General features: G+C 52.2%; 1 protein-coding gene across 2 annotated transcripts; it reads left to right on the top strand.

Annotated features, from left to right (window-relative positions):
• The first annotated feature begins 17,513 nt into the window (after positions 1–17,513).
• MLLT6 (MLLT6, PHD finger containing) lies at positions 17,514–62,295 on the top strand. 2 transcript variants are annotated; one of them, XM_059830332.1, is made up of 20 exons: positions 17,514–17,622; positions 21,075–21,154; positions 26,181–26,235; positions 27,819–27,928; positions 28,391–28,494; positions 29,206–29,299; positions 30,490–30,594; positions 39,783–39,881; positions 47,585–47,759; positions 48,549–49,139; positions 50,619–50,800; positions 51,522–51,639; positions 55,343–55,409; positions 55,836–55,978; positions 56,260–56,448; positions 56,649–56,737; positions 57,154–57,509; positions 57,650–57,758; positions 59,278–59,655; positions 60,490–62,295. In XM_059830332.1, the coding sequence occupies exons 1-20, from the start codon at positions 17,514–17,516 to the stop codon at positions 60,532–60,534; spliced, it is 3,198 nt and encodes a 1,065-aa protein (XP_059686315.1). In that variant the 3' UTR covers positions 60,535–62,295. The 2 variants fall into 2 exon arrangements, with proteins under 2 accessions (XP_059686315.1, XP_059686314.1); XM_059830331.1 differs by having other exon boundaries at positions 30,487–30,594.
• The last annotated feature ends 7,301 nt before the right edge of the window (positions 62,296–69,596 follow it).

The following is a 69,596-nucleotide window of genomic DNA, read 5'->3' as shown; positions in this document are numbered from 1 at the left end:
AAAACCCCGAACGGGTTTGGGTTGCGCCCTTTGGGAAGAAGGTGTCGGTGCTGGGGCTCCTCTGCGTGGGTTGTGCACGGCGCGGGCTGTGTCTCCCAAGCGGGGGGGGCTGGTTTCGCTCCGACAGCTCAAATCTCGCTTCTGGCTCTCTCTCCCAAATTCACCGTCCGTTGCAGAGAGCGGGTGGGGAGGGGGGGAGAGAGGGGCGAAAAAAGTAGGTGCTGGGGGAAAAAAGGGGAGATGGTGCGGGTGGGAGCCGGGGTGAGGGCAGGGAGTAACCACGGAGTCAGCCACGGAGCAGCCGGCACTGAGGGAGGATACGTCAGATTTACCACAAAAAAAGTGACTAGAAATGACTGTTGGCCCAACTGAATGATTGCATTTGCAAGGAATTGTTTTATTTACTTCCTTTTCTTACGAGAAACCCAGGAAAGGAGGTGGCCGAAATGATGCCGAGATCCCTCCATGCGGAGGGTCAGCACGGGACAGCCTGGCCGTGCCCCTGCACGCAGCGGATACCCCTGCGTAAATGCCCCCACGGCATTTCCCACCCAGAAACCTGCGTGGAGGGGCTGCAACTTCCCACCTTCCCGCTTCCGACTGGGGCAGGGTGGGCCTAGTGCTCCCACCGGGAGACTCGGGCCCTCGGCCGGGCTGGAAAAGCCCTTTGGCTCAGATACACGGGGTGTTTTCAAGGAAAATACTGAAATTCTGATTTTTTTTTTTTTTTATTTCAAACAGTTTGTAAAAGACCTGCAGGCAGCCCACCGCGGCGGGGGGAGCTGAAGCAGCCCAGCACCAGGCGCTGCTTAAAAACCCTTCATATTTTGATCAGAGGCAGTTACTCCTGACAGGCACTTAAGCTGTCCGGGATGAAAATAATTCTACAAATCACTTGGTGCACTGGCTTTTTAAACGTCTCTGGTACATTTTACAGGCTACAGGAGGGAGCTGGAGAAGCAGACCCAAACCCCACCGGCCCGGCCTGCAGGACAGATGGACGGACAGGCCAGGGCCAGCCCGGTGGAAAAAAAAATGCCTCCTTCACTTTGGGGTGCTGGGTGGCTTCGGAACTGCTCTCCCTGCCCCAGGACCCACCTTTCTGCTGCCAGCAGCCAGGGATTGCTAAAATGCTCTCAGATGCGCTCGGGGACAGAGATAGTCCCTCTCATTCCCATGGGACAGGCTTATTTTTCAGGATTTCCCTCCTGTTTTTCAGGATTTCCCTCTTGTTTCTCAGGATTTCCCTCCTATTTTACAGGATTTCCCTCCTTTTTTTCAGGATTTCCCTTTTATTTTTCAGGATTTCTCTCATTTTAAAATATTTATCTCTTATTTTCAAATATTTCTCTCATTTTTCATTATTTCCCTCTTCTTTTTCAGGATTTCCCTCTTATTCAGGATTTCTCTCTTATTTTTTGGGATTTCCCTTTATTTTTCAAGATTTGCCTCTTATTCTTCAGGATTTCCCTTTATTTCTCAGAATTTCCCTCTTAATTGTCAATATTTCTCTCTTAGTTTTCAGGATTTCCCTTTATTTTTCAAGATGTCTCTCTTATTTTTCAGGATCTCCCTCTATTTTTCAAGACGTCTCTCTTATTTTTCAAGATGTCTCTCTTATTTTTCAAGATTTCCCTCTTATTTTTCAAGATTTCCCTTTATTTTTCAATATTTCCCTCTTCTTTTTCAGGGTTTCCCTCTATTTTTCAGGATTTCTCTCTTATTTCTCAGGATTTCCCTCCTTGCTTCTCCAGGAGCAGTTTGTGAGCAACATTCAATGAAACCACCGAAAACCACCTCTCCATTCTCAATCCAAACTTCGAGCGCATTGCATCACTAATTAAGAATATTTTAATAAACCCTGCTATTCCTAAAGCAATATTTGAATTTATCTAGCTATTAATTTTCGTATTTCTAAGAGGCTTCTGGAAACCCGGAGGCCGAGGGGCCGAGCCGGGGCCTGCATGCCCACGCCGGGCCCGGGGGGTTGGCAGGGCCGATGTTAGTGGCTGTTTGGTTCTTTCGGGGTTTTTTTCTGTAGGTGCTACCCCGCTGCAAACAAAAGCAGTATTTAGGACGATTTATAAAGATGTGGATCCCCGCTCCCCGCTCTTTTGTTTCAAAATACAAAGACAGAAAAGTGGGGTTAGTTTGAGACCAGGCTCGGCTTGCGGGGTGCGGGCTGGGGCCATCCCTGCTGCTCCCGCTGCTCTTCCCTCTTCCGCCCCGTAAAACAACACGGGATTTGGGGGGGGGGGGAACCACCACCAAAAATAAATGGAAAATGCACCATCTGATGAAAACTGCAGGGTTTCAAGCGCGGGCGAGGCCTAGGAAGAGCAAGGGATTGCATCAGGCCAAATGGTGCGGCTCGGCCCGCGTTTCAGAGGAGCCCAGCCTTGCTTGGGGCAAAAGCGGGAGGTTTGAGGGCAGGCCGGGGCGGCCCCGGTCCCGGTCCCGGGGAGCAGAGCCCCAGCGACGGGGCACCGAGGCCTCATTTTCTAATCAGCTGTGCTGCCTTTGCTGCGGGGCTCCTTCGCCTGGTTTTACTGGGGCGGGAGGAGCGTCCCGGGTCGGGGGACTAAAAAGGTGCCCATCCTTCCACTGAGTGCAAACGTCATCCCCGGGTCCTCGGTCACACTTTCTGCTTTATTTCTATCTTTCCTAATAAACAGCCTTTCACCATCCTCTAACAAAGAAACCACATTTTCTAGAGAGCAGCTGAAGGAAATTATACAGTAATAAACACTGCCGATTGGGGGGGGGAAGAATGTTTGTTTGTTTTCCTAAGCAAATACAGCTAAAGACTTCCAAGAGGGTTTCTCCTCCTGGAGAAATCCTTGCCAAGAGCCTTGGAGGAGGGTCCTGGGGAAAGCAGCCACTTCGAGGGACACAACGGGAGGCTGGAAGGGGAGAACCTCCTTTTTCCTGATGCCTTCAACGACCCTGGTTTTTCCCCCATTATTTAAAAGATTGGTTTTGTGGCGCTTGAGAGAAGCGTACGTCTTTAAAACAAAACCCCCAAACCCAACAGACTTCTAAGAAAGAGGAAAAACGAGTTTGTAGATGGAAGATTTCATGCCTCGATCTTAACGCAGGCAGAGAATTTGCATTATTCTTCTGTCGCCTTTTGATGTTTCCCATATTATATTGTGATTTGGTTGTTTTCCCTCTTCTTGCTTAATCCAGGCTCTGACTCCTCTTATATGGGAACAACCACTAATAAAAAAAATTGCAGGTTAATAAATCATAAGCCCAGAACATCTTCTCTTTAACAAATTTCATCTGAACAAATCTTAATTTGTGGGTTGTTTTTTTTCCCCCTTTAAATCTAGCCCAGCTAAACCAGGGAAAGTCGCTCATTACGTCTCAGCCATTGATTTACTACTAACGCAGGATTTTGTTCCCTAGTTCAGTTTAGAATTAAAAGAATGCTGGAAAATATTTTCGTTGCTAAGATAAGCTTAAACCGAAACTCTTCCTTGCTGTTCAATAAGTGCTGGTATCGGTAGAAATTAAAGGCAGTGCAAGAGAGCCACAATCCTGCAGTCTTTTTCTGAGACAGAGAATGGTCTGGGATATTGCCTTTTCCCTCAAAGAGCATTTTATATTCTTTGGGAAACATTTATCAATTCTTATTTAAATTGCACTCATACCTACAACACTTATTCCTTAACTTTTAAGTGTTATATCTAAAGCAATTATGATTTAAAATTCCTCCGCGACAGACAAATACCCTCGGAGCATTTTCAAACTGTGTCAAGTTTCGTGTTGCCAAACTTTAAAAGGAAAAAAACTTTTTTTTTTTTTTTACCTTTTACAAAGTATTTCTCCTGCCTGTTATTGATTGACAAGTTTATTATTATTATGAATGGATTCTCCCATTTCCCAGTCCTCTTCAAGGCCTGATGTGGATTGAGAGCCTGACCAGTTGCTTATTGACCCATGATGGCTATACAATGACCCTGCTGCCCCCAGCCTGACCCGGGGACCCCCGAGGGACCCAGCCCAACAGAACAGGGCTCAGATATGCAAAGTGGGAGCTGGATGGGGTTTGGGGAGGGGGAGATTGCAAAGTGGGAGAGGGTTGCGTTGCCAAAAACGTGGTTATTGTAAATTAAAAAGAAAAAAAAAAAGACAGGCAAAGGGGCTGGTTAAGGGGACATGTGCGAAAGGGTGCCAGCTCCCTCCTGGCCGGGGATGGCTGGAAGCCTTGGAGCCCTTTTCATGCCAAAACACGCCGAACTGGGGACAAGAAAAGGAGGAAGGCCGGCCCCCGCGCTGCTGAGCTCCCCGGCGGCCGGGGTGACAGCCAGTAAGTATTGCTCGATTTCGAAAAGTGACCAAATTTGCTCGAGTTTGAAACGGCAGCCTCCTTCGGGGAGGAACACAGAGAAAGCCGGGGGGAAGGCCCACTCGCGCCCCAGCTCCTTGCCCGGCCCTCCCTCTGAGCATCCCTGCGCCGGCGTCCACATGCTGCTGAAGCGGGAGGCCGTACCCCTGTTCTGTGCTCGGGGAGCGAGAGGAAGCAAGGCCTTTAGAGATGTAATCAGCGGGGACGAATGAAATAAAAAAGGTTAGAGGGGATATCAGCATTAACGTTCACCCTTTGCCTTTCGCCCGCTCAGGGAGGAAATGGAGGGCAGAGCCACCTCCTCCATCCCCGAAACGCAGCTCCTCTCCTCATTGCTGCCCAGGGCTCGTGGGCCAGCTAATAATTATTTGTGAGAGGCGAGAGGTGGTATGCAGCCCAGAGAGCGTATGTTTTGTGAAACAGCATTTCGCTCCGTTCCAGAGAGTAAGGAGATCCGCTCTCCACCCTCACTCCCTCATTTAATGGAGATACAGTTGTTTAAATAATTTCCCTCTTCCCAAAACAAATGCAGGAGAATGAGAGCTCATTTTTTATCCTAATGGATGGATCGCCAAAGACAAGCCTTTGAAGAAAACGGCTGTCAACAGTGGGAGATACCCGGAGCATCTGGGTTAGATAGGTAGAAAGCAAAGAGCAACCTGCATTCTTTGCGAGGCTGGATGCTCTCAGATTATCAACCACGGCGATTGCTTTTGATTTCACCATAAAAAAACAACAGCAGCAGCAGCGGCAAGTTGTTCTGACACTCTCAGAACATCTGGATTGTAAAGTTTGCTGGTTTCTGGCAACAGCAAGGATAATAATAAAGTCTCTCGCCGTGCGGGCAGATCCCCAGGGTTTCACCGGGGTTTGGGCTCGGCCTGGCCGAGGTGTTTGTTCTGCGGCACAGCAGAAAATGTCCATTTGTGTGCACCCCCCTGGGGGTGGGCGCAGGGGGTGGCACCCTGGAGCTCTGTGGGCCCAGCAAGGAAAAGCTCTCACCACGCCACTTCCGATCGTGGGGCCCACGCACCTAAAGGCGAGAAATAGCGGATCGGGGGGGGGTATCCTCTGTGCGGATGGGTTTAAATATCCCGAATCCTGAGTTACGGCTTGGGTTGTGGGAGAGATTTGTGCAAAACCTGGGATACAGGAGTAGAGTCACATCAAACGCTCCCAGGGCACAAGAAGCCCTGGAGCCAAGTGACTGCGTGTCCTTGCACGTCCTGGTGCGTGGCACGAACAGGTTGGTGCAGAGACAGACACATGGACACACGGACACACGGACACACGGACAGAGGTGAAGGGTCTCGCTGCCCAGCACGACCCGCACAGGAGCTGCTCTACCTGCTATTCAGCTGAGTTAAACCCTGGAATTTGTGATAAAAAAAGGTTATCGAAGGGTTGAGAATTGTTCTCGAGTACTTTCCGCCATGTGTAGGGGAGAAGGTTGCATCTGTTTGTCTTTATTTGATTTTATTATTATTATTTTTTAACACCGTGGTGTCTCCCAGCTGCCAAATGGTTCTCAGCTTCGGGGATGCTGAGACCTAAAGGGAGAGGAAGGCACCGAGCTGGAAAACAACAAAACAGAAAATATATGTGTTTCACTCCAAAATGGACCTTTCAGCCTCAGCTCCACTTTCTAGGAATCGCCTGGCAGAAATGTCCCGCTCCCGGGAGAGGGAGGGGAGAGCCTGTGGCTGTGTCCCCCCCCCGGCAGCCCCTGCAGCCGCCTTTGCCTCGGGGGCGGCGGGGGGGTCTCTCGTCCCCAAATAGAGGCGAGACAAAGAGGTGCCTTTGGGGAGCGGCTTCGGGGACGCTCGCAAGTTATCATCTAACAATGGAGGTCCCCGAGGGAGCGGACACCGGCGCGGGGGGGACACGGGCACCGGGAGCCGGGGACAGGCGGTGAGCGGCGATCGCTCCCGAGCTGCGCGGGATGAGCGGGGCAGCGGCCGGGTCGGGGGGTACCGCGGCGGGGGCCGAGAGCGGGAGGCGGGGGGGAGCAAGGAGGGGGGGCTGCCCGGCTTCAGCCCGGGGGTGCTGCTGTAGCCGGGGCGCCCCGGGATCCGGCTCCCCCGCGGCTATTCCGCCTCCTTCCACTGAATTTTCCCTTTGGTGCTTGTCAGAGGGACCCGTAAAAACATGCCCCCCCCCGGCCCGGTTGCTCTGAGCACCCTGGCAGGAGGGTGCCGGCCGCGGGGCTCTGGGTGCCGCAGCCCCCTCCTGCCCTCCCCGCTGCCGGGGAAAGCAGTGACAGCCGAGGTCCCCTTCCCCAGGCTCCCCTTCCCCTTCATCCCAGCGCCCCTCTGCCGCCCTCCGCTGCCATCTCCCCCCCCGGGGCAGCCCCTTCCCCAGCCCCTTCCCACGCCCGCACCCCTCGCACCGGCTCCCGAGCTTCAGCCTCGCCGGCAACTGTCCCCTTTGCCCCCGGCCATGCACTTAAAACAAAAGAAAGAAATCAGAGAATTTATTTCAAAAAACAAACCGGCGGCACCGCAACCTCCCACCCCAAAGCAAACGCGGCCCCGCCGGTTTGTTTCCACGCCGCTGCCGGGCCCCGGGAGCCGCGCTCCCCCGGGGAACGCGGCCGTGCCCGCACCGGAGCGCGGGCACCCCCTTGCACCCCCCTTTCCCGGGGGATCTGGGCTGGAAGGACCGGGAGCCCCGGGAGCCTCAGCCCCAAGCCTCTTCGTGAGGAAGAGCGAGGACCCAGCGCGGTTTTGCTCTGCTAAAGCCGGACACTCCCGGGGGAAGCTGCGCTCAGCTTCGGCTGCCGGGATGGAGAGAGACCGGGCTGGGGGGGCCGGGTGGGACAGCCGGGGGACCCGAGCGGAGGGTGGGTGGGTGGGCTGGCGGGGGAAATAGTCGGGGAATAGTTCAGTCTCTTGCAGTCATTTCTGGAAGGTTTCACACCCCCGGAAAAGCCGACACTTCCCCTACAGCGGAGCCCAGCCGTGAGCCCCCCCTCGCCTTCCCCGCTCAGAGCCTGCCCGGGGGTAGTCCCGGTCCCTGCCCGGCCCCGGGCTCACCCCCCCCGGGCAGCCGGGGTGGGGGGGGCTCGGTCCGGCGGGGAAAGGCGAGATGCTGGCGCCGCCCGGAGGTCTCCCACCGCCAGCCTGGCCGCAGGGCACGCGTTTGGGGGAAAAAAGGGCGTTTTTAGGCTTCGCCCAGCAGAGGTCCCCGGCTGCCTTCCCACGAGCAGCCGGCGGCTCCCCGGGCCCCGCCCGGCCCGGCCCCGCTGCCTGCACCCGCCCGGCAACGCCGTGATCCCCCCCGACCCCCGGGGCATCAGCTCAGCTCCCCCGGCCCTGAGCATCCCGTCCCAGCGGCCTCAGGCCCTTGGGACCCCGTGGGGCTGGTACGGGACCCCGTGGGGCGGGTACGGGACCCCGTGGGGCTGGTACGGGACTCCGTGGGGCTGGTACGGGATCCCGTGGGGCGGGTACGGGACCCCGTGGGGAGGGTACGGGACCCCGTGGGGCGGGTACGGGACTCCGTGGGGCTGGTACGGGACCCCGTGGGGCTGGTACTGGATCCCCTGGGGCTGGTACGGTAATCCCGTGGGGCGGGTATAGACATCCCCCCGCCCCCCCGGGGGGGGTTCTTCTCCTCCACGGGCTTCAGCGGCAAAGCTGCCGGTTTGGCCGGCAGAAGCAGAAACTCCTCGCCCGGGAGGGAGCAGCCCCGGGGGGAAATCCCCCCTCCCGGCACGCTCCGTGCAGAGATGTGCCCCCACCCTCTGCCTGCCAGGGCCCACGGCGGGCAGCCTGCCCTACACCGCTGCTTGCCAGGCGGTCTGACCGGAGCGGGCGGCGAAATTCAGGGCAGGGACCTGGGAATACACCCGCTGGCTCGGGTAGATGCAGTTAAATCCATGCAGGGGAAAATGCGCCCACCCCGATATAACAATTCCCCCCCTGGAAAGGGGCCTGTAGGGAAAAGCACCACCAGAACCTGCTGTGTCAGAGCTGGCACTTAGAAAATCGCGTTAGCCCAACTCTTTCTGCCTCCCCAAGTGACACCACTCTCTAAAGCCAGTCTCATTTTCAATTTCAGGTCTTCTCACTATTTTTGTAATCCCACTGTCAAGGAGCCAAAACAGAGCGAAAGAAAGAAAGAGAACGGAGCGGGTTTCTCTATATTAGGAAGTTACTCTAAATACGCTGCTGTGTTTGTGCAAACCTCTCTTGTGGATGCACTACTACTTCATACTGCTCTTATGACAGATTATTTTAATTTAGCAATTAACCAGATTGAATTAAATTAATGTACATCTTAATTAAAACTGGATTTAGTGCACCTGAACAGGTTTTGCACCTGTGAAATTCCTCAGCACTGGCCCGGCAGCACACCACCGTCCGTCTTCAGGCTTGCTCCAAAGCCCCCTGCGGCGGCCTTGCCCTCAGAGAGCTTCACGCGCCCATTTTTGACAGTTTTAGATATTATTCCTGTTCCTGGGTCTCTCAAGTTAGGGCGAAAATATTTGAGCATCAAGATAGATAGATATGAATCATGACTAAACTGATTTATTCCAGCTATTACTCGTGGATTAGGGTGAACCCACCAGGCTAATTTTGATCCCTTAGCTCTCTCCGGGAAGCGGCACGCAGAGGCGGTGCTGCTGACTTCACACGCTATTTTGGGGGTAAGCCTCAAGGATGTCAGAAATCGGCCACCTTTTATTTTCCAAGGGACACGCTGTGACTCGGCAGTGACTAACAGGTTACAGCCTCAACATTTCTGATGAGGGTGTGCAAGAAGATCTAACCCGTTCTGGAAGATGAAAAGGACGCTCCTAACAGCGAGGCAGATTGGCAGAGTCCATGATAAATCACCGAAATTACCAGCGAAGGAAACAGTTGCTTCCTCTGACAAGTAATTAGGACATTTATAGTAAACAGGCGTCTCAGAACGGCCCATGCAAATCTCCCAAGAGCCCTGACAGAGGCCTAAAGGTTTGATGATGTTTTCTTTTCCGTCCTCGCAGCTCTTACTAAGAACCAGAGCGACTCACTGGTCGATAAATGTGTGAAGTGCAGCTGGCAGCTGCCCCAGCCCCAGGCGCCTGCAGCCACCCTGTCCCACAGCCAGAACCCACTGTCCCCAGCCCCACGGTCCTGCAGCCACCCTGTCCCACAGCCAGAACCCACTGTCCCCAGCCCCATGGTCCTGCAGCCACCCTGTCCCACAGCCAGAACCCACTGTCCCCAGCCCCACTGTCCCCAGGGGGCTGTCGGGGGAGGCTCAAAGGGTGTTGTAGCTTTTGGAGTTTTGAGAATGGGGAGGTGATGGGTAGATGTGGGTGGAGGGAAGGAGGGAGGGATGGAGGGATGCAGGGAGGGAGTGATGCAGGGATGGAGGGATACAGGGATGGATAAAGGGATGCAGTGAGGGATGGAGGGATGGAGGAAGGGATGCAAGGATGGAGGGATGGAGGAAGGGATGGAGGGATGCATGGTGGGATGGAGGAAGGGATGCAGGGATGGAGGGATGCAAGGATGCATGGTGGGATGGAGGGAGGGATGCAGGGATGGTGGGAATGAGGGAAGGATGCAGGGATGGAGGGATACAGGGATGGATGGAGGGACGGGTGGAGGGAGGGATGCAGCGAGGGAGGGATGCAGGGAGGGATGGAGGGACGGACGTGCTCCAGGGAGGTGCCTCGCCTCTGCCGTCTGCAGGGTGGGCGAGGGGGGCACGGGGCCGCCCGGTCCCGGTCCCGGTCCCGGCCCCGGGCTGCTCTCGCCCCCGCCCCGCGGCCCCCGCTTCCTGCGCGGCCCCCGGGAGCGCGGAGCCGCCCCCGCAGCCTGCGCGCCCGCGGCCCCGGCGCTGCGCGGGGCAGGATGTCGTTGCCTGAACCTCAGCGCTGCAGCTCGCAACCAAAAAAGCCGCCGATCGTTTCCTGTCAATATTCACGGGCTTTCTCAGCCCCGGCGGGTCCCCGCCCCGCAGCCCCGGGCATGGGCCGGGCTGGCTCCCGCAGCCGGCCACCGGCCACCGGGCACCGGGCACCGGGCACCGGCCACCGGCCACCGGGCACCGGCCACCGGGCAGCTCCGCCGCCAAGCCCCGGCACCCGCACCGGGGCTCCCGGCAGCCCCCGCCGGGCTTGCAGCACCCAGCACACCCCCCGGGCTGTCGGAAAAGGTATTTTTTGCAGAACTCTTAGGGAGGGGGGGATTTGGGTGAGAGCTGCCACCCCTCCCCGGCCCTGGGTGCTCTCCGGCGAGAGGCGAGCGGCAGCAGCGGAGCTTGTGCAGCTCCGTGCGCGACTTTTTCTGCAGAGCTCTGTAATGGATTCTTTTGCATACTGGAAATCAGCTTGAGAAGTCATTATATATGTACATATAAAAGTATATATAGGTAATTTGGGAGGAAGGGAGGAGAAAGCCTGACCCGCTGCAGGTTTAGCGCCCTGGACCACTGTCAGCTTGGCAGCGGGGCGGTGAGGGATGGTGGCCTTTACCCTCCAGCTGCCCACCGCTCGCTGTGCCGCGGGGCCTGCCTGGCTCGGGATACTTTCAGCCCTGGGAAGAAAGTTTTGGCCTGGAACAACGACTTGGTTTCGTGCAGTCGCGGCAGAGCTGTTACCTTCAGGTTTTACCTCAGGTTTCCTGTCTTAAAGGCAATTTCCGATAGCGTAGCCAAGAACTGAATGTGCAATTGCAAGCTAAGCTGATGCAACGCTCTCAACCAATACAAAGATGTCAAAACAGAGCGTTTAATTAAACTGGTTTGTAAACCAATTAAATGAGAGCAACCGGTGGGTATAAGCAAAGCTTCAGTTACTGCCAAGCATTTTTTTAAAGGCGCTAAAAAGGCAGGAATGTGAGGAAAAAGTCCCAGGGCATGAAGGGAAACAGGTGCCTAACTCCCATTAAAAAAAATCTGTTTGTCATTATTAATCCCCCCTTTCACGTCAGGGCCCAGGCTGAAGGCTCAGGGCCCGAGTCTATGAGGTACCTCACACTCTGCCATGCCAAAGCACCCTGGGAGGGTTTCAATGCTCTCAAAAGCCTCGGTCCTGCTCCGCGCGCATCAGCGGAGGTTTGGGCGCACCAAGAGATGGGAGCAGCTCCAAAGCTTGTTTGGGTTTTAAAGCCAGGGCATCTGTTTAGGTTCCTAGGAACGAGCTTGAAAGCATAAGTACAGGCTCCTTAAAAATAGTCTTGGTTTCTGGACACAGACCACATCACTTATTTCTCCGGTAATTGTTGTGTGCTTTCACTGCCTAATGTAAATAATAATATGACACTAATAAGTCCTTGGTTCTGCCTCCGCATAGGGAATTAGCCTAATTGGTCTCTTGAAGTTCCTCCCAAAGCAATGTTTATGTGGTTTTAGGACTATCCCATTACGTTTGTTAAACTGGACTTGGTTTAGAGATGTTCCTCAACTACATGGTCTGTAGCACATTCTCTCTTTTGCAGGAAGAAGCGAATAAACAGCTAAACCACTTTCAATACGTGACCCCAGGAATCCCCGTCACCCCGGTGGGAGAGGACAGCAAGGTAAGTGGGCTGGAAAGCAGTCATAGATACGGGTATGTCACGAAAGCGTGGGAGTCTCAGCTTTTAGGGCGAAAAGAGGCAGAGCGATTCTAATAATCCCTTCAAAATATTTCCACTCATACAAGAGCAAGTTAGTACCAAAAGCAAATTTCTCATCTTCCTCTACAAGGACTGACTGCACTAATCAATTTTGCTGTTTTGAATGCATCGAAACCATGAAGACAAATATGATCTGCTGTCTCATTTGGTTTAAGCTGCTAGAGGAAGAAAAAAAGACAAGCATAGAAGATATTTCAATCGCTACTTTTTTCCTTTATAAGTCATTAATGGCACTATTTCCTTTCAAAGTTGGTAATGACATCATTGTTTCCTTTCAAAGTCCTGAATGACATTGTTTCATGAATAATAACTTGCACTTATATAGCGCTTTTTCAAACAAACATCCCAAAAGTGCTCTGCAGTAGGGAACTGGTCAGACAAAGAGGGAAAATGAGGCACAAAGGGAGGAAGTGACTTGTCCAAGGCCAGAAAGTTACTGACGAGGCAAAGCTGGGAGTGCGTGTGTTTGGCTCTTGGCTTTCTTTACTCTCTGAATCTTTCTGTGGGTGTTCATACCTTAGAAATGCCGAATTTAGCCCATAATGGAGCAAGCGCAAAGTAACCCATCCAAGAAACTACAAGCGCCGATTCAACAATCCGTTCCGAAAGCTGATCGTTTCTTTCTCTCTCCCACATATCTTCACAGAACAGAGCTGTTTCCTAATAAAAGACACCTCGATGAAAGGCTTTTTGTGAGGGTGTGAGCAGGATGGAAAAGAGACGCAAAGCGTGGGGGTTTTTTGGTAGGTGTGGTTAATGAAGAGCAGGGGCAAAGGTCTTGCTGTCTCTCCCTTGAGAACGACGCTCCTGTTTAAACAGTGACTTTGCCTGTGCAGGTCGCAGTCCAGACTCCCGGCTTTCAGCCCTGCAGGGTATGAGAAGCCTTTACAGACCTCGGTGGGATTTCTCCATGTCCGATGATGGGAAAAGAGCATTCAGAGGCTCTATATACTGTAGGAAAATGAGCACCACAGTGCCGACCGTTTGCAATTGAGACTTCCCCATGCGCAGTGTAGAGAAACATCAAGATACTGACCCCTTGTCCCTCCCGGCCTGTGAGTGTGGACCTTTTGTGCCTAGATAATAAAATCAATTTTTGGTGGAGAGAAAGGGGAAAAGTTTATATCCTTTATAAACCCACCGCAAAGGTAGCAAAACTCCAGAAGTAGCCGGTAGCAGCATTATATGTGGGAGAGGCAAAAAATAAATTTGGGTGAAGTTTTGTGTATACCACTGAATCACATTTGACGACTTGTCACGATCATTACCATCACTTTTGTTCCTATTACAATTACTCTTAGTTATGATGGTGGAACATGCAGAGACCCTGAGTACCATCAAGACCCCACTGATCCTGGAATAGTGCAGAGGGTGTGATAAGATGGCATTCCCTTCCTGAAGGTCTAATAAACCAAACAGAGAAGAAGGGAAAAGCAAAATAATTTACCTGAAGTCTTGCAACAGGTCGGTAGCAGAGCTGGAGCCCATCTTTCCAGATTTGCAGAAGAATTCTCTGCCATAGATTATTTACCTCTTCAAGGAGGGACACTTGTTGGCCTTGAAATTTGACAACTAGCATACTCTTTCCCAATGTTTTGAGACACTATGGTATCCAAAACAAAGGATACAGAGAAAACCTCACAAGCAAAGCTTTAAAGAAGGCCGAACTAAGTTATTTTGTTTAAATAATGTGTATAAATAATGTATGTAGTCCTCTTGCTGTGCTAGTAAGCGTTTACAGAGAGATGAAGGAGCTCAACGTATATGCATCGGTGAGAAGGATGAAAAGTTTGGTTTAAAATGAGAAAACAACTTTCTAAAAGAGATATGGTTCAAAGAGTTCTCCGACTATGTCACGTTCTCCCCGGTGGCTGCTGCTAACAGAGGGTAAGGCTTCGCTGCTGCTATCTGCGGAACTGATCCCGCAGTTCCAACCGAGAGATTTATACTTTAAAGTAGCGGTTCCTGCTAGTGACTCGAAGGAATTTGGCTGCCTAGCGAGGATTACTGCTCTTATCTGCACAATTCCCTCTTCCTCCGACCTGCCCAAGAAGAGTAAGATAAAATCTGATTGAGCAGGTTCGTTAAACGGGGGCACAGATTTGCCTGTCCACAAATCGGCAAGTTTTAGCCCTCCTTGGACCCAGATAAATTATAGTCCTTACTCATGATAATCTCAAGTGACAGTTTCCTCATAAATGGAGGAAGGAAGAGTCTTCATTCCCAGGAGAAGCTGTTGGAAAAGGCTGGGACACGGCGCAGAGCGGCAATCTATCACTGCAAGCCATTAAGTATGTACATCCCAGTGTTTCCTTGCATCGACCCTTTGTGTAAGCTAGGCTGTAAGCCCTTCTCTGATACAGATCAGTCTTTAAATTTCCCAAGAGCACATGGAGTTATCATAAGGAAGATAAATTTTCTTGCTTTTTTTTTGTTCTTTTCTTTAACATAGGATGTATGTATTTTATAGACAAAATAGCTGAAGTATGAATAATCTGGAAAACGCAATGATACAGCCTTACACCCTAGTAAAAGTATTTTATTTATTGTCTCTCAAGAATGTCCATGTCAGGCACTTAGATGATAACTAAGTTTACGTTACTTTTAAATACTAATCAAGTAAATGCAAAGGATCACCCTGAAAATGAAAGATCATCTGTAGCGAAGACTCTGCAGACAGAGATAAGGCTAACAGCTCTGCTCATGATGCACGGGCCTGCGGAGATGCCGGTTCCCTTATCCACAATGTTCTGGATATAGTAGTAAGCGACTAAGTTTAGTAACAACTTGTGTAACTTAGGTCTGCAGTTATGACTGAGATATACCAGGACAGTGGTTCCCATGAGTCAGTACATATCCCTTTAATTTTGCCTGCTTCCTACATACAGCCACGTTTTAAAACCACTGACTGATAAAATAACAAATGCCCAATATAAATTAAATATCTCCGTGTCTCAGTTTTCACAGTTGTAACTTTCCCCTAAATTTTTCTCAAGAAACCGGCATGCCCTTTCCTCTCTGGCCTGCCTTTCCTCACCGCAGGGATTAGTTATGTAAATTGGAGCTTAATCCCCTAAAGGCAAATTTGCAGTTCAAGTCCAAGTGTCTGCTAGCATGGCCAACTGGAACCAAGACCCTCAGGGGATGGCGGATGTTTAGCTTTTTGTCCTGTAGTCTAAGGCAATCTTAAACCGCAAGGATCTCCTTCAGGTCACAAAGGCAAGCAGCCAGATTTTCCCCCTTCTCTTTTAAACAAGTTCATAACACAATAGATAAAAGAAAAAAAAAAAAAAAAAAAGAGGGGGAGAGGAGGGGAAACCCTCCCAGAAAAGTGAGCTAAGGCTGAGTGAATTTCCAGCAATGCGGTGAACGTATTGTCTGCCCCTGCGACTCTCAAAGGAATGTAATAAAAGGAAGACAGCAGCGCAGCAGGCAGCTTCTCGGGGAGCCGTCTGCCTTCCAGCCCCTTGCCGTAACGCTTGAACAGGTGCCATATAAAGGATGCTAAACTGGTGATTATTGGGGCTGTTGGAATGGGCTTCCTCTCCGCTCTCCGACGAGGAGATTTTTTTTAAAGAAACTATGTGACGGGATATGCCGACCTTTCAAAGACTACCTGTCGCAAGGGAAACACTTTGAGCAAGAAGAGGGTCGCCCGTCGAAGAGACATTGACGCTGTTTCTGGTCTTATTTAAGCTGCCGGAAATCAGGACGAGTTCCCGTGGAGTCACCGCAGCGATGCACTCGCAGGCCGGAGAGCAGACCTGCTGCGGTTGTGTTCCGGGGAGGGCATCTTGCTGCAGAAACTCTGACGGCTTTGAAGACTGACTTTCGAGTAAAGATACGACCTCCTGGCTGCTCACATACATGCCGGCATCTGAAAACAATTTTAAGTGCCTACTCCTGGAAGCAGAGAGAACAGCTTTTGATCTTTTTTTTTCTCGAGGTTTCCTTCACTCCCACGACCATCTCTCTTTGGCGCTCACAACCCCCAAAGAATAGAGAAAAAAGCCTTTGGGTGGCCCAATGGTTCCACGAACCCCATACATTTCCTAAGCAAGATATAATACTCTCTCCTTTTGATCTTATTTACAACACTTCTTTTTTAAAACATGAAGGATTTACAGGAACAGGAGTGAAAAGTAGTAATGCAAATCAGGCACCTTTATATGCACCTTTTTACTGAAGTCGCTGTATCCCGTTCCTCCATCAGCCCCACAAAAAGCCCTACTATAACAGTAGAGCAGCTTAAGAGGACATCTTTTTCTTTATCAATGCAGGCAAAAAATGGTTCACTGTTCCGTTTTCTACGGTTTCTTTGCCCAGTCTGGCATCAGGCGCTTCCTTTTTTTTGCACAAGGACAGCGCGGTGGCTGGGGAGGGACCCACACGAGAGACTGTGAGGCCTCTGCTCCCTCGGAGCTGCTCCGTGTCCTCAGGCAGATGATTTCAGGTGGCGCTGGAGCCGTAGGAACGCGTTGCGGGAATTCCTTGGGCTCCTCCTAGGCCTCTTTCCTCAGACTGCATTATTTTTGTGCTCTCTGCTTGGGTTTTCCTCATCTCCCCTTGTGTTCTGGATGGTGTGTCCAAGGCAAGGGCTCTTTCTCACGATGTACCAGGGGTCTCGTGATACCGTGTGGACTTAGGGGACCCGCAGGTGCAGTCCCGCTCAGCGTTACACGCTCTGCGTTAGGATTCCTTCTTTTGACTGGTTTCCAGCTGATTTCTGGCTCTTGCCCCGCTGAGCATGAACCTCCAAGGGGGCATTTTTCTCCTTCCCTGCAAAGACCACAAAACAGGTGCCAAGGGGTTAAACCCCGCTCCAGAAGGAGCCTCCGAGAGCAGGACGGGCGGTGGCGCTCGCGGAGCCCCGCTCTGGCGGAGAGGAATTGCGGAGATAATCGGATTTGCGGAGCGGTCCCGGCTCATCACTCCGGAGCGATCCATGTTGCCCGGCTCGGGCACGCATCCAGCGGTTTGCACACACGGGTGCACACTCGGATTCCTGCTCGGTTTGCTCGGGAGAAGGGGCGGGGGGGGGGGGGGGCAGCGAACAAGAACATAAAGAAAGAAGCGACATAAAGCGGCCGGAGGGGGGTTAAAAAAAAAGAATGAATCGCAGACGCACAGAGGCAGGCAGAGAAATGCACCCGACCCAGCCAGGCTGCAATCCCTGAACCGCAAATTTTACAGGCGCGGGCGGGCGGCGCAGCCATGATTGTATAGGCGGGGGGGCGGTGTGCGTGTGAGTGTGTGTCCGTGCGTGTGCATGGGCGCGGGGCGAGCGTGCGGGGCGCGGGCGGGCGCGGGGCGGGGGCGCGCCGCCCCCGGGTCCCCCCCCGAGCACCGCCCGGCTCCGCGCCGCCGCGCCGCCGCCACGGGGGGTCGGGCACCCCGCGCCCCTGGCGGGGCGGCCGTGTGAGAGGCAGGCTGCGAGCGGGGAGGGGGGAGCGCGGCGGCGGAGGAGGAGGGAGGGAGGGAGGAGGGAGGGAGGAGTGTGTGCGTAGAGGGAGGCGGGGGGGGAAGGAAACCCTCATGGAAGTATGAAGGAGATGGTGGGAGGCTGCTGTGTCTGTTCTGATGAGCGGGGCTGGGCGGAGAACCCGCTGGTCTACTGCGACGGGCACGGCTGCAATGTGGCGGTGCACCAAGGTAAGCCACCGGCCCGGCCCCGCCGCCGGCACCGGGGCAGCGCGGGGCCGCGGCGCCGCCGCCTCCCCCGCCGGGCGCCCCGGGGAGGCCGGGGGGGTGCGGGGGCGGCGGGGGGGAGCTTTGTTTTATCCCTATTGTTCAAAATAACGGTGTCGCCGCCGGCCTGGCTCGGCGGAGGAGCCGCGGCGGGGGGAGCGCGGTGTGCCGGGGGCGAGGTGGGGAGCGGAGTTGGCCGTCAGCTGCGCCCGGGGGGGGGGCACGCACCTCCCGGGGCTCGGGGGGTGCTCGTTACCGGGAGCCGGCCGCCTCCTTCCGCGGGGGGGTGGCCCGGGGCGGCGGAGCCGGGTCCTCCCCCCCGGTGCCCCGGGGAGGGCGGGCTGCCGAGCCCCGCGCCGGGAGGAGGGCAGCGCCGGGCTGGAAGAGCCGCAGCCGCCCCCGGGGGCCGGGTGCCTTCGCCTCGGCCCGCTGCCGCACATGGCCCCGGGTAACCCCCCCGGGGCGGCCGCGGGGCCCGGAGCTGCCTCCCCAAGGGCAGGGAGGGAGGCAGCCCTTCTCCTCCCCGAGATCCGGGCTATTTGCATTTTAAATGACTTGGAGCACGCCCCTAACACACGGTATGGGACTGGAAAGTTTGTCCTCAGGTCTCCCAACAACAACAACAAAAAAAAACCCCAAAAAACCGTATTTGCTTTCGTTCAAATCCAGCAGAAAGGCAGGGTGATTATCCCGGTTGGTTTGTTTTGAATAACACGAAGGTTTCTGGTCTCATCTGGCATGTCTGTTTTTCCATCTATTATTATCCTATCCATTTACCAGCACATCTCCAGCCTCTTCCTGTGCAAGCTCTCCCTCGGTGTCTTGATGCACGCTCCTGTCTCCAGCTGCGAACGCGTCCCGCTCTGCCTCTGCCCGCCTGTCAGGCGCGGGGCTCTGGGTCTGTAGGTCGGGCTTTCCGTTGCTTTTCGTACGTTTGGTGCATCCCTGCTCACAGCTTTAGGAAGAAGTCGCTTACAACCAGGTGACTGAAGGGGAGTTAAAATGGGGAAGCGAAGCTCGCAGGGGATTTCTCTTCATTCGGAGGCGATGCTTGGGTGTCTCCTGTCATCAGGGTGCCTCTGAGTGACCCAGCAGGACGAGGGTCCCTCTGGAAGGACACTCCTTTCTGTGGTAATTTTGCTGGTCTAAGTCTTCCATTCTTCCCATTACTTATCAAACCACGTGCTGGAGAACAGGTTTCTTCATGGCTTTCTTTTTTGGAGGGAGACAAAGGGCATCAGCATCCTTACGCCCCCTCCCAAAATTAATACAAACACTTCTGTTTGCTGGCAAGAACAGTTTAAAATGTGCAATGCTTTTATTCTTTTAGGATGCCTGTTTCTAGGCCCGCAGAGGTACAGAGACGATGTGTTTGCTGTTTGCCGCGGCGGCGGGGAAGCGGGCGCGTAGCGTTGTCATGGTAGAGTTGGAAGATGGTAGGAAAGTCTCAGAGAGGGCACCGCTTGTGTGTTTGGAAAACACAACTGTCTGTCTAGGTCTTGTAAGAACCCTTCAGGATATAATAATTCATAAGGAGTGTAGCAGTGTGTAGTGGATGTTCTTCAACCCTCTTTTTAAAGCCTGCTCCTAGACCTAGCAGTAGTGTGGTGTTTTGGTAGGCTTTTATTTCTTAAATAGAAACAAAGCACTGTAGAGGATCGTCTGGGTCATCTAGTCTCATTCCGTGCAGTCACACACTGGGTTTGGTATCTCTTTGTACTGCTTGAATATCCGCAAAACCAAAGTTACCTTTTGAAATGATTGTACAGTTAAATAAAGACCCCTGTAATTTTTTTAAGCTTATGTTATAGCTACACATTAGGACCGATTCTTAAAAATGTCGGTACCATTTTTGTGACGGTGGTTAGAAATCTTACCTTTCCAGTAAAAAACTCAAAATGTTACAAAAACATCTGACTGGAAACGAAGACTCTAATAAGATCGTTAAGAACATTTACAAATCGCATTTTCAACGCTGCCTTACTTATGTTCTGCATTCTTCCTTGTTTTCTTCCTTTTTGAAGCAGCGGGCACAGAAGCTCGCACTGGCTCCAGCTGAGTGCTTGCTTTTGGCCCTAAGCCCACTGCTAAAGATGGACCCAAGGCAGGCTCCTCTGTCACTGCTTTCATGTAGTCTCTATTTTCTTATGCGTATGCCTTGGCTCATCTTGCAGTCAGCTCTTTCGGTTTAACTCTACAATTGCATCCGTTTTCCTGGCTGCTGTGGAATAACAGACATTAGAGAGATGGAGAGAACCTATTGCGGGTCCTGTCTGGTCCATCCCCCAGGGAACATCACAGGATTGCTTCCAGCAGGATATTTTCAGATGCTTTGTCCAACCTAGTTTCAAATGTCTCAAGTGACTGGGATTTCATTCCAACCGCCAGCTCGCATTTGAAGGTGGAATAAGGAAGATATAATTTGTTCTTTCCTAGGAGACTCCTGTACCCTCGTCTGAGATGCATAGCCTTACTTCTTACCACTATCTTTACCAGCCTCTGTTGCTCTAAACCCACCCGCATGGTGGCTGAGAGCCCTTTCAGGGTCAGAAATGCTTCCTTTGGGACTCAGAAAGACCATCCTCAGACAGTTAGAGGGAGAAGATCGCCAAAGAAGGTGAACAGTCTTCAAGCAACGTAGCCCCATCAGAGAAGGAGCTTACTTTAAAGAAGTGGGAGCTGCAGCTTGCAGAGGGAGATGCTGAGAGCATCCGTAGTAATGTACAAAGTAAAAGGGATGCGTGGTGTAGCTGGATAAAACCGGCGGTTTTGTTGGGTTGTAGATGGAGACTTGTATTAACGCAGAACCTGCTCCTGGGAGTAGTCCTACAAAGCCTGAACTCAGTGATGTTGGAAGCACGCTGCAGAAGGCTGCCACTGGATGCGACTTACAGACTTGAGGGTGTGCAAGACAAACGGGAGTTTTGCTTGGTGTCTGTCTGAATTCTCACAAAGAGGATTTCCTTCATGATGCTGAGATTTTATCTTAGTCCTAATTATGGTTAAGGTGCTTCGTAGCCATCCATTTCATAATTCTATATTTAGGTCACTAGTGACACTTGAAAAGTTAAGGGGTAAGAAATTGCTCCATTTGTGTTCGCTAGACCGGAATTGGACACAGTTTATGAACCACTCGATTCCCACTTAGGCCAGATTTTCATAGGAATTTTTCATACTAGGCATAAGCTTACTTGAAAACTTGAATAAATGTGTAGCAGTGGAACTCTTGCAAAAGGCCGTCTGCTGTTGCTGGATATGGAAGCTAGAAAGGGGAATAAAATGCTGCATGGGTGTAATTTTTGGTTTTGTCACCCATCTCTGACTGACAACAGCTCTGACAAACTTTTATATACACCTGAGAAATTAAACAGTCAATTTAAAGATGCTCTAATGAACTCTCTTTGCTTTTCTTCCAGCTTGCTATGGAATTGTCCAGGTTCCTACCGGCCCCTGGTTCTGTCGGAAATGTGAATCTCAAGAGCGAGCCGCCAGGGTGGTGAGTACGAGCACCCTTGTACTTACACTCGAGAGGTTCGGTCGATGCCCTTCGTGTCTCTGCTGGAAGCAGCGTGGTCCCCTGGCAAAAGTGATAGAGCCTGGCATTTCAGCACTACTGTGACTGTAATCCCAGCTCTGCCTGTAACCTGCTATTTCTTGTTTATGCAACAGGAATAATTGTATCAAACAATTTTATACAACGCTATTAGCCATTTTGATGCTAAGATGAGAGGCGCTTTTAAGCGAGTTATCAATGACAACATTTTTTAGTCTAAAGACCTCAATCTTCAAAACAAAAATGGCATTCTTCTAAAAGGTGGTTTCCCTGCTGTTTTTTCTGTTCGCCTCCTCAGGAGGTTTTGGAGTGGAGGGAAGTTGGCATCACCCGAGATGCTGCTATACTGTCAGAGTTACCATACTGACTGACAGGATGGATTGGCATTCATCTCTCGCAGCAACAGCCTCCTGCATAAAGTCTTCTGAGTTTGTAGAACAGCAGAGAAAATGACAGGAAGCTGGAGCAGGGTTTGGTTTCTGTCTAAGTAGCAATTCAGCAGTATAGAACACTTTACAAATGTTCTTAATTAATTCTGGCATTTCCCGGTGAGGCAGGAAAGTGGAAACAATCAGGCCAGGACTACTTCTTAGGTCCGTCTATGTGGCAAAGTTATTTGTGCAGTAAACTAGGCTGTGAGTTTATAGCACACCAGCTCCTCTGCAGTAACTTCCCATGTGAGCCCTTATCAGATGCAGCTACACCAACCAAGTGCTGAGGCGCCGGGGTGGAGATCTTTAACATGTTAGTTATGCCGTGGATGCTGCTTTTGCCATACAGTAAATCCAAGATAGCTTCCCCGCTTTGCTCTCTTAAAGACGGATTTAAATTAAACTTTGGCTTTCCTCAAATGCGACAGGCCTCGGTCGGCACAAACAACGTTTATTAACGCCCGCGCTGCCTTCCGAACTGGTTTAGCTAAATCTTTTCTAAAGTAGGCACCTAGCGAAGCTGATGTAGGTGACCTCTGAATCTGCGGATCTGTGCAGGCCTGAGCAAATAGCGTGCTCCATCTCAGCTGGGCTCTCTGCTTGCTGCAGTACAAAAGTTTAATCTGTTTCACAGATGGGCGAAGAACTTGGCAAAGATGAGTGAATGGGGGAATTAGGTATCTGTACCATGCTTTCTACATTGCATTAACTCATTCCTCATTGGAAGTGGGAGTGTAAACAAGACCAGACTTTCAGACCTGAGCTCTTTTCCCATTGTAAGATGCTGCTTTTATGTGCACTGCAGTAAAGAAGATCAAATGTGTCTTTGAGTGGTTTTACATCCTGCAGATAGTTTCATAGCAAAGAAAGGAATTTGGATTTCATGGGCCTCCTTCCCCCTGCTCTCCCAACCATGCAGGCAGGGAGAAGCTCTTCAGCGTTAGCTACAATTCAATGCAAGCTGTAGTAATACATGTACACACAAGTCCTCCTCACCTGTGCTCATTGCAAGGACTGTAACTTTTCATTTGCCACATTATATGCTTCAAACTGCCTCCAAGGTATCAAGAAAACAATACCCCTGCAGGTGGCTCCTTATTTAACTCGCCCTCGGTGAAATCTGTTAGACAATGCGTGGTGGGCTTCAGTCATGCCATTCAGTCCTGTGGCATTCAGCCCTGCTACTATAATAACTGAACAGCGATAATCTTCCTTCCTAAGCAGAGCTGGGGACTATTTCCTATCTAAATCCCTCACCTTTTCAGTTAAACACCAGCAGTCATAGCAACAGACACGCAGATGGGTAAATACTTAAAAAGAATCTAGTTCTTTGATGTAGGGAACAGCATGATCAGAGTAAGGGAAATGAGTCAGGTCTTACGAGATCTGTGCATGGCTCTGGTAATAAAACACTTTGAATTTGGGCTCTGTGGTCCAGCGAGGCTGGAGAGTGTGGCTCTTCCACTGCACCTCTCTGGGCCTGGCTTTCTCCAGCTGCAAAAGGGGCATTATCAGCCTGCAGACACTGCCTTGAGGATCTTGAAGGAGAGATGCTGCTATTTGAGCGCTAAATACACTGGCAACAGCAGCAGGGTGAACTGATGCTTGTATTTCTTTCATAATGACTGTGTGGCAAACTCCTTTGAAAAACAACAATGTTTTTCTTCCCACATCTGCCTTCAAAGAAGAATCTTAAAGCAGTTTACAAGCTTTGTCCATAACAAATACAGTTATTGGCTAAACATTGATACTTTTGCTTTGAACATGAGATACAGAGGCATGGAGAATATTGCACTCCTCAGTGAGTTTTTTAAAACACAGGTCTCCTGATTTCTGTATCTCTCCTTCGGAGAGAGGGACTCCATCCCCTCTTCAGCTTTGGAAAGAGAGCTCAGGAGCCCGGACTTCAGGCGGCAGGTATAGTCGCTTGGCAGTAGATGCCGGAGTTAGAAGCCCCGAGGGGTCAGGAGCTCTAACCTTACCCATCACAACCTGGTTTAAACCAACCGAGCTCTGCTCTTTTCCCAGAGTTGAAATAAAAACCCCGGAGACTGCCTTGGCCTGTGCAGGTTGAATAACTGGAAGAGGTACCGCTAATCCCTGCTCACACCCCCTCCTCGGATGCTCAGGTCCCTAAAGGATGCTGTGGATGCTATTGTGCTTACAGTAAGCAACTGAAAGCCCATCCACTTTGTAATCAAATTGTCGAGGAAGCCCGGTGAGCTGCAATGGCCAGAGGGCACTCATGTGAGGGATCATGTGAAGGCTTTAGCTGTCATTTAGAGGCAGGGCTATTAAAAGTCTTGTGTGGGGCCGATGGAGCTGTTAACCCCTCTTGTTACAATCAGAGCTTTGCTAATCGCATGGTGGGAGAGCCGCTTTGATCTGAGGGGTGGAGGGGAGAGCAGAGGAGCCTTTTCAAGTGCAAATTTCTTATTACAGTGTCTCAGTTAACCCAGTTCTTTTTCTGTCTTGGCTCTGCCAGGCTTTCCATAGTAACTGTGAGAGCAGCTCTCCAGCCCTCGGGCAGCCCGGACCTAACCAGGAGCACTGAGAAACCCCTCCCGTGGTCATCCATCCGTATTTCAAACTCAGTTGCAGGGAAAGCAAGACGGGCTGCCGACGACGGCACTGGTCTTTGTCCCCTCCTCTCTTATTTATACGTTATCGCAGGCATTTCGTGCTTGCCAAAGGTGCCTGTTTGACTCCGGCACGCCTGAGTCCCACGAAAGCGTTGGAGGATCGGGCTGAGCCTCCCCGCCGCCCAGAGCATTGCAATCCTAGTTATTGTGCCTGTCTGTCCAGGAGGTAAAACTTAAGCAGAGGAAATCTGGAGCTTGCTTGAGAAAAGCCACCTTTGTGGAAGGTCCTTGGGGACTACTCGGTGGCAGAGGCTTTTGCTCGTGGCCAGTTATTGCTCAATACGTTGGTGTTTTTCGGGGTGTGGAGCACCTGCCCCGTTACGCTCCCCAGAGCCGAGCGATCGCAGCGAAGCGCAGGCAGGCGAGAGCACCGGGTCCGGCACACTCATAGCGGCACAGCCCGCCGTCTCGCTTTGACACCAGGCACCTCATTTCAGAACTTTCTGATGAAGCACATTTTTTTCACAGAAAAACAGGGTGTTTTGTTTTGTTTTGTTTTTTTAACAAATCAGACGTTTCCGCTAGGGAAGGAAAAGAGTTGCACCTTGCAGGTTCTCGGGCCTTTTTTTAAGTCGAACAAAACAAAAAGCACATAGAAATTTTCCCTGAGTGATGGCATGAGAAGACAACGACTGTTTTCGGGCGGCTCAGCCTGGGAGGAGCCCTCAGGCCTGGGAGCGTGTTCCCCCACATGTGGCAACGTGCCCCGAAACTGCCCCAGCTCCCGCCAACGCTTCAGAAGGGCGTTGTGGCCGGGGAAGAGCCCTCATGTGGCGATCGGCCGATGTGGAGGCCGATGACGGCTGGGCAGGGCCGAAATTAGTGAGGGAGGAAACATGAGTGCAGGGCCTCGCTGTCCGCTGTGAGGCAAGGAATGACGCCGAGGGCCGTGGCGCTGGGTTTCCCCAGCTCCTGCCATCCTGCCTGGCCAGAGCCTCCCCGTCCCCTTGCCTCTCCCTCGGCGGGTGTGCGTGGCGGGGGGGTGAGGCCCGTTCCCGCCCTGGCCATGAGGGAGACCCTTCAGGAGGTTTGGGGCTGCCAGTGGCCATGGAGGCCCCCCCTGCCCTTGGGGCCTGGTGAGGGGGCTCATCTCCAACCGCCCCGTGGCTGCTGGCTCCCGGGGGAGGAGGCGGCATGTCTCCCCCTCACGGTTTTCCCCAAAGGCAGCCATTAGTGACTGGGCATGGAAAGGGGCGCAGAGTCGCTCCCGTCCCTCACAGCCCATCATGGCGCCGGGCCTGCAGCCTCTGGCCCAGTGTGATGGTGCTGAGGGAGCGTCCTCCACCCTCCCGGGTGGCAGGGACTCTCCAGCGCTGACGCTCCCCTCACGCCCTCTCCATCACACCTCAGCCACCCCCAAGGCTGGGTTTGGGGGAAGCAGGGTGCCCACCCGCCGGTCCCAGCCATTGGGGCTGGGCTCGCCATGGCCCCCCACGCCCCACCAGCAAAAATGTCATGACAGCCTCACCCGCCTCTCATGAGACTGGAAAAAATATCACAAGAGAAAGAGAGAAGGAAGGAAGGAAAGACACAAAGATAGATAATGGCTTCTTTTTATTTGCCTTCTGCTCTCTGAGTCATGGTTTTCAGTTTTACTCCCCAACCACAAAGACTAAAACTTTTTTTTTTTAAAAACCCCGTGAAAGTCAAGGTTCGCTTGTAGCCCCATGGTTCTTGGGTTGAGGCTTTAAATACGTCCCCGTCACACTCACACAGGACGATATCGAGCTGTGTCAGAGTATCTTTTTGCACCCAAACCGCTCTCAGCCCTTCTTCCACTTCCTCTCTTTGAAAGCAGCCCCATCTTTCATAACCATGTTGTAAATGAATCATCTCTTTTCTGGCCCTGCGCCCCTGGGAGTTAGATTAAACTTGTTGTTTCTGCTTAATTTCAAGAGATGTGAACTGTGTCCCCACAAAGATGGAGCCCTGAAACGGACCGACAACGGAGGTGAGTACCTCTGCGCAGAGGCGGGTATGTCGTGCAGAGCCTCCGGGGACTCGGCAGCTGTCCCGGGCACAAAATAATTCGTTTCTGAGCCTATGTCATCAGAAAGGGAAAGCTGGAGGTTCCAGAGGAGTGAAAACACTCTGCCTTTTTCTTACAAAACTTCACTTTCTGAAGCCTCCCCGGCGAGAAGACCTTTCCCTGGGGGGACCCTGCCTGACTTCTGGCTGGCATCGAAGCACAGCCCCTGAAATGTGCAGTTTCTTGAGTTTAACCTTGCAGGAATCAGGGCACGATTTGGCGTTGTTCATAGAAATGTGGAAGTTGCGGAGTTATTTGCTGCACGCTTGCACAGCAGTGGTGTGATCCTCAGGTTAACAGAGCCTCAGCCTTGAGTCCCCATTTTAGAGAGCAGGGACCAGGATGCAGTAAAGATGTTTTTCTCTGCAGGACTTATCTGCTCCTCGTTGATGCTTCTCAGCCTCTGGTGCTGTGAAGTACTGTGGAGTCTGATTTCAGTTGTCAGAGCTTGTAGCTATTGATGCTACTGGCTGTATAGATCAAACTTAATTTTTCTCAAAACCTTATTTTTCAGAAAGGCTTTGCTACCTACCTGCCACTTTCCTTAATACACAAAGAGTTAAATTAGGCGAGGAGGTCTTTATTCTGATAGATCCCATATTTAGGGAAGAAGCCCTAAGTCCAGGATATTTTGTAGAAGCATCTGCTAGAGCTGGTCATAAGTGCCAAGAGCCTTAGTGCTATAGCACAAGTATTGTGTTGGGGGATTGTTTTATAATAACACAGCATCTTCTTCCAAACGTGGTTACATGGCTTGGTCAGGTCTATGTAGACAGGCACAAGAAGTGTTACAACCATGTCACTGTACAGAATTATATAGCCCAAGTACTTACAGTGCTGTATGATCCTGTAATCATGGAGTTTGGTTCTGTCTGCCCAGGTGAATCCATCCTAATTCTAGCTAAATCATTCCAGTGCAGTAGCCATACTAGTATGGATCAGCCCCCAAAGGCTCCTGACCTTCAAACTTTCTCAGTTCTGTCCTGACCAGATGAAATTTCAACTTACACATCTGATTTGGGAAGTGTCTTGGTGGATTTAGATTTTAATCTACCTTGGCTTGCTGAAAAAGAGCCTTCTTTATCTGTTGATAACAGCCAATAAAGAGAGCTTTGTTTCCAGTGGCATGGGACTACACGTCAAACCTGTCCCATCAGCATCATTTACTGCTTGGATGATTTTCCTGGGTTTGGTTAGGTCTTCAACTCTGGGTCTCAAGTCCTGAGAGGGTGCTTTTAAGAACGATGAGCATTGTGCTTTTTTTTCCCAAAGAAATCTCTGCTTTCTTATTTAATCTGGAGGTGGTATCCATCTATCTTTCACCCACAAAGGATTTGATTCCTAACCAAGTTACAACAAGCAGTATTTCAAATCTAACATCTAACAAGTTGGCTTCCTCTTTTCCTTCTCTCCCTCCCAGGCTTGTCTGCAGCCCTGTCTGAGTTTAAGACTCTTCTGGGTTGCCCCATGTGAATCTCTGCTCTCTGTCTTGTTTGCTTCCCCAGGGTGGGCCCATGTCGTCTGTGCTTTGTACATCCCAGAGGTGCAGTTTGCCAACGTGCTCACCATGGAGCCGATTGTCCTGCAGTATGTACCCCACGACCGCTTCAACAAGGTAAGGCCATCTCTTTCTCCTGCTGCCCCAAGTATACTTGCCCTGCCTTGGCTTTTGGGGTCATCTTATTCTGCCACATCTCCTGTCCAATTTATTTTAATTTCCAGGTACTCAGATTCCTTTAAAAGTAACTAACAAAGTAAACCCCCATTCCTGCAGATAACTTTTTGGTCCTCCATTTCTCTCTTCCCCAACTCTCTGCAACTTGAGCGATCTCGGCCTTGGAGTTGCATGTTGGTTACTCCACATTTTGATCTGACACAGTTGTTATTTGGGGACAAAAAGAAGATGCGTGAGTTTTGTGTGTGCCACTAAGAAACCCAGAAATAATGTTGTCATAGGAGGGAGATGACTGGGCACAGAGTTATGAGTTCCTGAAGGCTTTGCATCCTGGTGAGCAGTGGGAGTGAAGCTGACACTTTGTCTGCCTCTCTGAGCGAGCACTTTCCCTTTTTTTGGCAGACCTGCTACATCTGTGAAGAGCAGGGCAGGGAGAGCAAAGCAGCCTCTGGAGCATGCATGGCTTGTAACCGACACGGCTGCCGGCAAGCTTTCCATGTCACCTGGTGAGTTCCCCACAGCATCACCCCGAGAATAGCCCCAGCTGTTGGGTTTGCCGCTATGGCTTTGAGGCCGCACCGGACGGGTGGTGTGGGAAGTTGGGCTAATTGCCTCGGTTTTATTTTATGCAAGGGGTATCTCATCCTTACTCAGTTTGTGAGGGGAACTTCCCCAGGAAGGCTGAGTTTTCACCAGTGAGCCTTCCCTGCTGAGAACGAAGGCTGGGGATTTCCCTAAGACTGTGGAATCCAAGAAGAGAAGAGATGAGTCACAACCCAGGAATGTTCCTTCTCCAGCAGAGCACATGCTAGAGTACCATCTAGATGATGTGATTTTAAGGGCTGATATCCTCATGTACCCTCGCAGCCTGAAAACAACATTGCCTATCAGCAGAACAGGGAGATTCCCAGCTTTACATGGATTCCTTGCACATGACACGTCTTTTGCTGGAATTGTTACTGGTCTCCCAGGCCTCCCTTAAGAAAAACAAAAATTACAAGACAATCTGGTAGAAGAGTTCTGACAATTTTGAAGATCTTAATACAAATCAAAAATAGTCTGAACTTTTTTCCCCCTCCTTGCATACCATTTGCGAAGCAGAACAGGAAACTTCAAGGCCCTGCGTGGGTATCCTGAACTATTCTTTGTCCTTTGATGGGATATGTCACCTGGCTGTACAACTTGCTTTATCCTCCTCCTAATTGCATGTATTTCAGTGCCCAGATGGCTGGCCTCTTATGTGAAGAGGAAGTCCTAGAAGTCGACAATGTCAAATATTGTGGCTACTGCAAGTATCACTTCAATAAGATGGTGAGTTTCTTCATCCCTGCAATGGAGGTTTTTTTGTCACATATAAGGCATTGTCTTCATCCTCGATTGTATGTGTGCTCAGAGCAGTAAGAAATGCCATGAGCACATACACAAGCTCTACAGCCTGCTCCCCTTTTCAGCCATTCAGTCAGAGTCACTTAGGAATAAAGATTCTATAGCATCTTTAAACCCATTCTCAAAACTAGGGGTTGAATTCTTCCCATCTGTTTTGGCTTCCCTGACCCACTCTGTATGGCTGAAAGATGAGTCCCAAGAAAGGAGAGCAGCCATGATGTTTGATGCTCCAGGGAATTAGGGGTATAGGCACCCTGGGCAGGAGGGTGTAACACAGAACAGCCAGAACTTCTGCCTGCGGACAGAGACAGCCCAGAAGAGGCGCGGAATCATTCACTGTTTGAGGGACGTTTGGGGCAAAGGACTTCCCCCTATTAATTACAGTACCGAGAGGAAAGAGAGGAAGCCTTTTCCTGTTCTGCATAATTAGTAGACACCTGCTCTCCCCCCTCCAGCAAAAAGGAAACTTGATCCTCTCACTACAGCTTTATGTCTCAGTGGCTCCTTTGTTGCCGGCCTTTCCCACTTTCCTTCCTGCTTATCAGTGCTGTCGCATACAGTGACGGATGTCTTGAGCTTCCCCTCAAAGTCAAACTGGAGGACACCTTCCCTGCCCTTCAGGTACCCTCAGCATCTGACACAAGTGTAGCTCTGTGTCAAGTTTACTGATGCTGAGATAGACAGCAGGACTTCTGCTAGTGCCTGGAGTCTGGGAGCACTGGAAGCTGGACACTGCTGTTGGGAGGACTGGCTTGCCTAAGCGACATTGCTGCTACCATTTATCTTGTTTACAGAATGGTCTCATAGCAGCTATGTCTTTCTTCTTACAAGTGTCAGTGTACATGGGCCACCAAGAACCAAGGATTTGGGAAGTTAGATCTGCATGCTGTTTGTAAAACCACTAATAGGGTATCCACTGTGGTCCGCATGTTAGGAACCAGGCTGGGCATCTGGTACCAAAAGAGTTTGGTCCTGCATGTGGTAGACAAGCCATTTACTGTAACTTTGCTGACTGTAACAGTGAAAGCCAGACTCTATAACACTGTTTTCTCTCTCTCTCTGTCTTTTTGCTCCTATTCTCCACCTCCTCTCCCCTTCCCCACTTACCTCAGAAGACCTCACGTCACTCTGGAGGTAGCTCCTTCATTGCTGGAAGGAGGAGTCGATCCACGTCCCCTGCTCAAGAGAAGCATGTATCCCACCACGAAAGGCCAAAGAAGGTAAGATCTGCACAGGGTTTGTTAACCCAGAGAGGCACAGTCATGTGGGGTGGAGGTGAGAAGGGGAAGAGTGCGCAGAGAGCACTGATGGCTCCTCAGGTGAGCCCTGACTCTGCAGAGTTTCATGGTCAGAGATCTGAATAGTGGCTGCGTTTTTAAACAGGCCTCTAGAAATGTGTATGCAAATAGAGCAGCACAGCCGTGGGGAACGTGAGGCCGAGTTTGCATGCTTATGCCAGAGGGGTCCTGGCAGAACACGCCTATGAAACGTGCAACTTTCCCCTTCCTGTCTCGTGGCAAGTCCACTTTGAGGATGACGTTGTGCTATGGTTTCCAGCTACTGAGCTGATCTGTGTGGAAGTAGTTTGGGCTGTGGTTTTAAATGCAGCAGCTCGAGAACAGAAAATTGGAGGTCGTTGTCCTCAGATCGTGGACTCCAAGTTTTAAAGGACAAAAGGATACTGGTTAGTAATCTGCATTGTGGCCAGCAGATTAATTGTAGGCAAGAACAATAATTAGTATAAACTGGGCAGTATTTTGTTAGTTAGATTAGGCAGTCACAGGGATTCCACCTGCCTCAAGTCTACCTGTGAAAATAGTTTATCTTCGTTAAACGATTATTTAGAAGAACGTCGCATGCCAGATCTGACTGGTACAATAGTTATTTATTTAACTCTGCTGGTTAAGATGTACTCGTGAAAACCGCTGCAGTGTTACAGGACATGTTAACAGCACACCAAGGTTCATAATTAACCAACTGACTCACGTGACAAATGCTCGTATTTCAAGGAAAAGCAGCAGTGAACGTGTAAGGCAGGATCCAGCAGACTCCTGGGTTCTGACAGTGGTGCAGGTTCCAGTGTGGAAGGGTCTGTACTAAAAGAAATGAGAAGGCCAGAGGCTTGTGAGGTATTTGTTATTTGTAACAATAAATAGCCCTAAAAGGCAGGATGTGGTTTTTGGAGGATTCAGGTTCTAAGGCAAGTGGCAGCAGAATAAGAAATCTGCCCTACCCCTTGATACAGCTTTTGCAATATCAAGAATCCGCAACGTAGTACTGCCACCCTCCTTTGCACCCTGTCTATCCAAAGCAGCGGGGTAGGATCTGAAGCTGAAATAACTTACACAGGGGTACTGTCAGTATGGTCAGATAGTTTTTGATACTTTATGGGCCCTAGCCTGGTTTTTGTTAGCAGAAATCCGGAATTACTCTACCAAGCAACCTCTGGATATATTCCACAATAGTCAAAAGCCAAATTTACCTTGTTGTATAAAGACAATTGGTGATACCCCTGCAAATTGCAGTGCGAATCTTTTAAATCTTGCCGTAGGTGTCTGGCTGTTTACTCCTCTTTTCTTTGGTTTTATCTTGTTGCAGTAGGCATCCTCACAAATGCGTGAATGATTTTGAATGGTAGTGATAGTGACCCACATCCAGAAACAGCCCGATGACACTCTGGTGGGTTATGTGGCCTACGCTGATGGATCTCAGCCCAGTCTCCAGGGGACAAGGGCATCCAGGCTTTCAAAAGCAGTGCGGCCATCAGTTAATACTGACTGACACCCTCCTGGCATGCCCAGCTGAGAGTCCATAAATTCTGCGGGCGGGAAAGCCATGCCCTTCTTTATTTACAGAGGTTATCCCGCAATATCCAGTTTGAAACACTGCCCACCACGTCCATTACATGGGCAAAGAAGGCAAACCTCGCTTTACAAAGCAGTGCCTACCCTGCTGCTGACACCAAGTCAGTAAATTTCCTACTGCCGACGAGGCGAAAGCGTACGGGGAGTATTTACTCCTCTTGTGTGCTCAGCTGCTGCGAGGAGAGGAGGAGGCGGGAGGGAGAAAGAGCATCTGTGCCACGGAAGGGGAGCGAGCGCTTGGCACAAGGTGAACGGCTGTACTGGAACGTGCTATTTTTAGCCAACAAGCAGGCAGAGGGGGTGGGGGAGAGGGCAGGATCGGGGTGATTGACGGCAGCTTTGGAGAGCTCAGCTGTAATTATAACTGACAGACTGTGCAAGTCCAAGACTGGGGACCGTACGAGGGTTTCTATGTTTGCGCAGCTTCTGGTGGCGGCGGGGGGAGCGCAGTCACGTGCCTGGCAGGTAGGAAGGAGCAGGGGAGGGCCTGCTTCCCGGCTTTGGCTGGAAAGCAGGTCAGCGCCAGGGGGAGAGCGAAAACAGGAGGAATATGGATTTATTTATAGGCTTCTCAGTGGCGCTTGCCACTATTGTTAGCCTCTGGGTTCCTCACAAACGTGCAGAGACTCCGTCTCGCTGCTGCCTCACCGCTCTCCCCTCCTGACGGCTCATCGGGTTTGCGAGCAGCAGATGGGATGGAGGCCCCTTCCAGGGCCGGGATTGCTTGGCAGGGCTGCAGCGCAAGTGCAAAATCAATTCCTTCCACTTAGAGAGGGGGAGTCAGCACGGAAAGGGGGACGAGGTGTGCAAAGCAGCTGAGATGGGCAGGGTAAGGAAGGCACTCCCGGCTTCCAGGGATGTTCGGTAGTTTATAGGTCTGGGAGCGGTTGTGAAGTGCAGGGAGGAAGGACTGGGTGTGGGGCGGTGTGGGAACACAGACCTTTCCAAGGGGTACCCGCAGAGGGGGTTGAACCATTAGTTCCCGCATGGTTTTGGAGTACGTGACTAGCAGTGCATGATCTAATTGCACATGTTCCAGGGGAACTGGGTGTGCTGCTGTGCTGACCTGAAGTAGAACAGCTTTTTCTTGAGCCTGTCCAGCTGTGCAGCTGGCTGGTCCCGTCCTCCTGGAGCTGGAGGCATTGCAGGGGAGCTGCTCACTCAGCAGCAGACCAAAGCGCGTGTGTGAGTCCCCGGGCTGCAGGTGCTCACAGCTCTCCGCTCCAGAAGGAGCTCAGTGCCTGACAGCTCCCTTCCAGTGCAGGGTTGTGGCTGTTTACTTAGGCTTTACGGAGGAAAACTCTGCTGAGTTAATGACTAAGTGAGGGGCACAGGATTTAACCCAGTGGCTTCAGTAAGACAGCAAAGACTTGGGATTTGGACCTCTAAGCCCTGCTATAAAACAGTTCAGCATTTCTGAAGAGTCTTGTTCTCTGCGGAACAAGGGACAATTGTGATGTGGGACTGCAAGCCCGCGTCAGCATCCCCCGCCTCTTGCAGGCACAAATGATACCAGCCCAAGCATTTCCTTCTGTGCTGTCCTGAAAGTGGGAAAGCTCCAGGCATTGGGTTTTCCTCAGAACATAGCAGGGCTTAGCAAAACCAGCCCCATTTATTTCTTTGGGGTTGGTATTGCAATGTGTGTGCTCTACCCTGTGGGAGCCTTTGCAGGGTTTGTTTGTTTAAAAAAAGAAAGAAGAAAGAAAGAAAGAAAACAATAGCTAAATACCAAGAAAACACTGGATGACGCACAGGGGTTGAATGAAGTACAGATGTTCTGTCACCTATATTGTCTGCTTGAAATGCACAGAAAAAAATTACCATGCTCCGTGGAATGAAATTTGTCACACCAGGAGCAGACAGGAGCACGTGTGCTACTACCTTTTGAGGTGTATATCCCATGGAGGGAGACACTCGTCCAGTGTCATTCTTAATGAACACCTGGAACCCATAAGCAAGATCAGGGGACTTTTAATTTGGATATGGGACGTTGTTACAGGAGGAACGGTCCCTGCCCGGTGACATAGAAGAGAGAGGCAGGCACTTGGAGCAAATGAGCCCACCTGCAGTTGTTGCTCGGGTCTGGGTACAGAGCCAGTTCTCCACAATCATAACACACCTTTACCTCCTGAACTGCTTCCTTAGCCATGGTGCAGGGGGGGCACTTTATGGGGGTACAGGGACTGCCTCTGTCCTGCCCCCCTTACCCCTTTAGCACCAGCCAGAGCAGTGCACAAGCCCCCAGTCCCACGGCGGCTGAGCAGATGCATGGCAGAGCCTGCCTCCCCGCTGCCATTGCCTGTCTGTCTAGACCTGATGCCAGTGGAGGAAATGAGCCAAGGATCCGGCCTGGCAGATTTAACACACTGGAGAAGTTATACTGGGCTGAAATCTAAACCCAGTGGGTCTGTGAGGGGCTTTGTGTTTGCATTCGAGTTGGCGACAGAGGTCTGCCTCTTGGAGCTTTGTGTCCACGCAGGCACCCGAGGGCAAAGTGGACGTTTTTTTCAAGTGGGATGCCGGTGGCTGCTTGCAAGACCAGCACAGATTTTGGGAAGGAGTACTGAACCTAAATCTGCTCTAATCTAGCTATAGTAGCCTTGTGTCATAGCATCCTTGACGGGCTTTCTGTGACCTCTTGTTATGTGGGTGTTTAACCGCCCCCAGCAAATCCTTCCATTCGCAGGGGGTGTAGCAATAATTTTGAGAGCACGCAAAAGCCCAGCGAGGGCTGACCGTGAGTCCTTGTGTAAAACCTCTCATGCACTCAGAGTGTGTCTCAAGGCAAACCCACAAAATCCCCAGCACGGCCTCGGTGCAAGGGAGGTTGCAGGCCAGCGCTTAGTGTCCCTCTGCCCGGTGCTGCCTTCCTCCTCGCAGTGGCTGCCATGGCTGCAGCCCAGAGCCAGGCCTCCTCCTCCGGCTGAGGGAGTTCAGAGAGCCTGGGAAAGAGGGAGGGAGCAGCAGAGCCCGCTTGGCTCTTCCCAGCTCTTCCCCCCCCTCCTTCCCCTGCCCAATCTACTTTTAATGATCCAATTGCTGGTGTCCAGCAGATTAGAAGAGGGGGCTCGGGGAAGGGGAGACGGCAGTGGGGGGAGCAAAAGGAGCTGTGCACAACCCTTTTTGGCAGCGAGAGATCCTGTTTCGTTCCTCTTGCGCTGGGGAGCTCCAAAGGAGATTGTGTCGCCGGCACGCCCCCGATGCAGCCGCGCTCCCCCCGCCGCAGGCCTGGCCTGCTCCGTGCCCACATGCCAAGCCCCAGCTGCTCAGTCCTGCACGGGGAGAGTTTGTTTTCCATGAAGTTCCTTGCTGGGGGCAGGTTCACGTTCCCTGCAGACCGCAGCTTGCCCAGCCAGCCAACCTGCTGCAGGGAGCGCCGAGCGGCTCCAAGGTAGGGCTCGGCTTTTGCTTGAGAAGATGGGATGGGGGTGTTGAATGGTTTCCTGCTCTCGCAGTGCATCGTCCCTCCCTCCCTCCTCCTCCTCTCCTGACTCCTGCTTCATGGCACAGCCAGGCAGGTCTCTGTGGGCAGGCTGGGCTGTTGGCAGTGCCTGTGTTGTCTGTGAAGTTTCCTGGAAGGAGGGTTTGCAGAGGAGAGTGCCTGTGTGCCAGGGGGAGGAAGTGCTGGACGCTGAAAAGCCAGGTGGGGAGACGGCACTTGAGGGGCAGGGGAGAGTGCTGCTTCCCCCCTGTCCGCTTGCCCTCCCCTCCCTTTGCACCCTGCGGCTCTTGCAGGAAGCATTTGGAGCCTTCCGGTTCCTGGAGAGAACCCACATGTTTAAAAGCCTCTGGTGCAAGCTGGGGAACGCCTCGGGTTGTCTGACGGCCTGTCAACACAGACAAGATAGCTAGGAGTGACTGAGCTCCCTGACCGTCTCAGTGCCGTGGTCTCCGTGGGCAGCCGAAGTAACCTTCCCACCAGTGCCTTGGTCAGGGGGCAGCCCGGCCCATCTGCAAAATGTCTATGGGGTAACAGCATTAATTGTCCTGCCTATTTAACACAGGGCACTGCATTTCTCCAGTAATATTGAAGAAGGTGTCAGATCCGGTTGCCCTTCTGAGTACCTGAAAGTATTAGAGAGAACTGGAGGGTGGGAGATGGGTGCTACTGGGTGTGCAAAGGCAGCAGACACCCAGACCCTGCAAAGCTTAAGGGCTGCAGCCCAGAGAGCTCCTGGGTGCCTGGTCGTGCCGGTTTCTGCTCTGCCCGAGCAGGAGTGACACAGAGAGCGTGGAGAGGAGGTGCTGTGGGAGAGGGAGAAGTGCTTGGTAAGCACAACGGAGGAGCAAGAGGAGCAAGGTATGCCTGTGGGCATATCGCCTGGGGCTGCGTGCAGGGACACCCAGCAAAAGTGCCGTTGAGCTCCTCGTCAGGCTGTGGTGGTTCTGGTTTCAATGCAGTCCTTTGAGCAGAGCACGAAGACTGGTCTCTGTGGGACAGATTTTCTAAATAGTTTGAGTGCAGTTGCTCAGCACATGTAGTCGGGGCCAGATCTTCAAAAGAGTTCAATACCCAGCGTTTAGCTTTTTGGAAAACCTGACCATTTATTCAATCTGAATGGGAGCTGAGGCATTCCAGAAATCTGGTCCCTATTGTGCAGGCTGGGTTCTTGCTGAATATATACGTATGTACGCACTCCTACATATAAGGAGAGGACTGCTCGGTTAGCTGTTGAAGATTCCGCGCTGCCGACAGCGAAGAGGGATTTTTCAGGCAGGAGACAGCCAGGATTTTGAAGCTGGAGGATGTGAGTTTGGTGGTTGCCATCATAATGAAACTGTGGGAGGTTTTATGGTTCACTGTGGTGACAGTCAGGACATTTCTGCTTTTCCCCACGCATGTGCACGTGTGTGTGTGTATGTAGGTGTGTAGGTTCATTGTCATTAGCCCAAATGGCTTGGCTCTGCCTTGTCTCTTAAGCCGTGATACGTGAAATTAAATCCTTGCAGTGCTGCCTCGCTGGCGTTTGCAGCATTGTATTTTATTCCCTCCTGTTGCAACTTCATGATCGAAATGCATTTGGGATTCAGGGTCTAAAAATGAGAGAATAAGCTTTATGGTATTAAGAAAGTTTGTGCAGTTATTCAGGGTTTGTGCAGTTATTTGGCAAAATATATTCTAATGAGGTGTCTGGCTCCTGTTTTCCATTTCTAGCTTCCGTGAGTGGCGCTGGCAGCATCTGCAAGTAGGCGAGCGTGTGTCCAGGTGGGGTGGGGATCCCTGACTTTTCTTTCTGAATTTTTGGATTACTTTCTGTGAAATATCAGCACGTTCTCTCATCCCGTGTACCCTGGTTTTCCCGTTTGTAAAACGAGATGTAGCTATTAAAAACCTTTCTTCAGTTTGTTGAAACTCTCTGCTGTGTGCTATTAAGTGAGTGCAAATTGTTACTGCTACTGGAATAATGGACGCTGATGTGCACATGGTCTGTGACAAGCTGCTTAACTAACTGGGCCACAGTTTCCCCATCTTCCTGTCCTAGAAGAGCCATGAGACTTAGAGTTTATAGCACTAGAAGCCCCCAAGTATTTAAAACATTACGAGATTTAGTAAAGAGTCAATTTTAATTTGTCTTTCGGCACTTAGTCTGTAGAAATCACATTTTCAAGCTTTTCTTGTTCACTGCCAAAGCTGGAAATGTGTATTAAAGAAAGGGAAGAAAAGAAAACAGAGATTCATGTAAAATACTGTAGCTCTAGGAATAGAGGCTTTAACAGATACACCAAACACCAGGAGTCTTGTGATAAAATGACGGATATTGGCAGTGTTGGTTGGGCACTCAGCAAGCGCAGTGAAGCTCTAGGCTGGATTTGCCTCCTTTTTTCACCAGCTCATCCCAGTGGAAGCATCTGTGGCGTCATGGCAGGCGTACAGTGGCAGACAGTGGCAGCGTCACTGGTGGCTGCAGCGTGGGCCTCCTTTTCAAGCGCAATGAAAATTCAGCCAAACCCACACTGGAAAGTGCTGATATCTGGAGCACTTTTGCTTCACCTCTGCTTCACTTCGTGCCTGTCTTCTCCAGCCTTTTCCTCCTGCCCTCTCCCTCCTCCATCCCCTTTTTTTTCCCATTTAGTGGATTGTTTCCTAAGCTAATTATTCCACTCTCTTCTCTCCCTCCCAAAAACACACAGTGGAGCTCATGTATTTGCTGCAATTGCATCTTCCCCTGACAGCATCCCATCTTTGGCATGTGCTGGCAGCTGTAGCCTCAGGGCTTTCCCTGCATGAGGAAGCAATCAGCATCTTTCTGGAGAGTCAAATGAATTTTGATGTGACTCTTCTGTTCTGAACGCACCTTCAGTCCAGACTGAGGACTTCAGCTTCTAGAATAAAACGCCCATGTGAGGGAGTTGTAGCAGAATAAGCATCCTTTCCCACAAAAAGGTCTCAGAGACAACAGAATGGATTTTTCTAAGGCCAGCATCTCAGGCAGGAGTTTATCTGACAGCAGGTCTCTTGGTCCACACACCAGTGACCACACTGGGAAGTCTGGAACTGAGCACAAAAGTTTCTGCAGCTTCAGTGAAGAAGGCCGCGTCTTTAGCTGACATCGGTAGCACAGAAAAGCTCCTGTAGTCAGCTGAGTGTGTCCCCACGGGAGCGTGCAGCTGAGGAAGACAGGGAGGAAGCAGGAGTGTGTGATGGAGCGTGCTCTTCTATCCAACCGTCCTGGGTGCCAGCTGGCCTGGGCGTCCTCAAGCCCCACTGACTTGAGGTCACACAGACATGTTTTCTGTCCTTTCACTGAAAACACCTCAGTTTTAGCCTAAACATCCAGATATCACTATATAAGAATAGCCTCCTCGGTTACAGTCTGTTCCTCAAGAGAATATAAAATCAGGGCCACCAGGACTCAGTGTTTCTCAGGCCATGATTTTTCCTTGCTTTGCAATTTGAAGAATCCCATTTTTCTGGGGTTTTAATGCGAGAAAAAAAACAAGATGAAGAAATCAAACTAAATAGTCTTGTCTCCTGTTAGCAGAGATGGACCCAGACCAGCCATCTCTGTTGGGAGGAGAGACGTGGGGGATCTCTAGGTTCGGTTCAAGCCTAGGTTCCGAGATCTCCGCTGAGTGATCTCTTTACCTGTGCATGTGCAACACGTGCTGAAATCAAGATTCTCCCGTTGGCTTTACGGGGTGGATCTGAGAAACCCTTGCAGAAGGTAGAAAGCAAGAGTAAGGGGACACAGAGTCCCTTTGGGGAAATAGCAAGAGGAAAGCTCAGGTTTCTTGAAATCAGCCAGAGCTTGTTAAGTCCTTCCCTATCATCTTACCATAAACTGATTTGGGGGCTTCTGTTGATATTCTGCACTCCAGATGTTGGCTGCAGCTGGGGTAGAGATAGTGGGACGCTCCCAGCCAGAAGCTGGGATGTGGGGGAAGGGTTACTGGGCTTGTGTGGATGGGTGGAGAAGGAAAGAGGAATATGAATGTATGGTTGTAAATCCACCCCCTACACACCCTCCTTTCTTTTCCCTTACAACTGCTATTCTCAGCAGAGGAAAAGTTAGCCTTCCAGTACTCTCTGATTTCTTTTGCAGAGTCGGAAGGACAAGGAAAGACCTAAACAGAAGCACAAAAAACGTCCGGAGTCTCCCACCAGCCTTACCCCATCCTCGGTGCCCGTTGCTGCAGAGAAGGTACCAGACCTACAGGATGCGAGCGTGTGAATGCAGGGTGGGGAAGGAGGGCAGGGGGGAACCATCGGCACTGGCTTTCCTGGGAAGTGGGGAGGAGAGTGCAGAAGAGCAGAGAAAGGGCTTTTGTCCATTTATTTTGATTCCTGATTCGTCACATTCTCGCTCTCTCTGCCTGACTCCCCACCTCGACACCCACCTTGGGAATTTAACACGGCAGCTGTCTTGATTTCTGTCAGCACTGACGACACAATCATGGAGCTAAACTCCCAAGTGATTGAGCTGTAAGTGCCAGCCTGTTTTGCAGCAGATGTTCAGATTTGAAGCTCTCATGGAATAGATAAATACCCATGCTTTGGCCTTTTCTGCTGCCACATTGTAAACAGCTCAGGCAGGTGGATAAGCAAGGCAAGGCTTGTGGGAGGAGGTGTTATCCTTTATTAGACAAACTGATGTAGCTGAGGGGAAAAAAAACAGACAATCTTAGAAGTACATAAGATCTTCAAAGTGCATAAGAGGCAGCTTTTCTGTGTGAGACAACGGGAAATTGGTTTCTATTTAGTTCCTCCATTTCAGAAAAATTCAGACAGAGGGGCACAGTGTGGTGGCCTGTTTTGCTCCTGGGGTGTACAGGCAGTCCGGTTCCCTGCTGGGAAGATGTCCCTTGTGGGGGTTTGTCTGCCCAGTGCCCAGGGCTGGTGGGGCACAGTCAGGATGTCAGTGTATTTCTGCTATTCACTGCTGAAATTGTGCTGCTGACGTGGGCTCCTGCACCTGGCTGTAAATCGGGATCGCCCTGAGCTTTCTGCAATTCGTGCCAGCCCCAAACTCCAGTAATACAGAATAGACACAGTGGAACTTGCCTCAAGCTTGCATGCAACAAGGTGAAGGCCAAGTTTGCAGTTGTTCAGGGTCAGGGAACAAGTGAGGTTACTCCAGTGCCTGGACCTTTGGAGTTGTACTCTCCTCTCTGTAGTGGGAGTGTAAATTAATGCAGCTCCTTAGCAGGGCTCTTCTGGTGTAAGTGAGAGTAGGACTAGGGCCAAGCTCCTGCTAGAGCAAATAAACAACATGTCCCAGGAATGTCCTTTTGTGCACAGAAATGCTACTTGGAAAGAAGGCTTGGGTGTCCTTTACGTGGCAGGACTGCCTTGTGAAAATGAAAATTCACAGGCTAGCAGTGTCTGCGTATGTGAGAAGCACTGCAGGGGCAGTCCGGAAGAGCGAAAGCTCCTGCTAGGCAGCACACGGTTGCTTTGGGTTGGGTCCGAAGAGAATTTTCTATGTTCTGTGTGAGGCCAAGCCTGGAAGCAGGGAGGAGATGTAGGTCAGAGCTAAAATGGCAAAGCTGGTCTCATGGGTCTCAGGCTGGGAGAAGCAGAAAGTTACAGTGGGACAGAGTGGAGGAACAGCTTCTGAGCTGCAATCACTCTTGATTTACCTGTGCTCATGTTAGGGCGGCTCGGCTCTGGCTTTTGGGAGCAGCAGATTCACCCATTTAACAGAGCTGTCAGGAACTGATGGCCTAAGAAGATTATTTTCAATCTGAACTGAAATCCAAAACCTGACTCTTGGCCAGCTAGAGTGGTTGTTAGACAATTACCCACTGTCTCCTCCAAAGCCCTGCCAGACCTTTATAAATAAGGAGGGAAGGGTGCAATTCAGTTTTACAGGCAGCTTTCAACTCTGTAAGCTAAAATTCAGGAGATCCTAATTACTGTGGCTGTTCTTGAGTGACAGGGTTTTAGTGTTTCCCTAGGGAGTTACTATTAATCCTCATAACAGAGAGTGTATTTCCCTTGCTTTTTTTGTGCATAGATCCCAAAGCATTGTTCAAACTCTCTGTTACCAAAGGTACCCACTCCAGATCAAATCTAAGAGCTGCTACATCGTACAAACCCCTCAGGGGGTGGTTGTATGAGGCTTTCTGGATAGTTGTACCAGTGTAACATTGCACAGGTTAGACTAATGTAAAACCTTCAGACGCATTAATGTAGCACGTCCAAACAGGTCTCCTCTTCAAAGCCAAAACCATCTTTGTCCTTTCTGGGTCTTGGATTAGTACAGCTCATCCCAGTAGAGTGTACGGGGGGGTGGGTAGCGTAGATGCAGCAAACCAATAGCTGACGTGTGACTACAGAGCAGAGCATTGCTCGTCCCTGCTGTGCCATGGTTAGAGTCTGAAGAGAGCTGGGGTCTGTTCCTCTCTTTACCACTTGCGTGATCTTGGGCAAATATTTTATTGCCTCCATGTTTTTCTCCAAGTTACCTAATGAACCAGAGTATAAACTCCCCAGGGATAATCCCTGCAGGTGACACAGCCCCCAGTCTTCCGTGGAGAGCAGCTGGGTGACAGCAGATCTCAATGACCTGCAGCAGTGAGGGCAGATGGTTGTGTCCAGGCCCCTGGGAGAAGGACACTGGTCCGGAGCACCCGTGTGGAGCCATGGGAGGCTGGTGCAGCCCTTGGTGTCTGCACCAGACCCATGCTGCCAGCTCGCCATGCTGCTTGAGACATTGCCAAAGTGGCACCACATACAGTGAGTCCCAGGCTCCCGTCCCGGTGCTGGAGCAGGGGTTGGGCTGGAAGCACTGAGCTTCACCAGTGTTTTGGAGCCGGCAGTGAGGAGGAGGAGTATCAGTCAGACGAGTCAGCAGAAGGGCCCTGTCACCACTTGCTCCTTGGGCACCGGGACTGCAGGCAGACTGTAGTGTGGCACCAGCCACCAGGCCATGGAGAGGTGTTACCAGTACCTGAAGCCACGCTCTAGTCTGCTCCCAGTTTGCTCAGCCTAAAAGGAGCCCCAGCATCTGATGTTGCTACCAAAGTCCTTTGAAACTTTCAGCAACCCTTTAATAATGGATTTTCAGAGCTATATAGAAAATCAGTAGGACTTTTCAAGCTCTTTCAGGTTAGGCTGACAGCAGTGGAAATATGTTTCGTTGCTTTGGAGGAACAGTGGTATATCCCACTTCCTTGTTCTTTCAGGCAGCCTGGCCTCTGGGTTCACATTTTTCTTTAATTTTGCAATCCAGATTTATTTTTCAGTTCCAATTTTCACCTAATAACGTCGTCCACCCTGTGCTCCCTTCTTGAACCATTTAGTTAAGAAGAAGGTCCTTTGATGTGGTTTCAGTCTTCCTCTTGAAATCAATTGTGCTAGACCTCTGACTTCTGCCAGATTTTTGAACATCTCACTGAGTGCTTCCCTGAGTCTTCTAGGAATCTAAATACCGTTAATATCTGATGCTTGGACTCTACCAGGCCTCTGTGTCCTGTCTGTGCAGTGACAAGCTCTCACTGCCTCACTCTGGTTTGGGGGATAAACATACCGAGAACACAGTGGTGGCCTCAGCTCTCATCTACACCGGAAAGTGAAACTAGGGTGTGAATTCACAACATGCAAACGACTCTTGGTAACACCTCTTCTGAGCTCTCCTTCTGCCTCTGAAAAGTGTCTTTGGGCTCTCAAGGAGGGGCAGGACACCTTGCTCGTGGGGCACAGGAGTGCCCCTTCCAGAGAGCACGCAGAGGAGCCGACCTGCTGAAAATCCCCGGTGGTGCTCAAGGGCTGGGGCTTTTGGATGGATTGGGGGGGATTGTAGAGAGTGGATTTGTGCTGGATATAGGCTCTCACTCGTTGTCATGCTGGCTACTTGTAGCTCCTGCAGACTTTTTGGGGAGTGGGAAGGAGGTAGAAAACATCCCCTCTGGGTAATAGTTTCTGGCTGTAATAGTTTCTGGCTATTTCATGTGATCTATGCAAAAACATCAAAATGCTGCCAACTAGTAACGCTTTTGAACAGCTTGTTGGAAAGATGGCATTCATGGAGAGGGCCTGGGGCAGAGGAGGGTTTCTCGCCAGGGGAGGAGCAGTGAGTCTCACCAGTAAGTCTTGGCAGCCAGGGCTGCTCTGTCTCTGTAGTCACACACTGCCAGACCAATTCAGAAGGCCGTTTTTGTGCTCAGGATCTCTCCGTGTAGCTGGTGCCTGGTGCTGGGGTCGGGGTTGGGGAGCAGCCGAACAGCGAGCAGCGTGCCTCTGCCCTCCCCCTGCAAATGCCCCTGGGGAGCCATCCTGCTGCTCTCTGTTGCGCTTGCAGTAAATCTGCAGGATTGCAAGCCACCCCAGCTGCCTTCTTCTGCCAGCTGCAGACATCATGATCACTTGTTGACACACACTCACACATGCTACGTGTTTTTTGGGCTGCAACATCTGGCTTGCTCTGGGTTTTGTAATCTAAGCTGTGGATGCCAAGGCGTCCCCGCACCCACCCTCTCCCGGTCAGGTGCTGGAGAGGGAGCGCAGGCAGGGTGAAGAGCGCACGATTGCAGGGAGACTTTCCAGGTTTCCCACTGTTATTTGAGCTCTCGGCATCTACCCAGGGCCGGCCTGGAGCTGACAGATCCTGGGAACCTCTGCACTGCACCTGGCTCAGGCAAATTCACAGTCACTGTGATGGGGTGGGGGGTTTTTTGGGGGGGAAGGCTGATAATTAGCCCTGCTAATCAAAGCATGTCTCAGCATAGATCTTTGCAGTAAGAATCCCTGAGCCTTTTAGCATCCCTTGTCCTGACATGAGTGGGAATTTGCCAGTGACATATAAAGAACAGCAGCACAGTGCTGCTTGATAGCGAGGTTGAGGGGAAGGGACATGGTCAAGACTGCGAGTGGCTCAGACACCGAAATGCCGTAGTTTGCGCAAGCGCTTTGGCCCAGAGCTCCTGGTGGAGACGCATCTGACCTCTACCTAGTGATCCAGCGTGGAAAGGCAGCTGATGCTTACAGCCTGCCTGGGTGGCTGTTTCAGCACATCGCCCTGTGGTGCGTGGGCTGGAGGAGCTCCTGCTCTTGTCGCATTGTTCCTCGTTCGCATCCTCCCTGCTTCCCCTCATCAGTAGTTTAATCCAGGGCAAAGCAGCTCTGTCTTTCCGACGCGGCGCCAGCCTCCCCCACCCCTTCTGTATTTCGTCAGTGGTTCCCTCTAGGAGCTTGTCCCGCCAATCAGGAGGCAAAGAGATGCTCTTCTGATTTCCCATAAATAAATTAATGAATGAAGAGCTTGGGTGCTGCACAGTGTCACAGAGAGGCCAGGAAACAGGTACAGCTCCTCGGGGGACAGCGAGTGCCGGGGGGAGGAGGTGCGTGCATGCCTGCGCCTGGGTGCCCGCGCGACTTCATCTCACTTCTCCCAGGTGGAGGCAGGAGTTTCCCCGTCAGAGCATCACCTCCAGCTGGGGCAGCAGGTTTATTCTGGTGACATTTTTCACTTGGTTGCTTTAAATAGATCTTTAAAATGTAGCTGCAGCCTCATTTTGAAAGAGAGCTCTCACTTCCTCAGTGCTTCCCTATTTTTTTTCCTCTGCAGCACACCCTCCCGCACACACCTGTTTGCAACACACAAACCATTGGTGTTTCTGCACACACACACACGGATTTCCATGCTGGAGAAAAGCCGATGATCCAGAGACCGAGACCTCTGTTCATGCACCAGGCAAGCAGCAGGCATGCAGGTTTCTCCAGTCCTGCTCCCTCTAGGCAGCAGCCCTGAGCTGGAGAATCTCCTTCGTTAGGGAGGCGATGGGACTGCAGCCCTCGTTACTGTTATTAATATTGGCATTATGGTAGCAGACCCCTCCCCATCAGATCAAGGCTGTGTTGTGCTTGGCAGTCCACGTGTGTCTCCTGGAAGGCTCCGCTGCCACACAGAGCTTGCAGGTTTCACGGAGCAAAGCGGGAAAGAAATAGAGGCACAGAGAGGGGAAGTGATTTAGTGTGGTTTCAGTTTCCCTCTCTTTGCTCCTTGGCTGCAATGCTTAGGCCCTTGCCCCAAATTCAGGCTCTCTGGAATGGCTGCTAGAGAAGGGCCCTTCATTGTGAGGAGCGCTTGCAGTAGTACCATACAGATCTGTCTGCCATGACCTGTTTGGCAAACGATATCTAGGAGAACATTTGGCAGGAGGTGGGAAAACCCTGCCCCTGAAATCTCTGGGAGTCTCTCGGGGAGGTCTGTGAGGTCAGATCAGCCATACAGGTGAGTGTCTGTCCATTCACTGCCTTCAGCTGAGCCAGCTCAGCCTCTCTTTCCCTCCTTTTTAGTTTTTTCCACCTTTAATTTTGCAATTAAGATTTATTTCCGAGCTCAGATTTCCCCCTTCCACCCTGCACTAATTCATTACTTGCCCTGCACTCCCTTCCTGACACTCCGGATTTAGAACATGTCTTCTCATGTGGTTTCCCCCTGCCCTTCTGTGGCCTCGTGCACCTTGTGCGGAGCTCCAAAGAAGTGAATTTATGGGAGGAAAACTCAGGGCTTTGCATTTCTGCCGAGACATGAGCCATCTCGTTCCTGCAACTTCATGAGCAGTCTCAGGACTTCCCATAGCCCCCAGACAGTGCTCTCCTTTCCCTCCCCAGGCAGATGTGGAAAGTCGGAAAGATTTTCATGCTCCCTCTGAGCTCATAAATCAAGAAGACTTAATCTCCTACATCCAGGAGTCTGTGATGAGAAAATACAGATTCCCCCTCCTCTCCCCCCTAATTTCCACCACTCCCTTCCTCCTGTCTTTCATATTCCCGGCACATCTGGTGTGTGTTAGGCTGCCAGCTGTTGCATTGTGCAGAGTGATTAAACCATGTGGGAGGAATGGGGAAAGATTTTTATCTGGGCATTCATGAGTCTGCATTACAAGCCCTTTTTTCTTTAGCTCTCCCCAAGAAGAGGTCATCTGGAGTCAGGGATAGTGGAATGTAAGAAAAGTATTCTGCTTCTCTGTGTCTTCCTTGCATCTGCTCAGTAAGAAATAAAAGGTGTTTGCACTAATGTACAGGTGTTAAATTTTGGGCTGTAGCCATCACATTAGAACTATATCTATAGTATTGATTGGTTGCAGTAATATCTTGCAAGAAGCGATCTTTGAACATGGCTAGTTTGGCTTTGAAGTGACTTGAAGGTGAAGGTTTCATATCCTAGCGTGGGTGCCCCGGGGGATCTGGGTTTCGGTTCATTCCACTCTCCCCCTGCTAAACTCCCACACTTCTCTCTCTCATCCCAAGCTCCTGGATTTCCTAGCATCTAGCCAGCCTCTTCATCCCCCTTGCTTCCCTGTCTCCTGCAGGCTTATATGGGGTTTGGATAGCATCTGTTGCTGCATGGTCAGATGCTGCTCTAACAGTGTCACTGTGAAATATTTACTGCAGTAGATCTGGAAAGCCCTGGGCTGGCAGCGGAGCTGCTTCAGTGGATGCTTTAGGGAACCCAGGGAAACTCCCGTCACAGCACAAAGACGAGCAAGTTCCCCCAGGTGGAATGACCTTGCTGAGAACAGCACACCTGAGAGATGCAGCTGACATATATGTTTGAATCACAGCCAAATTCAGATTTTATTTGGGCTGAATAACCCTCTGAGGTACTCCCCTCTGCTGACGATGCGGGGAATCTCTGATGTCTCTGCCCTGGTTGTCAGTGCCCTGTTTAATTTCCTGCAGTTAGATGGGATGCGTGTAATCCCTACGAGTATAAAGCCTGGTGCCGCCAAGCAGCGATAGAGCGAAATGTTGCTTTTCTCTCCTGAGTAACATGACCTGACCATCACTTTGTGGGCAGAGGGGGCAATTACTTCTTTTAAGGGAAATTGGTAAAAAGAGCCCCTGCTGTGGCCACATCTGGCCTGAGTGAGTCACCTCTGTGTCTGCTGCCGCCAGGGCTCCACCAGCCACCATGAGGGGAGCAAAGAGACCTCCGAGGTCGGCAGGTCGGAGGTGAAAGGCAAGAAGTCCTCAAGCCATGGCAGCAGCCATAAGGGGAAAAAGACGGGAAGCGGGAAAAGCTCGGTTGGCTTCAGCTCAGCTTCATCCAGCGGGACCTTCCAGCCTGCAGGTAAGGGGTGAAGGAGAAGCAAGAGAGGAGGGGAGAATGGGGGTGATGGTTTGCTTTGCTCCACTTTGATATCTCCGTGTCTGTAAAGATACACATTCACCAGCTAGTGCTGTGAAACTTTGCTGATGGCTATTTCTTTAACCCCTTGGAGAGAAAGGGTAAAGTCCACTAACTCCATGCACAGAGGGAAGCGAGTCGGATGCGTGTTACAGCTCCCCTCCTGTGCAGGCCTGCTGCACTGCAAGGGAAAACAGACCCAGATGTCCGAGTGGAGGGAGGAGGGAAGGGATACTGTGCACAGGCAATATGGGCAGCACCTGCCCTCTCCTCCGTAGGTGGTACTGTCTGCAGAAGTGTTCTAAGGAGTACGAAGGGAGAGACCTGAGCCAAAACCTGATATCCAGGCTCCCCTGAGCTTTGAGTCAAAGCCTTGCAGGGCTCCCATCTGCTCTGACCTTGCTCAGTTCTTTTTCAAGCTGTTGTAACGGCTAGCATGTTTCATCTCCTGGGACCCTAATCGGGGCTGGAGGGACAGTGGTGATGCAGGGTCTGGGGGAGCAGACACATGCACGTTTGGGTGGGATGAAGCTGCTGGTGTGCACCTCGTGCTTGCTAGAGAGTATCAAAGCAATGGAGGGGAGCAGGGCTGGAAGGTGACAAAGATGTCCTTCAGCTCAGTAACTAGCCTGTGCCAGAGGACCTGTGTTGTGACCGTGTTCTTATTGCCTTATGGGCCGAGTTACTGCCACCACGAGCCTTCCTATATCTGCTTCCCCTCTGCTTCCCCAGGTACCTCCTGCAGCAGCTTGCAGTGCTCCCAGGACTTCGTGACTTTCCCCAAGCTTGAGCAGGACGACGAGAAGTACCGGAAGCCTGTCTCTTCCTCTTCTTCTTCCCACTGCTCCCCTCTGTATGAAGGCCAGAAGGGGGACATCTTTGAGCAGAAGGTGATCTTCTCAGGCTTTGGGTCCATCATGCGCTTCTCCACCTCCGCAGTGAGCCAGCAGAGAGGCCGTGATGCTTCCCCTGTGGACTACAAAGCCTCGAACCCTGTCAGCGGCCCTTCGGTAGGGAGCAGCGGGGCCAGCGGTAGCAGCAGCAGCCACAAGCGCATGCCATCCCTCAGTATGGAGGAGGGAGAGGTGCTGAAGGAAAAGAAGCACAAGGGTAGCAAGAAGAACAAGCATGGGCCTGGCAGGCCGAAAGGGGGCAAAAGCAAAGAGATTTTGGGTGCCCAGCTGGCTGGGTCTACGTCTACTTCCTCGTCACCCTTCTCCGGGGGCTCTCTTGTTAGCTCCAGCATCGGCAACTCTTCACGGTCCTTCAGCCACACGGGGAATCTGCCCAGCCTCAGCATGGAATCCCCGCTGCTGGGTTCAGGTATGTTCCCCCTTAGGGCTCCAGGTGTGCACAGTTCCTCCCAGCCCTGCTGTCTTTTTCATCACATCTGGCTGGTGTCTGGACCTGTCTGCACAAGGTCCAGTCCCTTTAATTCAGTCCCAGGAGCTATAAAAATCCACATCTGGGTCTCTCCTTTCCATCTTGGCCTTCATCCTAGAATCTCCTCCGGGTCAACTTCTCTGTCGTTGGAGCTGGGCTGCAGATCTGAGCTGGGGGGCATTTCAAACCCTTTTTGCTCAAGTGCTGGAAAACCTCAGCTAGCCAGAGCTTCATTTCCAAAGCGACAGAGAAGGAATATTCACAGGCCAAACTGGAACCACCACAATCTGACCCCAAATGAGGGACTCTCATAAGTGGTTTAAGTTTAACCTCTCTTTTAAAAGCAAAACTCTCATCCTGGTCTTACCACATCCAGGTAGGGCTGGGAAACTGGCACATCATTAACTCTGAGGAGGGGCTTACAGCTGTTCCCAGCTTGAGTCCCCTTCCCTGGCCTGGCAGGGCTGAGGGCCGCCAGGACATGTGGCAGGAAGGGGTTAAGGCAGCAGGCAGAGGAGGGGCCTGCTGCTCAGGGCTGAGGTTTGACACTGTTCTGGCAGCAGAACTTGTCATCAGTCTATTGTGGGTTGTTTGCAGATGCTCCAATTTAGGTCAGATTGCAAGGGGGGGGCATGTATAATTTTGTTGTGTGTGCCTGGGAGCCCTGGCCCATTTGTCTGCACTGCTTGAGAGGGGAGAGGAGCTGCAAGGATTGATGCAACTTCCATAATCATAACCTTAGGCCAATTTTTTTTGCCTCCCCCTGAAACAACAAAGGGATGTTTCAAAGAGGAGGAGGCTGCCAGGCCCCGCTCTCCTGCCTGCTCGTTCTCCTATTCTTCTCTTGCGGAGAGATGTTGGCAGGGCTCTGAGGGACCCAGCTTTGGGCACTGCTTCTGCCACATGCCTGAGCCAAGGAGAAGTCAGACAGTTCCCCTCCCTCCCTAGCAGCTCTCTCCTCGCCCTTTCTTCCTCATTTATCTGCCCATGCCCCACCGTGGTCCGTGGGCATCGCGGAAGGGGACAGGTTAGCTCAGCGAGAGTGTGGTCTCTTGACTAGCATGGGCAGCAGAGAGTGGGACTCTTGGAGTCCACTACCCCCTTCTGCCACTGACTTGTGCCTTCGGTGAGTCACTTTATGCTGTCATTTCTCTGTCGGATTGTGTCGGGGCGTGGGGAGCAAACGAGGGGGGCAGGGGCAAGGCTGGAAAAGTTTTGTGATACCTTTTGATAGAAGGACTGTGGGCTGTGACCACCCTCGCTGCGTGCCAAGCCATGAGATGCTGCAGTGCATGTTACAATTGGGTTTTGTGCATTGGTGTCACCCTCCCTTTCTGAGATCAAGCTCTGCAGAAAACCAGCTGCCTGCAGGCCATCGGAGGGGAGCGTGGCTCTCTAACGCGTCTCCTCCCCTTGCAGGGATCTACACCAGTAACAAGGACCCTATTTCCCACGGGGGCGGAGTGCTCCGAGCTGTCTGCAGTACACCCCTCTCTTCCAGCCTGCTGGCACACCAGGGTACGTCGTCTCTCCCACAGCTCAACCGGTCTCCCTTTGCTAGCACCATCCCAGCCTCCTCCTCCTCGGTCTCCACCACACAGGTAAGAACATCAGGACCAGGAGAGGGACTGTAGTTCAGGAGAGCCTTGGACAGAGCAGTCACTGGCAGAGCAGGGCCAGTTTGTGGGCACACAGGAGTTGCTTTTTCCACTCGGGAACAGCTACTCTTCCTTCAGTTTGGAGGGGAGCTGCCAACTGCAACAGCCCACGCAGCCTGTTTCGGGGTGGGAGGAACTGCAGCCTAAAAGGAAACGTTGCTTTCCGTTGACTGTAAGGGGTGCACAGACAGCGCTCAGGTAGCAGAGGCCTGGCTGTCGGCATCCGCTATGTCCGCTGCTGCTCGGCTGGATCCTGCCATCAGCACCAGCCCTACCTTCACTCTGCAGCACAGATAACTCGGTGGGAGGGCTCACACATCCCAGCTGGGTGGGCTGTGCGTGTGCCAGGAGACAGAGCCTTGTCCTTTGTCGGGAGCTCACTGTGAGAGGTGTTTTACAGGGAGGAGAGAGTTAGTTTTACAGCCTCAGTGTTAACACGGCTCATTCAGACCTCTTGGCTCTGAGATGGGGCTGGGAAGATTTCAACTGTCTAGCGAGACTTCCAAGGAGATATTTTTAACACTCTCTCTCATGAGCAAGCTGGGTTCAAGAGTCAGGAGGAGACGGAATAATGAAGTTATTTTCCTCTTGTGTTTTTGAGAAGTCATCTCTCTCTCTCTCTCTCTCTCTCTCTCCCCCCCCCTCTCCTTGTTTTGCCATGTAGGTGTTCTCACTGGCAGGTTCAACGTTTAGCCTCCCTTCCTCACATATTTTTGGAAGCCCCCTCACATCTGGGCTATCAATCAACCCACTCTTAAATCAGTCGGAAAGCAGCCGGGCAGGTACGTGAATCAGAAGGTATGTGAGTTTGGACTTCCAAAGGGGTCTCCCTGGAAGAATCGAGACAACTGCATCCATAGTTCTCCAGCTGCCCTCCCTGCTTGCTCCCATCCCGTGCGTGTGAGAGCCAGGGGCTAGGAGAGAGGGACAGTGGCTTTTTCCCCAGGGCAGGGGGTGCTTGTGTTTGCCTTAATGAAGTGCTGGCCTGCAGTCCTGTAAAAGCGTGTCTGCTGGTGTGTCCACTGGATAATGTGTGTCCCTGGACATCTGCCAGAAAAGTACAAGAATATAAGTCCTTCCCTACAGAAATCTGTTGTCTTTATACATACGAAAGCTGTGCAAACCTAATGAAAACTACTGTGAGCTTTTGCTTGCTCAAAATAAGTTAAAAGTTTTTGTTGGGGTTTTGTTTTCTGTTTTTTTTTTTTTTAAATGAGAGGTATCTCACACTCTTAATTTTCATCTCCCATTTCTGTTTTGAGTTACTTTCTGCCCTTCCCCTTTGGCTTTTTCACGAATGCAACAAAATCCACTGTTTTCAGCTTCCAATCATGAATGTGCCAGCACTGAATTACTTACAACTGCTCATTTCTTCCCACCAAGGCAAATTCATTTTTCTTGGAAAATTGCCTGGTTAATAAGCAGGAAACTTGAAGCATCGTAAGATTTCTTTTTTCCCAAAACAGAGTGGGCCTGATTTTTGTTTTGCACCAGTAGTTAAACAAAAGCACCCTCCTGATTTTCAGATGTTGCAGTTAGTGGTGCAACTGTCTCATGCTCCCCTAGCCCAGAAACGTTGGCAGCTCAGCATGCTGGATGCTGAACTCCTGGGAAGTAAAACTCTGCCCGGTATCACGCTGAGTGACAAGCACTTTAAAGCGCACAGTCCTCATTAGAGGAAGCTCTGAGTTCTCCGGATAATCTGACACCAGTGTGCCCTTATTTTCCTTAACAAGTGTGCATGCCTGCATGTAAAGCATGAATGAACACGTATGCTTACTCATGACCTTTGCAAGCCCATGGAAGGTGCCTGTCTGTCCCTCCGTGTGTCACTGGCAGCATTTTGTCTGTAGGGCCCCGCCGCAGCTTGCATCTGCTTGAGTGCCACGGGGAGGTAACTGCGCAGCTGACCCCAGAGGGAGTCAGGGCGGTTGCATGGGAGCGATGAGTCAGGAGTGATTCAGTCACCTGCAATTAAGGAAGAATGGGATGATTCAGAGAGTTATTCTTCCCTCGGCATGGACAAGAGAGAGGTGACCCGCTGCCACTTCCCCTTTGCTGTTATTTTGGCAAGGTGCTGACAGGAGAAGGAAGCCAGTCAGCTCTCAGGAACAGCCCTGCGGTTCAGGCACAACACGGAGGCTCGTCAGTCTGGGTTCTGTTCCAGCCCTGCGGCTGCTAGTGAATGAATCATGTAGGCAAAATCCAACATAGAGAGTGCTCAAAAAGGCCTGATCCTTAGTTTCCATTTCCAAGATTGCTCTTTTTGTTTGACTGGGATCTTACAAGCTTCAGGACATCTTCCTTCCAGTTCCAGGCAGCCTTCAGAACAGTTCCTGGCTTTTGTCGCAGTTAAGGTTTGTCCATCGCTATCTCCTGCTGGAGCTAGTGACCCAGAGGGTGTTAAGCCAAATTCACTTTTTCCAGGTGGATTAATTAACATGCATTAAGCCTCCTGTGTGGGGCCATTTCACTTAAAAGTGTGGCGACTGCTTTAATTCCAAGTCATTAACAGGGTGGTTTTGAAGTTTTGAGTAAACCTGCCTTGTCTTTAATTCAGATTACCTTTCCTGAGAGTGGCTGTGTAGACAGATCCCATGGAGATGCAGCTTTCATTGCAGTAATATTTGAGCTTTTCACAATTTTAATGTGATATAGGGAAATGGTGTTACCCTGTCTTACAGATGGGGGAACTGAGAAGCTGTTATCACTGATGCAGGTTGATACCAGGGTGCCTTTGGCAGTACAAAAAGTCTGATTCTTATCTTCCCACTCCCTTAGCTACTGTCTAGTTCTTCCTCCCACGGCTTGTCCTGGATCCTGCCTCATTATGATGACAGGCCAAATGTATTTATCTTCTCTAGTTGTCTTCAAGCCTCTTTTTCATACTTGCTGCCTTGGAAAGTGCTGTCTCTGTGTGATAACTCAGTCATCTCCCCATTCTGTAGACAACAGGGTGGTGTTGGCCAGGAGATAATTGAATATAGAGCCTGGTACTGTTTCAGAAAACCAGAATCGTATATATGTGTGCAGCCTCTCTGGGCTGCAAGCAAACAACAGTAACAAGCAGGCAGTCAGAGCTTAGCTGAGTGTTTATTTGGTTGCAAGTTAAAACCGTTGCGGCAAAGCTGCAGACGGTGGGCTGTGAGTATTTTTCAAAGGGCTTAGGTGGTCCTTGGACGGAAACAATACTGGGAAGCGCTGCTGTAGTCTGACTGTTCCCAGCCTTCTGGTAGCTGATCCTGGGTTGGAGAAATGAGGAACTTCACGTGCCTTGTGGTGTCCCTGAAATCAAGACTTGTCTCCACGTGATGTCTTACATTGGGAGACTACTGTTGACTGGCAACTGCTGGTCACCTCCAGAAAGCGGTGCCTTCTCCCCAGGAGGGTGGACCAGTTGTAATTGATGGCCAGGAGGACGTTCCCGTGGGGATGAAGGAGTGAGGATCCCACTCATACCTGTCTGTGAGAGCTGCTGAACAACAGCTGCGTTTGCGTGTCCTCAGCAGCAGAAAATACTGCCAATAACTAATGCCCTACTCAGGGCATTACACTGTAAATCACGGTGTTCCCTGCAGGAGACTTCCTGGATTCTTGCACATAAGAAATGTCTCTTATTGTGTGAAGAAGAGGAGGGGCAAGTCAGCCAGCTGGTGCAGGCTGTGCTCACAACATCTGACACGTCCCCGAGCGAGGGGAACGTGTGTTGACGGACTGGCAGGCTCTGGGGATGGAAAGCAAATAGCAGATAAATATACTTCGCTTCTTGATTACTCTTTGGATGGGAGATACCCCGCACATGTGCGCATGCGCAGCCGCTCCGTCCCCAGCACTGCGGTGTCCCAGCTCCCTGGGACAGGGGGATGGCTATGGGAGTAGCTTCTGGACACCGAAGCACTTATTTAAGCTCTTTAGAAAGGAGCTGAGCATCTGGAAACTTCGGAGGACCCCAGCTGGGTTTCGGGCGAGGATCTTGGAGGCAGAGGGCTGCAGTGGCACTTAGGAGAGCTGAGTGGGGCTTTGGGCAGGAGTGATTCATCCTCGCAGGCTCAGCAAAGCAGGTGTGTGTGTGTCCCCGCAGCTTTACAGCGAAGAAGAGCTGCTCCCTGCCCAGCCCTCCGGTTTGCGGGGCGGGCGGGGGCAGAGGCCGGCTCCCCGCAAGCTCCCCGCGGCCCCGCGCTGCCCCGCCCGGCGCCTTTGGCCCCTGCCATTCGGAAGGGGACCGCGTCCGTGACCTTCCCGGGGTGACACGGCACCCCGCCCCTCCCGGGGTGACACGGGGTGACAGGCAGCGACGCGCAGCCCCTCCCAGGGCGGGCGGAGGCGCATGCGGACGGCGCCGTTATGCAATGACGGTGCCCTGCGCTGCTCGGTGCTCCCATCTAGCGGGGACCGGCGCTCGCCGCCCGCGGGTGACAAACCCGGGCACCTGCGAGGGCTGGCCGCCTATGAACGCTGTGCCTCTCTGTCCCTCTCCCCACCCAGAGCCTGACCTGGAAGACTGCAGTTTTGGCTGCCGAGGGACGTCGCCCCAGGAGAGTCTCTCTTCCATGTGAGTGTCCTTCAGGAGCCCTCCCCGGGCAGCGGGCACCGGGGAGCCTCCGCATCCGCCTGGGCACGGCGGTGCCCGGGAAGCCGTGGGATGACACAGCAAGGAAAGGGAGAGAGACTGGGGGAAGTGGAGGCAGCTCCTTCCCTCCTTGGGGATGGGAGTGGGATGGGAGTGGGATGGGATGGGATGGGATGGGATGGGATGGGATGGGATGGGATGGAATGGGAGGAGACAGGTCTGCTTTTCCAGTACAAGCCAGAGCTAATGGGAACGGAGGGCTCTGCTGAGGTGGAGGAGAGGAGCCTGAGGCTGGGAGGGATGTAGCCACTCCCAGTGTCAGGCGGAGGAGATGTGGGGAGAAGGGAGCAGAAGGGTGCAGGTGCAGAGTAGGGAAGCGTCTCTGACATCTCCCCAACCCTTCCCCAGGTCCCCCATCAGCAGCCTGCCGACCCTCTTCGACCAGACCGTGTCCTGTAGCAGCAGTGGGCAGCTGGAGAATGTTCCCCAGGCTACCCCAAACATCGAGCAGCTCCTGGAGAAGCAGGGCAATGGGGAAGCCGGCGTAAACAGTGAGTCACTCAGGGCACGGGCTGTGGGAGGGGAGGTCCTGGTGCATGTTTGTGTGGGAGCCAGCTGAGATTGTGCCCACAGGCAAAGGAGCCGGGTGGGGGACAAAGCACTAGTCTGTGCCTCGGGGGAGTAGCTGGCAGTGGGTCTGTGATCTGGGGCCAGTCTCCTCCCCCAGTGTGGTCTAATTGTGGTACCTCCTGTGGATCCCCTTCTCCTCTTTTCTCCCTCCCCAATTCTCTCCCCTGACCCTGTCCCCCTTCCCCCGTTCCGTTCCCTGCAGTTGTAGAAATGCTCAAAGCCCTGCACTCGCTGCAGAAGGAGAACCAGCGGCTCCAGGAGCAGATCATGACGCTGACAGCCAAGAAGGAGCGTTTGCAGCTCCTCAACGTCCAGCTCTCCGTCCCTTTCCCCGTGGTGACCAGCAGCAACGGCCCAGGCAGCCAGGCCCAGTACATCCTGCCTCCTAACGGTGAGGGGACTGGTGGGATGCATCACCCTGTGCCCTTTCATAGCAGTGCCCTGGGGTGGGCAGGAGGGGGTCACAGTGGGGACGATGTGACCCATTTATCTCTCTGTAGCCACTGCCAGTATGCACTGTCCCTTGCTATTGCTGTGGCAACGTCAGGCTCCACCCCTGACTCTGCGTCCTCCCTTCTTTCCTCCATACAGTCTGCAACAACGATTCCCTGAGCATCAGCAAGAGCCCCCCATGCAAGAACAGCTTTGGGATCGAGAACTCGCTCTCCACTTCCTCTGAGGTACACTGGCCACCGCATCCGCCAGCCAGCTGGGGAAGGACTTGGGGAGGGAGCAGAGCAGTGCAGTCCCAGTACTCTGACTTGATACCCAGCTCATAAAGCCTTGTAGTCCAGGCCCAGAAATCAGGTTTCTTTCTCTGGAGTGCCCGTTCTTCAGTTCATCTCAGTGCTGAGGGTCTGAGTAGAGTAGCTGAGACTGGGAGCGTGAGGTGAGAACGCTTCTAGGTTATTCTGGCCGCGCTTCTAGGGATCCCGCAAAGCATGTCTGAGTTCTGGGAGCCCTCTGAGCACACACCTGCTCTTGCACTCACAGCCCCCCTTCCCACCTCCAGCTCCTGCCCAGAGCACCCTTGGAGCTGAGCTGACCTTTCACAAGCTGCCCCAGTCCGATGCTCTTATATCCGTTTCTCCCCCAGGACCCTCATTCAGGTTGCCCCAGCAGGAGCAGCTCTTCCCTGTCCTTCCACAGCACTCCTCCGCCCCTGCCCATGCTGCAGCAGAGTCCTGCCTCGCTACCCCTGCCCGGGGTGCAGCAGGTGAATGGCCTGGCCAGGGTGGCAGGCAGCGGGCTGGGGGGAGGCACCACTGCCAGCCACAGCCTCTCCACGGTGCCCATGGTGGACGGCCTGATGGGGACCCTGGCAGGAGGCCAGCAGATGCCCATCAACGGGATCCTGGGGAATCTGAATGGAGCTCAGGCCGCCCAGCCTCCGAGCGCGCTGACGCAGGCGAGCGGGCCTCCGACCTTGCAGCTCTCCACCGGCCTGAGCAGGTGAGGATGGGGAGCTCGCGGGGACAGCCCTGCCCTCTCCAGCAGAAGCTTAGCACCGGGAGGGAGGGAGGGAGGGAGGCCCTGTGCGTGCAGGACCAAGATGGGCTGCGCTGACATTCCCTGTCCTGCTCCCCTTGCAGCGTGCCCAGCCTGAGTCCCCTGACAGAGCAGCAGCGGCACGTCTTGCACCAACACGAACAACAGCTCCAGCAGCTTCAGCAGCTCCTGACTTCCCAGCCGCTTAATCCGGTAAGTGTGCCTGCTGGCACCTTTATCTCATGAGCTGTTTAATGGGAAAGCCTTGGAGCGGAGAGCAAAACTTAGGGCTCCCCCCTTCACATGAATCCCCTGCCCACAGGGCTGCAAGAGTCATGTGCCTTTTCCTTGGCTCCGGGCTGCTGTGGGTGGAGTGAGGAGAAAAGCTTTAGGCAGGAAGGTGCGGCACCTCCTGGAGGGAGGGAGATGGGGATTTGTACTCTTTCATACAAAGGAAAAAATTTAATCTGGGTTTCCCACATCCTGAGGGTGTGAGAACATGGTAGTGCTAAGCCACCCTAATATCAGGAGTGCTGTTACCTCCTCCAGCCATCTTTGAATGCAAATCATGTCTGCTCCTGCTGCCCGGAGCACACTGGTCTCTGGGCTTGCAGATGTGCTGAGGCCCACAGGAGAAGAGGAACTCGCTTAAGGACGCTACTTGAGCTTAGAAAGAGAGAAGCACCAAATTGCTTAGTCCTGAGGCAGGTGAGCCGTGTCTGGGCACATTGACATGGAAAACTGGAGATGCCAGGGGGACTGTGTAGGTGCCTGAGGACTTTGGGGTCAGAAAAAGGATCAGGCAGCTGTTCTGAGGATCTTGGCTCTCTGCCTGCATCCTCTCGGGTAAAACAGCAGCCACGTCCCAGGCTGTTGTGGGAACGGCTGCGCAGATAGATGGTAAACAAGCCCCTGAGTGTGTAAGAACCGCATTCACTTGCCCTGTGGAAACCTCTGTGGTGTCCCTCCCCTGCGGTGGGGTTGCACGGGAGTGCTAACAGTTCCCGTCAATGAAGCTGTGCTCATTTATATCTCCTCTGAACTCGGCCCGTTGCTGTGGATAGATTTCTGGGTCAGGCTATTTATAACCCAGGAAAAGCAAATTTCAAAGGGCTTCTCTTTACAGCAGCTGATGTCACTGTGTCATCAGCTGCATCCCTGTGGGTACGGGAACAATGTCAGCTCTCAGCCTGCTGCATTGGTCGATGGTTGCTATAGTGATTTCCGCAGTTTGCTTGGATTCGAGGGCATCCCTGTCCCTCCGGGTGCAGGTGAGCCGTGGCCCTCTTCCCTCTGGGTCCGGCTCACCTACGCTGACCCTGTGGGTCAGGGCTGAGCTGTGAAGCAGGATGGGCTGGGGAGGGAGATTGGCAGCCAATCTAGAAATTCAGGATAGCGAATGCCGCAGACTTAAAATCCATGGGTCGATTGATTGGAAAGAGCTGAGCAGATTTGTGTGCCTGCAGGTGTCTTATAGAGGATTAGCTAATCCTACGCTTCAGGAAACAACGGGATCGGGAAGGTCATAAGCGCAGGCTGTTACTGAACACAGGACAGACTGTTCCTCTCTCTACCTATAGAGATGTGATCAAGGGGACTTTCTCCCTGTCCCCAGTAGCATTGCCTGGGATGGAGTGTGCCGATGTGGCTCCTGGCTCCTTTATATTAGGTGTCACCTCTTCCTGAGCCCTTTGTCCCTCCTTTGACTTCTCTTCCTCACCCTTCCCTGCAGGAGCAGCAGGCCCTGGTGTTCCAGATGATGCAGCAGATCCAGCAGAAGAGGGAGCTGCAGCGGCTGCAGATGACAAGCTCCTCGCAGCTCTCCATGACCAGCCTCCTGGCAGCGACCTCCGCCCCCCTGCACTCCAGCACCAGCGCCCTGATGACCTCGGCCCCTCAGCCACCCCCCAGCAGCAGCTCTCTCCTGGCCTCCCTCTCCCCCCAGCAGCTCAACCCTAGCAATGCCCTCATGGCCCCCCAGGCCACCCCACCGCTCAGCACTCCTGGGAACAGCCTCCTGGCTTCTGGGACAGGCATCCCGCCCGTCCTTACAGCACAGACTAACCCGTTTCTCAACCTGCAGGCTGATGGCAACACCCCAAAAGGAACGGTGCGTATGCTGCTAGCACTACCCTAATCCCACTGAGCTCGTGGTGCTAGGCGCTGTACAGACCCGGGGAGAGACAGTCTGCGCTACAGTTAAATTGGGGGAGCAAGGGCACCGCTTAGGCAACAGAGCCAGAACGCTCCGCTGGCTTTGCTGCATCCCTGACTAGCCAGTGTCACGTCCTGATCCTACCTCCAAGGACTTCTGTAGGGCCCAGGCAGGGTCGTGGGTAGGCACAGAGGCTCCCAATCTGCCTTTCCGTGTGTGTGTGCAGACACATACCAGACCTGCTGCAGAAGCAAGGCAGAGACAGGCCATAGATTTGTCTCCGTTAACCCTAAGACTTGGATGGGACAATGTGCCCCTGCCAGTGCTGGCCCTATCGGAGCCTCATGATGAAATACAAAGGTGACTGCATGTTGAAACCCAGGGTTTAGAAGGAATCTTGCACCCAAGAGCAGAGGTTGTGGAGAGGTTTACAGCCTCTCTGTAAAGCAGCCTTGTACTGGAACACCAGTGTCTAGGGACTGATGGTGTGATACTTTCGTCTCTCCTCCATCCCTCCCCTGGCCTGTACCTGTACCCAGAAGGTTCAGTCCTGGTTGGAGACATTTAGGAGCCAAAGGCCAGGGTCGAGGGGCCAGTTTGGCCTGAACTGGGCAGACCCCTCTGGGGCTCCCATGTCTCCGTTGGTCTCGGAGGAGCCCGAGAGGTCGCGGTGAGCAGGGCCAGGTCTGCAGCACAGCAGGGCTCTCTGCTTCTGCCCCTTCGTGTTGCTGCCCGTCCAGTACTGATACCTGTCTCCTCTGCGTCTCTTTTTCTGTTTGTTTTTTAAAGAGCATGAATGAAAAGGGAGCTCCTCTTACCCAGGACAAGGGCTAAGCTCCCCCCTCACCCCGAACAAACCAGCAGCCAACTCCTCTCAGCCAGGGGAATGTGGCTTTCCACAGTCAACTTTGATACTGTTAGAGCAATGAGCACAAGGCTTCCAAGAAGCATTTCCTGCCGCTGGGCAATGCCAAGAGGTGCTTTGGAAGACAGTACGTCTCTGACCAAGCCCTGGTGTCGGGAGGAGCGAAGGTGGGGGGCTGCCTGCCGCCCTGGTCCATGCCACACATGCTCAAGTGAAGCTGTGTTTCCACACAGAGTGGAGGAGAGAGTTAACACCAGATGCCTGACAGTCTCTCCCTGCCGTGAGTGCAAGCGTGTGTTCAGGTGTGTGTAGTCCCCAGGCCAAGGCACTAGAAACCATCGAGCATCCTTAGCCAAGACCTTGGTGGAGGGAGGCCCCATTGCTGAGGACTCCTTTCTGCACAGTGCAGAGGAATCTGGCAGTGCCATGGAGGCAGCACTGGATGTGACACAGCTGGGGAAGTGCGACCTGGTGGCAGTGCCTACGTGGTGTGCTTCGCCCAGATGGGGAGGTGAAGAAGTCCTGTAGCTGAAATTTCTCACCTGCTTTTCACCTGCTGGGCTCTTAGGATGCTCTTCTCTCTGTAGCCATCATATGAAGCCCCGACACCTCAGCTGGATCCAAACCCAGCCTGAAAAGACGCGAGCGGTGGAGCGATGGGTAAGGACTGGTGCTTGGGGAGGAGGTGAAAGCCACTTGCTTCTTTAAAGGACATTGCCACATCTGCTCTGCCAGCTGCTGTCGGTTCGGTGCTGTACTTTTCACGTGAAAAGCACACTCCTGCTCCTTGTGCCGTCTCTCACTCTTTCCTTCCAAGATTTCCAAAGGCTAAAATTTCAGCTTGCAGAAAGGGGCTGTAGCCAGTATTACCCCTGTCGTAGCCAACTTCAGAAGGTGCATTCGAACCTGGCGGTTGTTTCCCAGACTGAAGCTGGGAGATAGAAATGTGCATGGGGAAGAGAGAGTCCCAAATCCGGTACCTGATCTTTCTTACCCACCACAAATCACTCCAGTCTGGCAAAAACATGTTCTTCCACTGGTCTTGGGCACTTGAGAAAAAGAGATCTCCAAGGAACAGGACAATTACCAGTCTCCTGAGCTAGGACATCGGACCCTTCATTGTTCTCCACCTTTTGACCTTAACTCCGTCTTGCAGCCTGGAACCTCAGCAAAGAAACCGGCTTCCTCTGAGCTTGGATGCGATGGATTGATTGAAGGACAGGTGGGGCAGCTCTGGGGGAAGGGGAACATCTACGTCAAACGTACAAATGCCCCTTCTTTTCCTCATCCCCTGGTTAAATCCAGAGCTTCTGGGTGCAGCTGGAAGACTCCAGCTAATAGAAACTCTGAGGGTCTTAAAAGAAAAAGGAAAAAAAAAAGAAAAAAAAATTGTCAGACCTTAATGGATATTTTTCGGCACATTCCCACTGCCCCTAACTAGTTTGCACTATTCGAATTAGCAGTGGGCCTGTGCTGATAGTACTAGAAAAGCTTGTTATAGGCAAAACTCATCTGCTAAATACCTTTCTTCCTTTTATTTTATTTTATTTTATTTTATTATCTTTTTTTTGTTTGTTTCTTTGGAAGATTGTCACCACAATGGTTGAATAAGGCTAAAAGGAGAGAAAATACCTTTCTGATCTCAGCCTCCAGTTCTGTGAACTGGGCAGAACACTGCTGTCTGCTCAGAAATATATATATATTTTATATATATATATATAATTTTTTTTATAAAGAAAAGCTAATGTTTTAACAAGGTTAAGAAGCTATTGGAAAGATGGAGATGGCAGCTAAAAGTGAAAATGCAGGAAAAAAAGAAAAGAGTCTCCCTTCCTTGTGGTCTCTGCAGCACAGACCTAGAGAGGAGCACTGAGCCGTGGCTCTCGCTGACATGTTCCCTGTCCCTGGCCACCTCCCTGTCCCCGGCCACCTCCCGAGTAAGTCACGGGCTGAGCTGTGCCACCTTCCATCGCCGGGTACTTACAAACTGTGAATGAGATCTTTCAGTTGCAAATGGTTTGACTCTAATTTTGCCTCCAATTTTGGCTCCCTGTCCCTGAAATTGCTCTGGCACAATTGTGTGCTTGCACTTTTTTTTTAATTTCTTTTTCTTCCCCCCGCAGCTGTGTCGTTCCCCTTCCCCTCTGCGAGCAGAGGTGCCACCCAAAGGGCCCCGGCACAGAGACCCCCTGCTCAGTGCAGGGTCTGTTTCTGCAGCGGGGGTCTTGCCTTGCTGCCCCCTCCACGCGTGAGGAGTCTTGGGCTTGAAAGCAACACGCAGACTGGCTACTTCAGGGCCACCGTGCGAAATTCAGCCCTGAAGTGCCCTGTCTGTGCACGCGATGGCTGTGTGCATGTGAAGGCTGTACCTGCCAACCTTTGCCAAGCAACAGGGTTTGGGCACAGACGTTCCTTAGCGCTGGTTTGGGTCAGCGAGGTGACGGGCAGAAGTGCTGGGGCTAAAACGGTGGCTGTTAAATGTGCAAATGTGGTCTCTGCCAGCTGCTTGCCCAGCTGCATTTGTCTGGGGTTTGATTTTTATTTTATTTTATACTTTTTTTTTTTTTACTCTAAGGTCCCGAATTTGCATTGCCACCTCTTTTGCTGTCATGCTGACCATGAGCACGGCCTTCACACCAATCTGTAACCACGAGGGCCTGATTTCATGCCCAGACCTGGTCAGACCCTTCCAAAATTTAACCACACTTCACGCCCTGGAATTAGAAATGAGCCAGGACCGGGAAGAGAGGGGATGGGAAGGAGGGAAGGCTGGTTAGCATCTATCCCTTGTGTAGCGAGCTGTGGTACGTGGTCTCCCGGGACAAACAAAAACCTTGTTCTGGTCAGTGGTTCAGTGCCCAAATCTCTGGGCAGCAACAGGAAACTTGCAGGAGGTCGGTGAGAGGTACTGAATGGTGAGCTTGCGGTCAGGAGGCTGAAATGTGCCGTACGGGGCTCCGCACCGCTACTGGGAAAGTATTTGGGAGCCCACCCGTCAGAAGAGGTTGGAAATCAAGGACTGAATTCAAGGAATGGGGTTTGTAGGCAGGATGGCTGTTAAAAGCAGGGAGGGCTGAGCTCCGCAGCACCCCTGGTTCCCCCGGCTCTGTGCTGGCCGTGCCCTTGGGTTTTGGTGGTGGCAGCAGTTTGAGCACAAAGCCCCTCGGCTCTCCGGGGCTCCCTGGAGCACAGAGGCAGGAGGCTGGAGGGGATGAGCGGGGGACGAGACATATAGCACTTACACACTTCTCCGACACCTTCCAAAGGCGCCCGGGCCCTTTGAAGTGTGCTCCTTGTCTAATCGCCTCAACTTGTCCCAGAGCCAAAGGTCCCTTTGGCAGATTGAGGGGAGAAGAAGGGGGCACTGCTAGAAGGTCGACATTAAACATTTGTATCTCTGTGAAAAAGAGGGAGAGCAGGGGAAAGAAAAAATAAAAGCTAAAGATTATCTGTGTTTCAGTTGCACTGGGGTACGTTTCTTTACCCGTTTTGATGCTAATGTCTCATTTAGTATGTTGCATGTGTCTTTTTTGTTTTGATTTGTTTTTTTTATTAAATAAAAGAGAAAAATGTGTATATTTTTGGCAATTTAAGGTAATGTAGCTAAGATATATTTTTTTCACGCTGCTTGACTGTTCTTTATTATAATAAATAATATTAATATTAATATCAAAGCCTTTTTTAATACAGCTAGAGGTTCAAAATTTACATGAGAATAGGGCCGGTGTGATTAACTTCCCATGTTTGTGCTGCGGTCCTGTTGTCCGCAGCGCGTGTAGGTGCACGCTTGGCACTGCCCCGAGCAAGCGATGCTCGTGAGGAGGCAGGAGCGAGGCCCGGGGAGGGTTCGCAGCCCGGCTCCTTCCTGGCTTTGCACCTCGGCAGTAAGGGGAGACCAGGGCGAGGGAGGAGTGGTTGGTGATTGTTCGTTAGCAAAAAGGTCCCCCCCAAAGAACGGCGATGACCGGTGCTGATCGCTAGAGATGCCCAAAACCAAACTCGCTGACCTTGTAGGCTCTCCAGCTGGCTCCTCGCTCCTCCCCTCTCCCGAGAGTTCGTTTCTCCTAAGCACCAGAAGGAAAGGCTCGTGCTGGTTCTGCTTTGTTCTGTTTTTCCCCCAAGCAGCCCTGCATAGCTGGGTGATGAGGTCTCCTCAAAATATGGTTTGGAGACATGTCCCGCTCTTGAGAAAACCAGCTCCCACCCCAGCGCTCGGCTCTTAGATCTGGCTTGGCACGTTAATGGGTCATGCTTCAGAACTGCATGCTTTTCTGTCGCGTAGCCCGCAGGCTCCACGGTTCTGCCTTTTGCTTTTAAATCAGAAGCTGGTTTTATTGACCTTTTCTTTTTCCCTAGCCACATGTGCCCACGTCCCGTCAGCGAGGAGGACCCTGCTTGCCATCTGGGTTCACAGGGCTCCTTTAAAAGGCCCAGGAGAAGTTCTCCCCCAGCACCTACTTCTTCTGCAGTGCTTTTCTCTCTTGCTGACCAGCCCCCAGCATTGCCACCTGGGGGGGGAAATTGGAGGCCAAAGAATTTGCCCAGGTTTCTCCAGACGGCCCAAGAGCTGTCAGGAAGGGAGCGCAGAGTGAACTGGAGACACTGGAGCTGATAGTTCAAGAGTGGTTTTGGTCATTCAAAGGGTCGTTCAGAGGAAGCGGCGTTTGCATGCGAAGGCTGGTCTCAGAGTTGGGTCATCAAATGCTCTGGGTCATTATAGGAAACTTTCAGCTGTTTTTTGAAGGGAAGAGGAGGTTTGGTGTCGGGTTCGGAGGACTGGGTTGCTCTCTGCAGTAGCTGGTAGCTGCAAAGCCTCTTCTGTGCCTGTTAGTGGTTAGTGCCGGGGCGCGGGCTGGGAGGGAGAAGCAGGGGATGCCTGAGGAGCACCAGGGTCATAGACCCCATTCTGCTTTTTTGTTGGAGCCCTTAAATATGAAAAAGAAGCTGAGTATTTCCAGAGAGTTGTGTTGGCTTGTTCCTGGCATGGTTCTCTTTCCACTGCTTGGCTCTTGGTAGCATTTCTGTTCCCGTTTTGCATGGATGGGGGCTGGAGAGGCAGGAGAGGAAGGTGCTGAGCAATGTTCAGTGGTCTTGTGCCCGACGAGCAGGTCATGGCATCGTCTTGGACCAGGATAATGGGAGAAACGCACCTATCGCAGGTGCATGAAACGCGGCTGTCCAGCAATCCTACGCAGAGCCCCTCTCTTCCACAAGCCTTAGATCCTACATGCTCCGCTCCAGGTCTCTCCCAAGCCATCACCAGTGTCCTCTTGTATGAACGGGCGCTCCCTCGGCCCAGGCACCCGCCGGACTCTGCACACCCCTGGTTTTCGCTCTGCTTCCACGCTGGCACGTGTGCTGTAGCCACGAGCTGGCTGCCCCAGCGGGACGGGGCTGGTTCAGATTCCAGCACCGTCCCTGCGGACTGCGTGGATGCAGATGGCCTGAGCCCCTTGGCTCTGTACCAAAGACAATATAGACATAGATGAGGTCTTCCCACATGCTCAGTAGAAGACTCCAGAGCAGACATACCAAGCAGATGGTGTCATTCTCTTCGGGGTGAAATGTTCAGGCTAGTTGGCAGGCCGAGAGGTGACCATGTCTGAAGCGAGCGGGGATCTGGCCCGCTGCGGTGGTGGAGCGGGTCCCTCGGGAGCTCAGAACAGGCGGCAGTTGTTTGGCGTGACCATCGGATTGGCTCTAGGACACAGAAGCTTTCCTGCTGCAGGGGAGAGCTGGAGAAAGGGCCATCTGCCTGGGGGCTCCTCTGTTCAGTGCAAGTCCACCACGTGTCCTGCCTGTCCCCGAGACCTCTCTGAAGGACGGCGTAGCCACGGCTTGCACCCGGGGCCAGCTGTACGCAGCCAATCGCTCCAAAAACCTTTCCGTGAAAGCCTGGTTTGTCTGCACGCCCCTCTCCAGCGCACACGTCGCCCCAGCCTGACGGCAGTGAGGGCTTTGCTCTGCTTCGTGTCTGCCATTAAGGACACCTGCGTCACCCGCCAGGTTCCAGCCTGGATGGGGCCGAGTTGGCAGCCCTGCGCCCGCAGAGGGTTTTCAAGGGCTCTCTTCCAGCCCAGCCAGCCCATCAGAGCTGGCAGCTCATGCTGCTCTGTTATTTACCCTTGCCCTTGCTATATGCTGTGCTGTGCGGTTTCTTAAGCCCACATAAGTAAAAATAATCAAGTGCCTGTGATCAAAAAAGCCTTGAGGCGGGGAGTTGAATGGGTCCCCAGTGCCTCTCCATTGTGCATTTAGTCTAAGAAATGGAGTTGTCATAAAGGCTGTGGATGTCACCTTTGAAGGAATGGGTGAAGTAGTAATAATCCTACCAGTAACTTTGCAGCAGCAGATCTGAAACTGCAATTCAGAGGTGTCCTCTCTCCTCCCGTTTTCCAGCTGGGGAAGCAGAGGCACGGAGAGGGGGACTTTGCTCAGCAGCCAGGTCTCCTGCGCTTTGCTCTGCTCTCCCCTCCACCCAGAAAAGGGACCCCGGCTCTGTGGTACCCGCCGGTGGGAAGCGTGGGCTCCTGGCTCTCCCATGTGGCTTCAATCCTGCAGGGAAGCTGCTTGGGACCACCGGGCGCGGCGACAGCCCGAGAGCTTGTAAGCCGGCGTGGCTGCGGCCCTTTGGGTCCCTATAGCAGTGCCTAACGGGCACAGCCCGGCTCCGGCTGTGACTCTGCGTGCCCGTGGGGCAATTGCGGCTGCGTGGGGCAGCGAGGGCAGGTGGAGCCTTTCCGTCAGCTCCGTGGGTTTTGCGTGAGGATCCTCAGCAGAGAAAATCCCCTCCCAACCCACTGCTACCCGCCTCAGGACACCAGACCCAGGGCATCGCTGCGGTGGGAGCTGCGGAGGATGGACGGGGGTAGATGGGTGGGAGCAGCAGCACTACAAGGAGAAGATTTTTCTTTTTTTGCCAGTGGGACCTTTGGCGAGGTTGCGCTCAGCGGGAGGGTTTGGGTCGGGCTCGGCCAAATCCACAAGAACCCCCCCCCCAATTACCCCCTCCCTCTTGGTGTACGTGGTGGAGCTGCTCTGCCTGGACAGGCCCCCCCTCGCAGCTCCCGGCTGCAAACCCATCGCCCCAAACTGGAGTAAGAGCTGGCCTGATGGAGGGAGAGAAGCTTTATGTGGGGCTTTTTAAATTGATTTTTCAAAATTTATCAGAATTCGAAGACATTGCTTTGTGCTACCAATGGTTAAAAAGAAGGAAAATGGAAAAACTCCGTTTCGTTAACGATTATCATTTTAACTTTGAAAAGTCGTCAGTACCCTGCCCAGCAGCGCCGATCTGTGACTGCGCTCCAAATTACGTGTGACATCGCAGCTGAAGGGTAAAGTGCAGAAAACCCCTCCAGGGCCTGGTTTGTATTTTTAATTTAAGCAGCAAATGCGAAGTTTTAGCACCTGCCTGGGCTGCAGGGAGCCTCCGCTGAGGGCCGGCCGTGGCTGCAGCCTCCGCAAGACGCTCTCATCAAACGCTGCTTGCAGACCTAAAAGCCGCAGTGAGGGAGGGGCTGTGATCCAGGTTATGGGGGCGAGCGAACTAAATGATGGGCTGCAGACGGGTCCCTGCGGAGCCGCAGCCCGGGGTCGTCCTGCCCCTTGGGAGCTCTTTGCTCCTTCTGCTTAGGGAAGGGGGGAAGAGGCGGAGGTCGGTCCCTGCTGAGGACAGCCCCTGTGCACAGCCTGGATTTCACAGGGGTTGGAGCTCATCCTCAGTGTCCGGCAGAACCGGTCTCGAGTGGCCAAAGGGGCCCGTGGAAAAGGGATGAGCACGAAGAGAGAGCAGGGAGAGAAGCAGCGAGCTGCAAATACAAGAACATAAACATATAAGCAGATATTTGTACAGTTGTTTTGGGTTTTTTTCCTAAGAAAAGGCTTTTATTTGAAAACAACATGGGCAAATTCATAGCCGGGAATGTACGTGCTTTCTTACCTATTTGTACAACTGCCGTCTGGCGGCATCTTCGGCGCTCGCTGCAGAAGACTCAAGGGGAGGACGCTTTCCATTTTAATTTCTTCCTAAGGACAAAAACCAATTCAGGTGCTGAGGGCAGCAGGATGTCTTGGACAGAAAACTGCTCTTGGTTACCCTTCTTCTGTCTTCGGTGGGAAAGGAAGGCAGCCAGCCTCATTGCCTCTCCGTTGTGTATAACGCAAATACTGTCTCTGTATCATTAATGTATTTGTATGACCGAGAAATTGCCACAGTCCTTGTGCTTTTTATTAAAAGAATGTTTCCAAAAAAGTAAAAAGTAGGCTAAAAAGATCTGCTTCTGTGTCTGCTCATTTTCTCAGTGTTTCTGGACAGGCCCGACGCTCGGCAGTGCTCCGCGTGCTGCGGAGGAACGCAGTTACTCGGGCGCAGCAGCAGCTCCCAAACGACTTGCAGCCCACCGGTAATCCGGAAAGCCCAAGCCGTGGCCCGCAGCCGGGCTGCGCAGCGATATTAAACAGAGAAATTACAACCTCCTCAGCTACAGATGTGCAGAGGTGGATGTTCGGATGGCTCCAAGAGATGCTGGAAGCTGAGGCACTGAACCCTGGGGCTCGAGGTTTGGGAGTCGCTGCCGGAAGGGAGTTTTCTACCCCTGCGCCGGGGAGGGCAGCGCTGGGGAAGGGCCCTGGGGGGACACTCGAGAAAGGGAGAGAAAATGGCCTTGGGCTGGACATCGGGCTTGACGCCTCTCCGGGGCTGGACATCGGGCTTCGGGGCGACGCGCTGGGTGCCTGGCTCAGACCCTCCCTCCCATTGCGCCGGCACGCCGGGGTGGCGGGAGCCGACCGTGGGAATCCCCCACGCGGGACGGGCGGTGGCGGGGGACTGTGACCCCCGGGCCTGGTGGGATGCTGCCGGTGGGGCCGTCTCGCTGCGGAGCGCTCTCTCTCCGGCGTGCGGCCATCTGCAGAGCTAAATCACTTCAGCTGTCAAAAAAGACGATTTTTCCCAGTACTTAAAGGTTTGAAAAAAGAACGGGGGGGGGGGGGGGGGAGTCCAAACCTTTGATGCTTAAAAGATGAATTT

This window comes from Gavia stellata, chromosome 28, assembly GCF_030936135.1.
Source record: "Gavia stellata isolate bGavSte3 chromosome 28, bGavSte3.hap2, whole genome shotgun sequence".
NCBI lineage: Eukaryota > Metazoa > Chordata > Aves > Gaviiformes > Gaviidae > Gavia > Gavia stellata.
Note: the sequence above shows the minus strand (reverse complement) of the source record. Positions and strands in the feature narration are given on the sequence as shown.

Coding starts and splice junctions, on each gene's coding strand:
- MLLT6 (XM_059830331.1), top strand. CDS start 17,514: ATGAAGGAGATGGTGGGAGGCTGCTGTGTCTGTTCTGATGAGCGGGGC. Junction 17,623..21,074: donor CAATGTGGCGGTGCACCAAG/GTAAGCCACCGG, acceptor CTTTTCTTCCAG/CTTGCTATGGAATTGTCCAG. Junction 57,510..57,649: donor CTCTCCACCGGCCTGAGCAG/GTGAGGATGGGG, acceptor CTCCCCTTGCAG/CGTGCCCAGCCTGAGTCCCC.